Here is a 60,948-nt window from a genome sequence, read left to right as displayed (position 1 = left end):
TGATAGCAAATTTGTATCCTGCAATTCAGCAATACACCCACAATCCGTGTTTTCTATTCACTAGTGGGTCTCCCAATCACTGCTCTTTCTACAATTATAAAATGTATTTCAGGAACTGATCTAAACATGGTTTCAGAGATTGCAACTGATCCACTCATTAACAGAGCTTACTTCTACTGGATTCTAGCTAAATGGCAAGTATTTAGTAAGAGATAGCTCTTGTGAATGATTCATTCATAAACAGATTATACAAATCTCTTAGAAATTCTTTTACTTTTCAAGTCCTACAGAACTTTTGTCTAATCTTTAGGCAAAATTCTTGGCAACTCTAGTGATGTGTGAGCCGCCTCCATGTCATCTTTAAGTACAATCCAATGTTGCATTAATGGAACTCTGCTGATGTGCTTTTTCCTCCCCACTGCACCTCCCTCTGGAGCAGTTTTTTGGGTGTTGAGGTGGCTGCAAGGAGGAAGGGGAATCATCCTTTCCTATCATACTGACAGAAGCAGTTCCATCAGCAGGAGGACTTAAGTGGATACCACATTTTTTTAAACCTTATCTCATCCAAAAGTTCCCTCAACCTTCCTGAAGCTGCCAATTTTAGTGGCATATCTATGTGGCCCTAACTATTTGCCTTGACACATAGTAACTTTCCGATAATGCCAATAAATGCTGTTGCAGCAAGTCTCAGGAGAGGCTAAATAGTGTGTTTTACTTGCATTAGATTTGTTTGTTTCTCTTTGTCTGCATATTGTTGGCGTCTGATTCCCCCCCCCCCCCATAACTGATCACAACAGGTGCAAGTAACAATGAAATTACATTTTGGTATCTGAATATTAAATTATTTCTGGTCACAGTACAGACATAGGGCTGGTTCACACATTCATAGATCACTCATCACATTGAATCACAGCTGAATGGTTGAACTTACTCCACTGAAAGACTTGTATCCAAAGTGCTATGAAAGTTCTGTCTATGGTGTTTGACCTATGATGGTTCGTTGCCACATGCAAACTGCTACTAGACATTGTACTCATCAAGTGAAGAACATGCATGGGTGAACCAGCCTATAGACAGAGGATTATTTTCTTTTAGGGGCAAGAAATGTGTTTGTTTAACCTGATTAGGAAGCACTGTCCTAAGGAGTTTAAAGTAGAAGTTTAGACAGATTATCAACATTCTGTTTCAACAGTCATTGAAAAGAGGATGGAGTGTATCATCCAGAGGATAAATATGGCGTCTCGCTGTGGTAGTTGTAATCAGGGCAGACCTTTTGCACCAGTTTGTAATCAACGCTGTAAAAGGCAATGTAAATACAGATGACTTTAAATGGTTTAGAACACAACCAGGATACATGGCTCTGCGTCTGCTCTTGATAGCAGATCTTTGAAGGGTCAAAGTTACACAACGCAGTTTTCTTAGCCCTGTCTGTTTTCTCATATTCGATTCGGCAGTTGAAAGACTTGGATTCCTTGGTCTCTAGTGTTGACTGTGGTGAAGATTCAAACTCCACCACCTTCGATGGTGGCACCAGGCTCACAGAAACATTTCCAAGGCCTGTTGAATTGTGCCTGAAATAAACACTGAAGGTTCCATTGCCGTGGTCAACAATTTTTCCTGTTATGAGAAGATTCAGCTTCACAGTTTTGATATTAGAATGGAAGTCACCCCACCCAAACATTTTCTTGAATTTCCCAGTTTTTACAATTGGTCTGCGTTTAGTTCGTGCAAGCGATTCCTGAACCTCAGTGATGTTGGATAACCAATCCCAAAAGTTGTCCATGTTGTCTGAATATGACATCTGCCCATGTTTTATTGCTGGAGATGGCTTAACAAAGAGTCGCAAAGGGTTGATGATTCTTGAATGGACAACATTGTCAACCAGTGTATCTGCAGCATCTTTGTCCTCCCAGTCCAGTAAATCTGTGGCACGTATGATTTGCTTAGCATCACAGAATATCTGTTCCAAAAGAGAAAAGAATATAAATACAAAAATCTGAAACTGTATTTAATTAAATTAATTTAGGAAAAACATGTTTATCCCGTAAAAATGCTCAATTTACAATAAGTTTGTGCCATTTGAGCACAATTCTGATGGATTATAGCTAAAAGTTTTCCAGTATGTTATTTTTCCACAGAAAACTTTCTATTTCATCAGTTCATTAGTAACAGTGAATGGATGCCAATCGCAATACAATATTAAGCAAGCTTGGGAGATTCAAAGTTGTAATTAATGTTTTTCAAGCGATTATCACTAGCAAGTATGTGAGAGAATGCATATATTGAAATACATGTATTTCTTAGTGTGAACTGGAACGAATAATTAATGTCAGTGAAACTGAAGCTGCATCAACAATGTCAGTGGAAGAGAATTGAACTCTGTTGAAATTGATGAGTGGTTATCAGCATATCATTCCCAGTTCTTTCAGTTGCTAAAATTAATTAATGTGTCAACAATTTCCATTACCACTATATTGTCTTCAAATTTTTACAAGTTTCTAATAAAAAAATCTACATAATATAACATTTAAAAGACATTGTGTGCTTTATCCCCCCCCCATTATTTCAGGTCAAATACTTGGGGTCTATTGGGACAGAAATGTTAACATGGAGTACTTAAAATACAGGTAAAATAAACATGCGAAATTAGATTACCCTCTAGGGCATCTGAACATTTTCCGACACAAACTGAAAAATATATAATGCAAATGGCCCTATGCAAATCAGCCTAATTTGCACAGGAAAATTTTCCAATTCAAATTTTTCCAGAAAACTCACTGCTCAGATCTGCCACCATTAGTGGCCATTTCACCTGCATGCATCTTAAGGAAAGATTACATAGTGAGGCCTCTGCCATTTCACCTGGTCATCATGAGCTTTTCTGCACCAGGCTGTTAATCTACTGTTTCCACCTTCAGTTTCATTGCAGAATTGAGATCCAAGCAGAATTAAAATCCAAACTCTACACAAAGAGCTTTTCCTTTCTTGCTTTTCCACTACTTAACCTCTGGGTGGTACAGTACTACAGCACAATGATACAATTACACAAATAAGAAAATGTTCTCTTTCACAAATAATATACCATTTTCCTCGCTTAAAAAACCCCACAGAAATGATTTTTAAAAATAGAACATCGAGAATCATGACGCCATCTAAAGAACCCATAAACAACTGTGAATAAAGAATAATGAGTGCACAATAAATGCCTAGTGTAAAAAAGTTGTATGTAACATTGCCTAAATATGCTTCTTTTCTTCTTCTTTCTCTGTCCCTCTTTTCCATTTTCTATCTTGTTTTTCAGATCATAAGCTAATATTATAAAACATAAGCTGACTTGAACTGTTTGGCAGAAGGTGGGTATATGCATTGAATAAATAAAATAAACAAATAATTACATTGCAAGTATTCAATGACCAAGAGATAATATGTGTGAATTATTCATTCATGGATATTTAAAAATATATCCATGAATGAATACAGCCTTTCCCTTAATGGGTAAGGGCTTAATGGGAAATGGTTGATCTCTCTCTCTCTCTACTTGGATCCTTCATTTTCACTTTTGGCAAAATTTGATGCAAAACAGATGGGGAAGCATTACATTATCTTATGAAAACTATGAGAATGAAATTTACTTGAAATTTATAGAATCAGGTGGAAGCTGATGGGGTGAAGGGCAGAGCAGCAAATGACAGGTGGAGTTACGGGTAGGCAGATCCAGGGGTGACAAAAAGCAGAGTTAAGTGAAGGCAGAGCCAACTAATTCTGTTTTAGTCCCCATCTCCTTGCAAAGATACTATGAACACTTGAGCAATGCAGTGCTGTCTAGTCTGACTGGCATAGTCTCAGGCTCAGTGCCCTTTTCTAGCTCTGCTACTTTGGCCTTCTGCAAGCAAATATTAATTCCCCTCCTCCTCCTCCCTCCCAATCCCCTTTCCTTTTGTGTCATGTCTTTTAGATTGTAAGCCTGTGGGCAGGGACTGTCAAGAAATACTTTTGTAACCCGCCATGAGAGCCTTTTTTGGCTGAATGGCGGCATAAAAATCCTTAAATAAAAATAAAATAAAAATAATGTGCTCTACTACTGAGCTACGGCCTTCTCCTATGTTATTAACCCATAATTATTCTCCCATAATATTAAAATTCAGATTTCTGCAGTGAAATTGATGGGCTGTAAATTCAGGACTGAGAACAAAAAGAACTTCTTCACAAAACAGATAATTTAATTCATAGAATTCAGTGCCATAAGACATGGGGTTGGCCAGTGGCTTAGACACCTTTAAAAGGGAATAAGAAAAAATTAGGGTGGAACAGAAGTCTATCAACAGATATTTATCCAAGGCTATATGGAATTTCCAAACTTAGAGGCAGTCTAGCTCTGATTAATATCATCATCATCATCATCATCATCATCATCATCATCATCATCAATATTATCTAACACAGATTCCAGAGTGGTAAACATAGGTATAAACAGTAAAAGAAAGATTTAAAAAGAAATTAAAACTGTTCAATTTAAAAACAAAGGGACCAGAAAAACAGTGGCTAGTCAGTTGAGGAAGTCTTCTCAAAATGGAGTTGTTTTCAGGAGGTACCAAAATTAGCATAGTGTTGGCACCTGCCTGACCTCCAGGGGCAGGGAGTTCCAAAGAGAAGGGGCCACCAGACTAAAGGCTCTTCTCCTGGTGTATTCCAATTGGGCCATAGGTCCATGTGGAACCACCAGGAGCATGTCCTCCAATGACCTCAGCATTCGGGCAGATTGGTAAGGGAGAAGGCATTCTCTCAGTTATCCTGGTCCCAAGTTGTTTAGGGCTTTGTATGCTAGTACCGAAACCTTAAACCTGGCCCAGTAGCCAACAGGCAGCCAGTGCAGTTCCCTCAACAAGGAATTGTATGCTGAAAAGAGGCAGCCCCTGACAACAGCCAAGCTGCTGTGTTCTTCACTTGCTCCAGCTTCTGGAGCAGCCTTAAGGGCAGCCCCACATAGAGCGTATTGCAGTAATCCAGTCTTGATCTTACTAATGCCTGTACCACTGTGGCCAAGATATCCCTATCCAGAAGAGGCCATAGTGGTAAAAAGCACTCTGAGCCGCCGCGGCCACTTGGGCCTCCAGTGGCAACGATAGATCTAGGAGTGCCCCCAAACTACGAACCTGATCTTTCACAGGGAGTGCAAGCACATCTATAACAGGGAGTGAGCCTATTTCCCAGACTCAGAAACCACTTACCCACAGGGCTTCCTTCTTGCCAGGATTCAGCTTCAGTTTATTGGCCCTCATCCAGCCTATTACTAAGTTTAGGCACTGATATATGACTTGTACACCTCTCCTGATTCAGATGACACAGGGAGATAGAGCTGTGTGTCATCAGCCTATTGATGACATTTTACTCCAGATCCCCTAATGACCACCCCTAGAGGCTTCATATAGATGTTAAACAACATTGGGGACAAGATGGTGCCCTGCAGTACCCCATAGCTTAATTGCCAAGGGGGAATGGCTATTTGCCTCAGACCCTGCTTAAAGGTTTCCTGGTCACTTACGGGTTGGCCACTGTGGGAATGCTGGTGTAGATGGACCTTTGATATGATCAGCATTGTGGGAAGGGATGCCCATTCCCAAAATGGCTGCTGTGGTAGGCAGGGCCAGTCATAAAACACCCATTTAACAGCAGGCAAACTGGTGAGGCTAAAACACAAGTGATTTGTCCAAGAGCCTCAATATAAGAAAGAAGAAGGGTCTGAGTACCAGAACACAACATTATTCCTTTGAGCCCAGTTTTCTGCTGCCAATTGAACACCCATTTCACAGAAAGGCAAGCAAATTAATTTCTCCAAATCACTCAAAATTATCTATTTCTTAAAATTAATAGCAAGATCACCCCAAGCAATATCCACGGAACCACACATTCCAGAGATGAAAATGCACAACCAAGGAAGCATACAACCAACTGCAAATATGCCTGATAAAACACACACACCACAGATTGCATTAACTCACATAAAACAAAAAAAAAAACACTTTTAGTAGAATCTTTCATTCATCTATGATTTGCCAAATCAATGAAAGCAAACCATCCTTAAAAACTAGAGCAGAACCAACCACCCTTCATTTAATGCTGGGAATTGTAGGAGTTTTTCTGTTTGAACATGTATCAGATTGTACCCTTAGCAAATCAGCCACCCCCACAACAAAACTTTTTGGAGTAGTGTAGTCTGCTCACTGGAGAATCTTTCTCTTCTCAACTAGAAACATAATGGACTGAGTTAGAGTTACTGGACACAAATTACAATGCAGTATTTCATCACTGAGTTATCAAAGCAACCATTTCATTCACCAGGAAAAATATCTTTCCCAGCATCAAACATGTTAATCAGTTCACCATCTGAATATTTTTGACCACTCATTACTATAGTATAAAATAACAAAAAAGAAAAAAAAAGAATGCAAAATGGTGGTGATAGAAAAATTGCTGTGATTTTATCTACCTAAAAATCCAATGATTCCACTATATTTATCAAGTGTCAGATAATTTATGACTTGACAGAGCTTATCAGTTCTGTGGTTCATGCACATTTACATGATACAATATCATATTAAGAGTTTTCAGCATCTCATGCTCAAGCCTGGGAAGAATAATAAAATCTCACACTGTTGTCAATTACACACACACACACACACACACACACACACACACACACTCATCCTATCCTGTAACACCATATTCCACTACAGTTCTTTAGGGTAAGAAAATTAGAAGAGATTCTAATAATTCATCATAACAAGCAGAGCTTGAACTTTACTGTTAATTAAATGTGTTTTTCCTAAAGGCAAAGGGTACAATAGGTTTTACAGTAGCAGATGTGATTGCCACCAGGAATATTGTAAGTCTGGGAATTAAGTAACATCTCTCTTTAACTGCACCATACTGAAAACTCCATATTTCATTCCATCTTTACGTTTTCTAGAATTTGTTTAGAAAAGTGTGTGTGCAGTACTACACTCTAGTTCAATCTGTATCCCAGCTCTGTAACACTCCCTATAATTTCCCCACCCACACTGCTATAGGCTTTTGCTCCTGTAAGTTTGTATTGGTGCTAGAGAAGAGAGGGAGGGGGAGAGTTGCTGCACAAAGGCTGTGGGTGGCCCCCAAACTGTCCTTGTGTGGCGCTCTAGGGCTGCTAAGACCTTTCCCCTGAAACATCCATGCCCAGGTGCAGCAGAATAGAATAAGTTCCCTGTCCTGTAGGTCCATCACTCATTCTCATACAGCAGCATAGTTCATATATTCACTGCATAGAATCAAAGCTATCTTGGAGTGGAACTACAGCCTGCAGTCAGTAAAAGTACTTGTTAAGCACTTAGTGAAAACTCTGCCCCTAAAAGTGTGCCAAGCCCACATGACCTAAACTGATCTACCTATCCTGTCAAAACCTTCTCCTGATTCCAAAAGGTTAAAACTATGATTATTCCCTATAAAAATGTGTCGTCTTCGTAACATTCTTTGAAAAAAGCTTTAGATTTCTTTTTAAGATGGTGTAGTGTAGGTTATTTAAAAAGTGTACTTTAAATAACCACCTTATCCCTTCCACCTCCATCCCTAATCTTAACAAAGCTTCTTAGTTTGGATTCTGGGGTTTGACCATGTTTTTTTTGTTTTTTTTTTGACAACCCTAGGATTTCCCCCTTGCATAGTGGACCACATTTTTGAATTATATGCTTTGTTCAAGGGAAGGTGATGGGAAAATAGACTAAACTAACTCACAGGTGATGAGGAACTTAGCTGATAGTTGCCTTCCTCCAAAGTGGAAAAGTAAGCTGCAACTCTTGGAGTTCCTCTCTGTCGGAAGCTAAAGTAAACTCAGAAGTGGTTATAAGAGGGTGTCATAGGCTGGCCTTACCTCAAGGCAACTGGGCATCTCCATAAGGGATCTTTCACATTACCTGCTACCTGATCTTTTCAACTGGAAATGCCAGTGATTGAACCTGGAAGCTTCATTATACAAAGCATGCACTCTGCTACTGAGGAACAGTCCCTTCCACTTTGGGTTTGTAGGTAATGATTTGTGAAAGAGCATCACATTACAATCTCATCTTCAGTATAGAATTCACCTTTACATCTACATTGTTTTAGGCAACTATGGCAAAGTTTGCATGTGTGCCTATCCTCCTCCCTTTCCTGGAAATAATAATTTTAGAATGAATTTATTGTATATTATTTATTAACTACTTATATACCACTTCTCATTTAAAACAAATCCCAACGAGGTTTACAAAAGAATAATAACGAACAAAAAAGGCCATAAACAAACAATGGTACTGTATCTTGAGGCTGGTACAAAAATGCTAGTACTGTGCCGAAAATTTCTCCCACATTATTTTTGCCCATTCTCATTCAATTTGATGAAAAAGAAATTGCTTTCGAAAAGAAAATTAAAGGAGAAGAAATTTTTAGAGGAAGTGAGGCAGGTGGCTACTAGGAGGAGGGCTTTTTCTGCTGTGGCACCCCGGTTGTGGAATGAGCTCCCCAGAGAGGTCCGCCTGGCGCCTACACTGTACCTCTTTTGTTGCCAGCTGAAGACCTTTTTATTCTCTCAGTATTAACTTAAATTTAAATTTTACTGTTCTAACTCTGTATTTTAATCTTATATCAATTTTGCTGCATGGTTTTATCCTGGTTGTGCTTTTTATACTGTATTTTGTAATTGTGTTTTTAACATGTTGGTTGTTTTATTATGGTTTTAATTTTTGTGAACCGCCCACAGAGCTTCGGCTATTGGGCGGTATAAAAATGTAATAAATAAATAAATAATAAATAAATAAATTTAGAAAAATTCTCATAAATTGGGTTTAGGGTTCTTGTGCTTCCTAAAGAAGTGGCTGAGTCTGTACGAGTGTCCTGTCTTTCAATGTACGATCATTTCTCTACACCTGCATTAAAGAAAAATGTATCCAAAAGTCACCACTCAGTAATTTCACATTTTTCTTAGAAAAGTTGAGATTTTTCTTCCACTTTGAAGAATTTACCGAATCCCGCCCTTTTTTTTTTTTTTTGATGTTTTTACCTTACTTCCCCCCACCCCCAGCATCCCAGTACAATGCTAGGTAAAGAGTATTGCAAAAAAATGCAAAATGTGAGCCAGGCTGCCAATGAACTTGCTGTTGTTGACACTTGCAGTGACAGTTCAAGCCCCCCCCCCCCAACTCTTTAGGGAAATGAGAAAGATGTTCTGCTACAACCTTTCCCAGTGGTGACCTCTTCCTGTGAAAAATTGTTGGGAGAATTTCTCCTTGTACTGGAGAAATTTGCTGAAATGCTCGTCCAAATTTCTCTGCCCACAAATTGGGTGGAGAATTTTGAAAGGTCATTTGCTCGCAGCTCTAAAAAAATAGCTCATGGTTAGGGGAAAGCCAAAGCCAGCAGTTACCTTTTCAACAAACACCTAAAACATGCCAACATGGATGCCTAACATACTTCAGAGGGAAGATTGTTCCATAGGGTGGGCACCACTGCAGAAAAAGCCCATCTCTGTGTCATTGCTAAATGGAAATCTGTAGGCTGTGGCATAGACATCAGGGCCTCCTCTGAAGATCATAATAGCCTGAGCAGTATAGGGCTTTGTATACTAATGCCAATACTGTACACATAGCTTGGTAGCAGACTAGCAACCAGTGTAGCTCCTTCAGCACAGGCGTACTATGTGCACAGTAAAACACTCCAGTCATTAAGCTTACCACTGCATTCTGCACTGGCTGCAGCTTCTGAACCAGACTTAAGGGCAGCCCCAAATAGAGTGCATTACAGTATTCCAATATTGAGGTTACCAATGCATGGATCACAGTGGACAGACCAGCCCTGCCCAGGAAAGTAGTAGGCACTCCTAACCATGAAGGTCACCTGGGCCTCCAATGACAGTGATGGAACCAGGAGTGCCCTCAAACTGCAAACCTGTTCTTTCAGAGAGAGTACAACTCCATTCAGATAGAGCTGGTATTTCCTGTAATTCCTGGACCTGAGAACCACTCACCCACAGTGCCTCCATCCTACTGAGATTCAGCTTCAGCTTATAGGCTCTTATCCAGCCCACCAATCTTGCATTCAAGCATTGATCTAGGTTGTGAATGACCTTTCCTGATTTAAATAGTTTTAAAATATCATTTACATAGCTATATACTTGCTCAGAATGACAGTTTTAGCAGACACCATTTTTAAAGAAACTCATTTGTATTGAGTAGGCAACAGGATTTTATAAACACGGGCATGTCTATACAAAGGGTTTTCCCTAGGGTGTCTTCACTGTAGCGGCACATCATCTACATGATGCAGCCGCCATTGTGAAGCCATCTGAGGGCAAACCCTGGAAACTTCGCTCCAAAAAAGTCAGGCACTTACCCTGACTTTTTTGGCAGTGGAGCCCATAGCGCCCCCTGGTTGGTTGCCATGGGCAGTCCTGCTCCTCTAAAAGTAACAAAAAACAAAACAAAAACCGGGGGGGGGGGGGAGGAACGGGGCCGTTCCTTCTCCTTTTAATTTTTTTTATTATCTGTATCTCCACAGCTGCACAGATACAGATAATAAAAAAGAAATGGGGAGGGGGGAAGGAACAGGAAGCCAGAGGGAGGAGAGGAGAGATGATTCGCCCCAGGTCCCTGCCCCTCCCTTCGTGTCCCCCCTCTGGCTGCCCCTTCCTCCCCCCATTTCTTTTTATTTTTATTATCTGTATCTGAGCAGCTGCGGAGATACAGATAAAATAAAAAGGGTGGGGAGGAACAGCCCTGTTCCTCTCCTCCCCCCGCATTTTTTTTTTTTACTTTTTAAAACCAGGAAAGTTCGCACTTGTGTTCCTTCCCATGCAGATGTCGTGAAGGAACGCAAGTGCGGGTACAAGGCGCCTCGCAGCACCAAAGCACCACCGTAAAGACGGGGGCCTGGACAGAGTCAAGTCCCTACTGCAATTGGAATTTACAAATTCTGTTTTCCTCCCAACAATTGGCACCTTTAGTTATTATAGTTTTACTGCACTAATGAAAAGTGGCCAGAAATCCCTTGTTCAATAGCTTATATAATTGGATTGCTTTAACAATTCTGTCCTGTCTCCTGTAGTTAACTAAAATGACAAGCTGCTTCAGCAAGAGGAAAAAAAAAAACCCTTCTCGTGATCGAATCTTGCAGCCCATTAAATTTTTTCCTTGTAAATGAATCTTATAAAGAACTACCCTCCCTGTAGAGGTTCAGGCACACCAACATCTCTGCTGACAAAACTGAAAGCAGATCTTGCTGCACAAAACATAGCTATCAATGATTAGTGTTAAGACTTCCCCCAAAGCCATATCTCTTCTGAATCTTTAGGGAATTGTCAGAGCAGCATAATAGGAAAATGACAGAAAGCGGATGAGAAATGACAGAAGTGAACTATATATCAGTATACTAATTGTAGATATTAATATTTTCCGATGCAATATATCATTTTCTGAAAAGCTGGTAGTGCTGATAAATACTAATAGAAGCTTGGAACATAACTTGAGGGAGGAAGAAGGAAGATAATTACTAACTTTGCTCAGCTTGCCCAAAGCTTTAACAGTTTTTAAAAAACAAAAAACAAAAAAAAACTTTTAATAGAATACTACTCAAAACATGTCAAACTGATAGAGGAACATATGCAAAAATATGAATGAGCAGCCTATAAACATTTTTTTTTAGGCCAATGAGTGTCTTTGCTGAATGTGTCATATATCCCCTTCCCGTTTTTCCCCCTGCTAGTAAATTGGGAACAATTTCTGTAAGTAAGGCAAAAATAAGTTCTTTCATTTTCCATACAAAGGGATAAAAAGGAAAATACTATATAGATGAAACTTAAGAAACCCACATTGGAGCAATAATTTTTTAAATACTGCAACCCTGTGCAGTTATCAGAGTAAGTCCCATTGAATGGTAACATAGCACTAAGTGCATGTGGCTGGTATAACTGATGTTCCAATTACATAAAAATACATCCTTAAAGAGGCAGTAGTGTGACCGCTCCTGAAGAAGCCTGCTCTGGATCCAATGGTAGTAGACAACTATCACCCAGTTGCAAATACTCCTTTCTTATGAAAGGTATTGAAGGGGGTCACGGCAGAACAACTGCAGGCACACTTGGACGACACAGATTATCTAGACCCATTTCAATCTGGGTTTCGACCTGGTTACAGGACTGAATCAGCCTTGGTGACCCTGATGAATGACCTTTATTGAGAGAGGGTCAGGAGGAGGGCAACCCTGTTAATTCTGTTTAATTTCTTATCGGTTTTTGATACCATTGGCCACAGTATCCTCCTCGATTGACTCTGTGGGTTGGGGGTTGGAGGCACTTGGTTACAGTGATTCCATTCCTACCTGCAGGGTAGATTTCAGAGGGTAACATTGGGTTAAACTGTGGGGTACCACAGAGCACTATCTTGTCCCCAATATTGTTTAACATGTACATGAAGCTGCTAGAAGAGGTCATTAGGGGATTTGGAGCAAAATGCCATCAGTATACTGATGACACACAGCTCTTTAATGGGCTGGATGAGGGCCAATAAACTGAAGCTGAATCCTGGCCTGTTGTGGATGGGGTTGCACTCCCTCTAAAAGATCAGGTTCACAGTTTGGGGGTACTCCCAGATCTATCACTGCTGCTGGAGGCTCAAGTGGCTACAGCGGCTCAGAGTGCCTTTTACCAGCTTTGGCTAGCTCACCATCTATGGCCTCTTCTGGACAGGGATAGCTTGGCCACAGTGATACAGGCATTAGTAATCTCAAGACTGGATTACTGCAATGTGCTCTATGTGGGGCTGCCCTTAAGGCTGCTCCAGAAGCTGGAGCTAGTACAGAACACAGCAGCTCGGCTGTTGTTGGGAGCTGCCTCTTTTCGGCATGTAGCTCCTTTGCTGAGGGAACTGCACTGGCTGCCTATTGGCTACTGGGCCAGGTTTAAGGTTTTGGTCGTAGTGTACAAAGCCCTAAACAACTTGGGACCAGAATAGCTGAGATAGTGCCTTCTCACTTGGCCCTTGTTCTCCTGAAAACAACTCTGTTTCAGGAAGCCTTCCTTAACTGCCCAGCCACTGTTTTTATTGGTCCTTTGTTTTAAATTGAACAATTTTAATTTGCTGTTTTTAATCTTCTTTCTCTTTTATTCCTATGTGCACATGAAACTGTGGTATATAAATATTGTAACAAATAAATAAATAAATAAAACCTATGTGTGATGGGGAACATGATTCTGTCTGCTCTATCCACTGGATATCTCCATTTTGCCTACAAGCTTGTCTGATGCCCCTGGGTTTGAAGTAACATTGGAATAGTGCCTACATCTTGGGTAACCAATCTTATGTCCTCCAACTGTTTTGACTATAACTCCTATAAGCCTCAACCAACATGGCCAATGGTCAGGGGTTCTGGAAGTTGTAGTCCATAACATCTGGAGGGCATCAAGTTGCTTTCCCCTGGCCCTGCGTCACGCATTGGCCCAATACATCTGAGTAGATCAGGTATGCATAACTTGGGATATTTGCATCTGTACTCTGAAAAGAAAGAAAAAAAGAGCATGTGAATCAGCCTGTTAACTGCATGCCAGAGAACATTTTCAATTTATCACACTTGCTCCCCAAGAAGCATCAATGGTTCCCATTTCCCCCAGAAATAACAATCCACATGCAGATGCTTCAACACCTCCCTGGACAGCACCCAAATTAGTTTTTGTTGGTTGCTGATTGAAACTAGCACACTTAGCACTCGTTTCCAGCCAGCACCTGCTGACCACCCGCCTGCTGAACTTTATAGCTTAATGATTCTCCCCTCCTGCGTACTTCTTTAATGCCTGGGAGATTTCATTTTACCTTTACTAAAAATCAGTTCATTAAAATTCTAATTTCAAACTGTAATTATCTGTTGGTTAGCTCTGCTGGTTGAACAAGCTGTAGTGCTGATATACTTCTAACTGCAGAAAGGTTCACAGATGTTCCAGTCCCCGGGAACTCCACTGTGCTTATAGACAGTTTTCAAAGAGATTTAGGAAATGTGCTTTAAGAGTAAAGATGCCCCCCTCCGTTACACTAGTAGGAAGACTTGCAGGTGGGAAGGGACACTAACAAAAGCCAGTGTGATCTTAATAAACTGACTTCTAATGTGAATGCCACCTGGCTTTCTTTGATGTACAACCAGACTTTAAATTAAAAACCAGAGCAAAGTCCCCTTGTCTCCTTCAAAACCTTTGAGATGTTCATAAATTTTGACCATCTGGCTAAACAACAAGTAACACACACAAAAAATTGCTATTGACAACAAATACTTTGGTTTCCCTGTCAATGTGTTGACTAGGGCCAGCATTCAGTCATGTTGTTTGCCTTTCACATTGCCCACTTTATGAGTCAAAGGCATAAGTTCTGCATAATGTTCTTACACCACAAAGGAAAGAGAACTATTTCTGCAGCTTTCCCTTATGTTGATTTTTTCTCATTTGAGACATAACTATTTTAATACTGAAATATAAGGATGCTATTACAATCTTACCCCTGCTGAACCATCAATTCAGTTGTCAATCTTGTCTGAAGGTGACCAAATCTGGATTTATCAAAGGTGAACAGCTTCTTGTGGATATTTTTGGATAAGATAGCATAAAATATTTTCTCTCGGGGCAAACTAGATGTGACACACCAGCCACATTCATTCACATGTTTGCCCCATTGACAGAGAGCTCTGGCTATTGGGCGGTATAGAAATGTAATACATAAATAAATAAATATACACCAGGAGTGGGGAGATTTACTTTTTTACATGAATGTGTGTGTGTGTGTATCAAATAATCTCCTCTCCTCTGCCTTGCCTTATTTTAGTTCTTTGAACACATTTTCTTCCCTGTTCTGCTCACTTCCAGACTTGCAGGTAAGCTACGGAAGAATTGCTTGAAGTAATGGGGAACAGAAAAGTTAGGCAGAGGAGGAGGAGGAGGAACGGTTTCACCTGTCAGGTCTTGGACCAAGCTCAAAGACAGCCATGGAATCCATGGCCAGATGGAAGTCTGATTCCAGCACAAGCATACCAGAATCCAAAGGGGACTGAGGCAGATAACATAGTCTAAGATGTGCTGGTGGTTAGGTTCTGGAGCAGACAGACAACGAGGGCAAAGCGAGGTGAGGCAAGAAGAGTCTGTTGAACAACGTGTCCAAATGACAAGTTGCTTAGACAGAGGAGCTGAATTGGAGGTTAGAGCTTTATAGGGCCTGGTGGTCCAGATTGACCTGTAAGGTCAGCTGCTAGTGTTGAAGATGGTACTGAAGTCTAGGGGGTGCCAATTCTGCCTGTCTTGCTGAGGACCACAGTGTGGGTAAACCATGAAGTAAATTGCTGGAGGTTGGCTGTAGGAGGCCCTGGTTTGAGACCCCTCTCCTGTAGAGAATTGCAGCTCCATTTTATTACTCTGTATAGACAACTCCCTCTTTCTACTATTTCATCTAAAATATAGAGCCATCTGTGCTTTATTTAAGAACCGGGCAGTTGCATGAATAAATATATAAGGTTGTCCTATCACATCTATTTTGGCCCTTGTTTATTTATTTATTTATTTATTTTAGCATTTTTATCCCACCCTTTAGCCAAAAAGGCTCTCAAAGCGGCTTACAAAAATATTGCTTAAGACAGTCCCTGCCCACAGGCTTACAATCTATGCTTCAGTAATCTCAGGGATCCCAAGCGTAAGAATTAACACCCTTTTTATTTCAATAGCCACTGATGCATCTTCCACAAATTTGTCACAACCTATTCCCCATGATAACCACAAAGTTCCCAAAGCAATTGTTCTTTTTGTTTTCTACTTACAATTCTCCACACCTTTCCTTGTCTCATCTTTTAAAGTCTAGAATAAGGGTTTAGATTTATTTAATGAAAACAAAAGGTATACCTAATAGCTTTGGTAGGCAGTGAAGCTGAATGAATGCCAGAACCTCTGTTATTGTAACACATAAGAGATAATTAACAAAGAAAAATATTACAGTTATCTGCACCCTTTGAGAGTGTAACTAATGAACCTCTAACAGCTGCTGCTGAAAAATCAGGAACACTATCACTATCCATTACAAGACAAAGGCACAGCTGACAGATGTTTGAAGTGATAAATCAGTCTACACAAGGATTAAAATAACAAGCCCCAGAAGACCTTTAAAAGACAAAGGTGTTGTAGCAGACTTCTTCTAGGTTCCCTGTATTCTGTCAGAATGCAGACCACTGCTGAAATGGTGTTTGCAAAACACAATTGGCTAGGGGAGGGAAATTGAATGTGCTTGAACCAAAATTGAGTGTACTCGAATCTAACTTGATTGTACTTAAAAGAGAGAGGGAGAGAGGGGAGAGGGGTGAGGGGTGGGGGGACATCTATCAAAATACTAAACCTTGAGTCATATTTATTTATTTGTTTGTTTATTACATAAATGATAGCATAGAAAATGCCATGCAGAACAGAGGACGTCATCAGACAAGCATTTTATTGCATGCTCGTTACTGGACACTCATGGATTTTCACAGGTCCTATTCATCGTCTGCATCCCATTTGCCTCCCGCCCCTTCTAGCCTTCTTTGCATGACCCAAAAAAAGACCCCAGTATATCCGGCTTAGTTTTAAAGACAGAACTTGCCGCTATCTCCTGCTGTGTACAGGAGGAGCAGCGCAATCAAAACGGCCCACTGAATGGGCCACGTGCACAGTTTACTTCCTCTTTCAAAAGCGAAAGTAATGAGGGACAAAAGCATGGGCGGAGAAGCGATGGTAAGAGACCAAAACTTCCCCCCATCTGATGACACTCAGTCCCACTTCTGCGCTATCGATGAATACAAAGATATAAGTGCACTTCATTTCACTCATATATTTTAATTAAGCCTGTTTAATAATAATAATAATAATAATAATAATAATAATAATAATAATAAGTTAAACAGTTGTATTTTTATATGCAATGAACACCATTGTATATTAAAATGCAAACAACAGATACACTATTCCCCTTACATCTAGCTATACAAGTTACAACTTCAAGGGCTCATATACTAAGGAAGACAGCTGAAGGTATAGAGAAGGAAAAACCTGTTTAACGGGAACAGGTGGGTTGGGTCCCAACACCCAACCCACCTGTTCCCATTAAACAGAAGTGGAACTGAGCGTCATCAGATGGGGGGAAGTTGTGTTCCCTTACTGTCGCTTCTCCACTCGTGCTTTTTTATCTCATTACTTTCTACTTCTACTGTCTTCTCTCCAAGACAAACTTCTATGCCACTGAACTTAACTGAATGATAGGATACAACACATCCTTCTCTTTTATAATATCAGAATTAGGTTCTAGCTTTCATTAAAATCTTGTGATAAAATCTTGAAAACTTTCTTGTTTTGTCTTATCAAACTTTTCCAAAAACTTGGGTTTTCACAGAAATTATTGATTAGTGATCTGTCCTGTTATTGAGAGATATTCATGACTTTTTTCAACCTCATGTGATGTGAAAGATAGATGCAAGGCCGTACTCCTCCCTGACTCTTTCCTTGAGATTAGATTCATTTTCTATTCATCCCATGGTGCACATTGTCAACAATCTCAACACATTCCATTTCTTGCCGTCATCTACTTGGGTAGAAGTCCTATTCCAGTGATATTTTGAAATGTTCAGTGAACACACAAGAAGGGATAAGCAGGCTAGCTCCAGCCCCCTTCATCCCATCCTCATTGCCCTCCTCATGCAAACGTCTTCAGGGCAAGTATCTGCAGAAGGGAGCCTTTTGTATCTGTGGAGGCTCCATGCACAACTGAGAATTATATCTAGTGCTACTTTATTTTTTAACATGGGCTGCAGGAGTTAATGGGGTGGTAGAAGTCTTCTTAGATTTATCACATAATGGGCAAGCCATACAGTTCCTGATTATTTTCCTGATTATGTTTGTCCATTCTTGGCTAGCAAAAGCTATATTGGATTCATCTTTTAGTCAAAGTCACGCCAATGACCTTCATGTACTATATGAATTAATCTTCCTTGAAGAGATATTAGCACTACCAAATGATTGGTTCCCAAAACTCACTCATTGAGAAGGGACAATTCGCTTGATACTTGCCTGTACAGTTGCAAACGCTCAGGTATCTTATTCCTTTATGTCCATCATGTAATTTATATAAGGATTAAGATTAGTAAGGACTGGGTCAGCACTCAGGACTGCTGTCATACTGACGTTGTAATCATTCCATGGATGGACTAGGCAATTTGTGCAACTACCAAGCCTTCATCCTCATCTTCTTTGATGGCCTCTGTGACATTACACATATGTAGATTATGAACCTGTGATTATGGTTATGTATTCCTGTTATATCTGTATGCTTTATGGTGAGTATATTTGTGAAGAGTGACAGGAGGAATGGTGGATTAGCATATGTGTGATGATTGAGTGAGTAAAGTAGGGTGTATCAGAGTGCTTGGCTTGAGAGGATCAGATAGGATTTGTAAAAGAGATGAGATATGATGGAGCTAAAGAACTGATACAGGACAGTTTAGCGCAGAGATAGGATTTTAGAACTGAAAGAGACAGAAAGGTTTGTGGTAATTGTGAGGTGGCTGATTGAGTGTGTGATCTGGAATATTGTTTATAAGAGAATATACGTTGATAGGGCCACTGAAAGTTATTTATGTACTGTTCAACAACTTAATAAATATTCCTTTCTTTATAAAAATCCTATATTTTCTGCTTTTGGCTACATAAGAGGGAACTAATAAAGGGAACATTACAGGTAATAAAGTTTCTGTGTCCTTGCAGATAGATGACTGAGTGTGGCTTGGACCTGAGCCTAAAGGTCCTGGTGGGAGCAGAACCAAGTGTGTGTGGGAAGGTGTTTCCTGCTGGAATGAGAAAGGCCTTAGGAACTGAGAATTCTCCCTGGGAATAGACTGCACAAATGCCACAGCCTCTTGGCTTGAAACTGAAAGACAGGATAAGCAATCTCATCATCAACTTTATTACGGTCACCGACCAGACTTTACACATGCATGAGAATAGGGCAAAATTACATAGATTTGAAAAGTATGCAGCAGAATCAATTCTGGAAAGACCTTATTCTCATAGCATTCAAAAAGTATTTTGCAAAAGCCTCGATTGTGTCTCTGTCGTCTGTGGCCCTGAAGCAATGAAGAAGTGCATTAATTTCTAAACTGGTGTCAAGTAATAATTTCTCTCTAATCTTTGTATAAAAACAACAACAGAGTAAAACGTGGACAACTGATTCAGTTTCATTGCTTCCACATGGGCACAAGCGATCATGAAAAGTAATTTTCTGAAACCTCCCCTGCAACAGAGTAGATGGCAGGACATTAAATCTTGCTAGAGTTAGTGCGCGCCAATATTTGGGTATATTAAGCATAGAAAAATATTTTGCTTCTGCCATTCCGAATCTTGGGTTACTACCTAAGAACAGAAGGGAGCAGGTTCTATCTGCTGCAGATCTTAGAACTTGTGTATCACAGTCTCTTACCCTTTGAGACAAAAGGGTCTTGGCCTGTTTTGCTTCCATCATTAATACAGACTCAGGGCAGAAGCCCAGAGTCGAGCTTGTTCCAGAGTAGTTTCATCCACTCAGTGACGAATGGGTCATTTTGTATCTTGTAGAGGTAGCCTGAAGAACCAAGGCTGTACAAATGAATCCAGAATTTTAGTGCACTCAACCAAGCTCTCGAAGTGATAGACTGTAAACCAGTCTCCAGCAGGAGAGCTGGTGTTGCTACACACTTTGGGAGACCAAGGATAGAACGTACAAAAACAGCTTGTACAGATTCAGTTGAAGGGTTAAGCGCTTTGATCCAGATTGAAATTTCATAAGTCAATTGCATAAGCAGTTTGGCCTTGAAAACTTTAAGTGCAGCTGGTACAAATTGACCCCCACCTTGTAATTGCAGCAGTTGTATTGTTGGCTGTTGCTTTAGCCCTATCTCTCTGCAAAGACCAACTAAGCGATTTGTGAAAGTATATAACCAAATACTTGTAACCAGAGACTTGCTCTATATGATTACCATTCATGGACCACCTATAGGTCTGCTTGCAATCTGCAGTAGTATTCTGAATGCCTAGGATGTCTCCCTTCTGGAAATCAAGGTCTCTAAATCTGGTGATCACTTGGCTATTCTTGATGTTGCTTGACTTGAACTCCATGTTGTAAATAAAGTAATCAGGGGTTTATTGATTGACCATAAAGTGAACCATAACATTTTAAAGTGTTATGAATCATCCATGAATGAAACAAGATTTGAGAGATAAATACTTTGTTTTACAGATGACTTTTTCTGTCTTCTAGGAGAGCAAAACCACTATTAATGCTGTCTTATACACATACTACCTAATCCATGGATCTACACATTTTTGCATCTAACTTTAGCATACTTTATTTCCCATCCCAAAGTAACAGAATCTAGTAACTGCACACCTTTAGTGAGGTGAAGCATAGCATATAATGCTTCTAGTCATCCTCAAATAAATCTGGCAATTAATTTTTTTTTGTTTGCTTTGCTCTGGTTTGTTGTAAAGTCCAATTAAGTTGCTAAGCTAGTCATATCCAAGTAAATCAACCATACAGTTACATAATTTTTTCCTAATAAACACTAGTAATTACATGTTCCAGGTTCTAAGGTCGCCAGATGCTCTAAAGCAAAGGCTTCAATTTACTTCATCTGTTTTTCAAGGAACAATTCATTCATGTCTGATCATTTTTTTCTCCAAATAAGGTAATTCTTATTGCAATTTACTCTGGCTCAGACTTATAAAAGGCAAGTGGAAATTAGATCAATGGAGAGAAAAGGTAACTATATCCTATTCTCTTTGATCCCTAAGCCTTTATTATATAACACACACATATATGTATAAAAAATGTTAGGAGTTGTTATGCTAAAGAACTATTGATAGAAAAAGGATTGCATCAAAAAATGCAAAAACAAAAGCCTAACAAACAAATCCAAAATAAGTACAACAGTTAAAATTGTAATTCAAATGTGTTCTGAAGAAGTTTTGTTTGCTCAACAGGGTTCATTTTCGGGTTCACAGTTGCTAGGCTTGGAATATTGCAGCCCACATAGTAATTGCAGTCTGCTTTAGAGGAAGGCAGCATTCTCTGTCAGCTGTGACTCCTCTGCCTGAATAAGCACTAGAATGTCAAGACTGGAAAAGGACTTCCATCTGTCAAAACATGGGTTCTTGGAACCAAGAAGAAATCACACACTGAGTGGGAAAAACTAGTACACACTAGGTAGTTGTGTTTCTAATTATGGGAAACACACAAGCACTTCAGACGGACATTTCATAAGTGTGGAATTTAAATTAGCAGAAGAGAGTGCTTTCTAATAGGCATGTGCTCCGCTCCGATTAGAAGCGCAGAAGCAGGAGCGAATTGGCCTGCTCCGCCTTGCCCAGAGGCGGAGTAGAAGTGGACCGCGGACCCCTAGAAGCAAGGCGAAGAGAAGCGACCATTTTCGGAGCGCTCCGGTTTCCGCGGTCCGATCCGATCGCCATCTTGAAACATTTCGCCCATAGGATTGCATTGCGGAAAAGAAAGGGGGATAACTGTGTTGTTTTTGAAGCTATCTTTCTGAAAATTCTTGTGCTTGGAGAGTCGTGGATGGGGGTCATTTTGAGACTACTCTCAGCTCTCTGCGTACTGCGGTTCGTGTGCTAGAATTTTTAAAAAAACCGGAGGGAAAATACCTTTTCCGAAGGGCTGAGGGGCAGAGTCAACTCCCGGTCATGATCACATCATCCCAAAGTTGGAGGAGGGGATAGGCAAAACGGGTAACTTGGGATTCTGGGAACTTCTCTTTCTTAGTCTGAACAGACTTTTCCCAGTGTTTTTTAAAACAGTAGCCCCACCAAATGCACAAACACAACCTGAAATCATATACTAAGCCAATAATAAGAGATAGAAACACAGCACTGCTACCCACCCTAACTTTGGGGAACAACTGAAAAGATGTGGTGCAAGGGGATGAGCTCCCCTAGGGCATGCCATGTGTACGTGCCCTCACTCTCTCCTGTACTTGGAGGGCCATCAGAGCCCTCCAAAGAGAGTAACCCGGTGGAGCAATGCCTATCATGAGTTGAAGTGAGAGTTCTACTCCTCAGAGCTCTCGTGGTGAAGCAATGGCTTTCATGAGTTGAACTGGCAGCTGCTTCCCCCTCCCCTGGGCACGTCTCCCTATTGCTGGTAAAAGATAGATATAGCCTTTTTTAAAAAGTTCTTCTTGTTGTTTATTCAGCAACACTGCTGCTTTTAATTCCACCCCTCCTTTGTTTATTTATTTATTTATTCCATTTTATATGCATTACTGGCTTATCCTTGGCTCACTTCCTTATACCCCCAGAAATGTCTGCTGCCTGCCTGCCTTCCCTCTCTCCTCCCCTGCCTGCCTTGCAGGGATGTTGTGTGTGTCTGGCTTTGACTCAGGGGAGAAGTCCTTCCTGCTCTCACTTGGAGTTTTGGAAGTTCCAAATCCATTTTTCAAGTGTGGAAGAAGATTCATATAGGTTTATCTCTACTCCCCAATTCATGGCATGTTGGGATTTCCTTTGAAATGAGATGTCTGCAGGTTTAAGCCCCGCCAAAAATCAGGGGATGATGGGACTGCCTTGAGTCTTGGCGTACGTGTGCATCCCTGGATAAGCTATCATGGTGGCGAGTTTGAGGTTTTTAACGTGCAAATTGACGGAGCTATCGAAAGGGGTGTGAATGGGGTGTTGGATTTTCATAAATTCCCCAAAAATCAGGGGATGATGGGACTGCCTTGAGTCTGGGCATGCGTGTGTGTCCCTGGATAAGCTATCATGGTGGCGAGTTTGAGTTTTTTAACGTGCAAATTGACGGAGCTATCGAAAGGGGTGTGAATGGGGTGCCCAATTTTCATAAATTCCCCAAAATTCAGGGGATGATGGGATTGCCTTGAGTCTTGGCGTGCGTGTGTATACCTCCGTGAGGTGTCATGGTGCCAAACATGAGGTTTCTAACTTTCACAGAAAAAAAGTTGTATACTTTTTTAGCTTAATGCAAGCCTATGGGGGGGAGCTCCGATCCGGATCCGGAGCTCCGCAGCGGAGCGGAGCGGGCATGGGCGGAGCGGGGGCGGAGTGAAGCGGCCCGATCTGCAAATCGCGGATCTGGAAGTGAAGCAGAACGGGGGGTCCGTGCACACCCCTACTTTCTAAGGTTAAAGAACTTGATGCTGATATAAGAAACCCATTTGACAACTGCAGATGAACCCAGCAGTCGCTTCTTGATTCTGGTTGGGAAATTTATAGATAATGTAACTGCTATGATTAATGTGTATGGGCCTGCCACGACACAGACTCTGACCAACAGGCCTGGCTGCAGACACTCCCTGCTCAAGCTAAGCCCCTGAGGAGCCTGAGGTGAGGGACAACCACCGCCTTTCTCTAAACTATGTGGAGAAAGGGGTTAAATTGGAAGGATTTCAGTAATAAAGCGCTGTGAATTATATGTACTGAGGTGAATTATTATCAGAGTGGATGTTAAATGTAAATAACTGCAGATGATAATTGCTAAGCAGACACGTGGGATTTTTGTGATAGTTAAAACAAACTGATTAAAATTTTATTTTAAAAGTTCACAAGTTTTGTTTCATAATAAAACATTTCAACAAACCTTTTTAAAACCTCTCATCCAATCCTTTCACTCTTCTCATACACACTTTCCTTTCTCTCACACATTCACTCTTGAACTTTCTTTATTATAAGTATTAATATACACTGACTGACTATCAGCACACCACCCTCAAAAGTCACCACTCTCTACACTGAACCTCAAATTCTCCAGAACCAAAATACTCTACACACCAAGAGCTAACATACAGAGCTAACACAGAGAGAGCTAAAGCACTAAAGGCTAAAGACTCCATGGCCATAGCTAGACCTAAGGTTTATCCCAGGATCATCCCGGGTTCATCCCTGCCTGAGCGCTGGATGCCCTGTGTGGCATTTAGATGAATGGGTTTGACCCCAGGACAATCCTGGGATAAACCTTAGGTCTAGCTGTGGCCTAAGAGTACCTAAAAGTCCCCCTCAATCCCCTCAGTTATTCCCTTATATATCACTCTTCCTCCCTTGTAAGACATTCTAACTCTACCCACTCAGGTTAACATTCTAAGCACCACAGACTTACCAATTCCAGACATACATTAGGGAACTGACTTGTGGGGTGTAATGCCACAGGGCCCAATAACGATTCTCTGGTTATGTTTCTTGAATGTTTTTGCAATTGGTTGATACAGCTTATTATTTTTTGATTATGGGCGGGGACTTCAATGATATTTTGGTCTGTTTGATGGACATTACGGCTAAGAGGCAAATGGTGGTGAGATTTACGCTTCAGGCTCATATTGCTGAACTCGGTTTGATTGATGCTTGGAGAATTTTGCATCGTAACAAGAGACTGCACCTGTCTATCACAATTGCATTTGATTAGGTTTTGTTTTGTTTCTACAGCTTATTTGCTACATAAAATGAATGTTTGTAAGATTGATATGGTAGTCTCAGACCATGCCCAGTCGCCTTTGAGTTGCAATTTTAGATTTGCTAGATGGCTGTGGATGCCTGACTTGCCAAGGTTTGTCATGTCATGCAAATCCAGGTGGCAAGGGTTGTCTGAGAGTTAGAAAACTTCAAACAACCCATGGCTTGTTTTAAGGTTATTTGTGGGTTGTCTAACCTTGCCGCCTGGATTTGCATGACACAACAAGTTACAGAAAGACAGGTGCCTATTGTCACCATGCAAAAATGGTGCCCACAACCACCTGGCACAATGCAACAACCCCTGTAGATAAATTTAGCCATAGTGGGCTGTTATGCTGTGTGAATCAAGTCGCTGAGTTGGTTTGGTTGGGTTATCCTCCCAAGAGTTTTCCTAAAGGGTTTCCAACTTCTCCAAACCTTAGGGTTTCCCTGATCCTGCTTATACTTCTCTCTTGTGAGTGGAAGACGCCATTTTGGCTATATAAAGCTCTCTGAGAATGACTTTGCTATTAGTATATAGGATGAAGCCTATTTATAGGTCCTACAAGAGGATCCTGTTCAGGCAAGAAGATCTTCAATCACAAATACTAAAAACAGTTGCTTTCAGAATGTATCAGATCTCTCATCCTCACCTGCATACACTGATTTTCTAATTAACAAAAAACAAAACAACAACAGCAACATGCCTGCTCTGCACCTATTAAAGCAAGGCTTTGATTCTGCTCATTTTCACCACTTTTCCCAGTAGCCAAACATTACAGGCCTTAGCTAGAGCTAAGGTTTATCCCAGGATCATCCCGGGGTCATCCCTGTTCATGTAAATGACCCACAGGATATCCTGGGAGCAGGCAGGGATGACCCCGGGACGATCCCGGGATAAACCTTAGGTCTAGTTAAGACCACAGTCTGGACTCCCCAAGCCCAATGAAGGCACATTAGAAAGACTTACAATTACATCTATTAACTGGTCTCTTTGGGTTGTATATTTTTCAACCTTTCCCAGATGTGTTTGGCATTAGTGGTCCTGTGTTTGCTATCACACCATTTAACAGTATTGCACAAAGCCTTATAATAAGTCCCAAAATGTGATGCATAATGTATTTATTTAAATATATTTTAAAATTTTAAAACCCTCTCAAGGCAGCATACAACATAAAAACTATGCAAAACAGATGACAGAATAAAATAAATAACTACATATTCATTAAAAGTTAAATAAAAACAAAGCTTACTGATAAAAGATCAGTACAACAGACGTTACCAAGAATCAGCAGCACAAGAACTTCTAGAAAGGCCAGAGAAAACAGGTGGGTCTTTAGAGCTTTCTTGAAGACATGCAAAGAAGGGTCATAACGCATCCCCAGATGGAAGTTGATTACAGTGGTGAAGAACTGATAAGCCTCTCACCCTTTTACTCACCAGCCTATCCACCCTTGGCAGCAGGCAAGTGAGAATTGGACACTGTTGATGACCTCAGAGTGCAGGTAGGGTGGTACCTTCAAGGAAGTTGGGCCCAAACCACTGAAGGCTTTAAAAACTGAGCTTGGAAAAGCACTGGCAGCCAGTGCAACAGGCGCAAAATTGGTGTAACAGGAGCCAACCATCTGTTCTGCATCAGCTGAAGTTTCAGAACCTTCTTCAAAAGCTGCTTGACCCACAGCGTGTTATAGTACTCCAGCCCGGATGTTCCCACAACATGAATAAGAGAGCAAGACCTTCCCTGTCCAGATAGGGTGGTGCTGGTAAAAAGTACTCCTGCCACCACTGTCACTTCAGTTTCCAAATTAGTGCCAAGTCTGAGGCACTTCTAAACTGCGCCGTTTGTCTTTCAGGAGAAATACCTTCAAAGGCCAGATGTAATCAGTCAATTTCCCTACCCGCAGCATCTCCATCTTGTCTGGATGATGTTTCAGCTGATTTGTCCTCATTCATCCCAAACCCACCTCCAAACATATCCCCCCTACGATTTTTAGATGGAAACAAGAGGTGCCATCTACATATTGATAATACTTCAGGCCAAGCCTCTGAATGACTTCCCCCAGCAGTTTCATGTAGATGTTGAAAAGCATAAGGAAAAGATGGAACCTTCTGGCACGCCACAGGCCAAAAGGCCAGGGGTGGAGCAAAAGTTCCAAAGAATCACCTTCTGAGACCATTCATTCAGGAAGGACCAGGGCTATGCCCAACCAGGGTGATCAAGGAAGTCCCCCCCACAAACCGGGCCTGAAGCTGTATTGTAATAATTAGAATCAAGGATTGTCATCTACCATACATAATATCAAGCCACGTGAAATTTAAACCTCTTCCTCAAGCATGTCTTTATCTTGCTCAATGTAAGGTGTTTCAGGGAGAAACATGGACCTCAATTCAAACAGACAAAATGTAATGCAATAGTTTCAGTCTGTTGCTGGAGATGTGGGGTCGCAAGAGCTATACTCACCAACATTCTATGGACCTATAAAATTATAGCCCCCTTTGTCAAGGGTGGGGAGTCAGATATGCTAATTCAATGATGGATGGTGTGTATCAGCTGTGTTTTTTGCATATACTACTGGACTGTATCATGGCCTCAAGGAGAATTTCTATTGGTTAAGTCCAAAAGCAGACGTCTAAGGCACCGTCATGGGTTCATGCATGTCATTTCAAAATAAAAAATAAAAAAATTGAACAATTATTTTTCTTATTTTTATTTAACAATAACAAACATATTTTTCTATATATTTATTGTGGCTAATATAAAATGTTCCATCTGTATACCCCTAAAGTCTTTTAAAAGTTGGCAATACATTGACCTTCTTCCTTCTTTGAAGAAGTGAAATGGTACAGCTATGTTTAAATTTGTGGGCACTTTAAAGTGGGTGCAGCATGGGATGCAGCATAATCTCTATAAAAAGAAATTATTATTTGTAGTCATTACAACATGTTTTAAAAATGCATGGCCCATTAAAATAAAAATCACCTTCCTTCACAGTTTTTAGGCTTATGAACGGCAATTAAAAATCTAGTCCCTTTGCTGAATTGAACACGACAACTCAATCTATCAAACCCATACTAACGTAGGAATCATGTTACATACATATAACTTAGCACATTCATCTTGTTATACTATAATAAAGTTATTTTATTTTAATATTACAATAAGTGTTTATTGGAATATAAGTTTAAGGTATGTAAGCAAGCACTTTAGATAGAATCTGATATTCCTTCAACAACACAATAAGCAAAACAAAACAGGAAGTGCGTATAGGAAGGAAATGTTTAATAGCAATGCTATTGCTTTAAAAATTTGTACATTCCATTGTAGTATATAGACTGCAAACTGTTTGAAGTCTTACAGAGTGGGCACTGATATAACTGACTAAAGCATATATGAAGTAAATACACTTTTCACAACTAAGGATAGTACAAAATCCACTCTCTACAAATCCACAAATACATTAAAGGACAAATAATGCTTGCAAAGCATCCATAGCAGAGGTTTCTAAGGTACTATATCCCTTGAAGAAAAATCTAATAGCTGCTTCATATGATGCTTTGCTTCCTACATGGACAGAAAAATACAGTTTGTTTGTTGGGAGAGTGTTTAACATCACATATGTGCTGTCATTGGTGAAGTGCAGCATAACTTTTTATATGCCAGTGACTGTATATATGGTTTCACCAACATGAAGTCTGGAAAAATAAGCCTGTCAAATAAGCCCATATAGCAACCATAACATCCAATTCTCTCTATCCCAGGTAATATAGCAGGGCTAGCACTCGTGACACAGCCCAAATGGGGGATAGTAATATAATACATTTATTTCTTATGGATGAGGAAAACCTTACGCACATTTGTGCATATTTTCTCAGGTATTGCTTCTCCCATTTCCAGTGTAGTGCTTAACTGTCCAATTAGAAGTATGAAAAGCTGCTGCACAAGTATGCCCTAAGTTAGCATGAATCATACAAGTGTATTTGCACTAGTTATATCCTCAACTTCACATCTAGACTCCGACCCGTTAGTTTCCAGTGCTGGTACTGGATGATACATAACCTCCTCCTTCAAATTATGTGCAGGTTCAAAAGAGAGACTGAGATTTACCATCCTTTGGGCTATTACTTATAACAATTTTACCAAGTGTTTCTTATAGCAGGTGCATTGTAACTACATGGTAAACTCTTTGGTTGTATAGTTTTAGTAAATTGATAAAAAGGTTTACCACCAGAGTTGTCAATCTGGCTAATTAGGGTATTGAGTAGAATATGAGAGTTAATAAAAATACAAATAAATGCACACCAGGAACAGAAAAGATCCTAACTGGGGATTATGGTGAAAACCTCACTATAATAATTTACTGTTGAGAAAGTAACTGGAAGAAAAATAGCAAGCATTATAATGCCATTGCTTACATCTATCGAGGGCCAAAATCTTGAATACAGTATGTACTTATAGCTATCCTATTTCAAAAAGAGTATCATAAAACCTGAAAAGGTACAGCAGAAGCTAATTGAAGTTATCAGAGGGATGGAACTTTGGGTCTTCTTAGCGGGGGGGGGGGGGGAAACATGCTAAGGGTTTTGTTAAAACTCCCTCAATTATCACCAGGCAAGCAGCAATCCCATCATGCTACAGCAGAGGGAAGAAGAAAGGCAAAGCAGGACTACTCCAGCAGCTCAGCTGAGAGATCAGCAACTTTTGATTCCCCCTCTCTTTGAACTGTTACCTTTTCTGAAGGTCATTATGAACTTTGAAACTTAGAGCTAATGCCTGAGTTTGCTTTTTTCTTCTTTCCTCCTAATTCCTTTCTCATTTCTGTCATGTCTTTTAAGGCTGAGGGAAATAATTGTCTGTTTTTCTCAATTACTGATGTTTAAGCTGATCCTAGAGTCTTTTTTGACTGAAGAAACATTATTTAAATAGATAATGATGAATAAAACTATGAACAATTTGGATAAAGGGAATAGACAAAAATACACCTCACTCTTCAGATCATCTTGTAACACTGATTTCAATAGATTCAGGACAAACAAAAAGTGTTCCTTCATGCAATGCATTGTTAACATGAAATGAATTGTTCCAAACCTGTGGTAATGCCCACTAGCTTACATGGCTTTAAAAAACGATTGGACAAGTTCATGGAGGATAGATCTGTCATTGACTATTAGTCATAGCACCTGAAACTGGAGCTTCCATTTTCAAAGGCAGTGCAGCTCAAATAACTAGATGCTAAAGACAACACAGGGTGGTTATTTCTATTATGCCCTGTGTATACTCACTCTAGTGAGTGAATACTGGTTCAATACATTGGCAATTCTTATGGACGGTATCCAAAGACTTATCTGGCACCCTCCAGATGTGTTGGGCTACAACTCCCACTATCCCTAGTCAACCCAGTGGTCATGCTGGGTGGGAATGATGCAAGTTGTAATTCAACACATCTGGAGGGCCCTACGTTGCGGAAAGCTGCTCCAGGTGTACATAAGAAGTTAGGCATGCCCAGTAACATTTCTTACTATGATTATTTCTTTAAATCATAGATGTTTTGCCATATCAGAAACTTAAAGTTTCAAAACATAATTTGCCATGTGATATGAGAGATTGAACCTGAAGACCTCTTTGGAGGCACCTGTTACCAGTAATATAGTGGGCAGGGGTTCTTCCCTTCTTTCAGATTTAGAACCCAAAGGAAGAATGACAAAGAAAGGCCTGTTTATCTATGTTCAGAAGACACCTTAAACCATGGCTTTAACCACAGTGAATAAAGCAAAAAGCCACAGAAGGTGTCTTCTGAACGGGGCCTAAATGGTTTAGCGAATGCACGGAAGATGTAGAGCCGCCTCCACTAGCACTGTGGAAACAGTACCATGGAATATATGGAATTTTGTTATCTGGGATTACCAGGGAAGAGGAGTAGTAGTAGCGGAAGATGAGTGCAAAACAGGGAGGAGCTATATGTACTGGTAGAGCATGGAGGTGAAGAGATATTGTGTACTCAGAGAACAAACAGTGAATGAAAAACCATTTTGGATTGTTACATATAAGGCTTGCCAAACTCCATTTTAAACATACTTCCTACATCTTCAGAATTTCACCAAATTCTCAGTGATGCTTAAGACTATGACATAGTTTCGCCTATATTTAAGTAAAACCATCCGAAAAAAATCCTCTCATGTTCTCTTAAAGAAATATATTTTCACCAACACTCAGAAAAAAATCTTGTACTTAAGACTGTTTTTTTAAAAAAAAATCCTGATTATTACTATAAGTCCATGCTTGTATGTAAAACATCAGAATGATAAAACAAATGTATGCTTCATCTGCACTGAAAAAACATCTATCTTAATCAAGCTAGCTACCGTAGTAATATATATATATATATATATATATATATATATATACTAACACTAGAATACAGATAATTTAATCACAAAATATAAAGTTAAATATAAATTACAGATATAAACACTTGACACACTCAGCTTGTTGTTAATAAAGAAGCCTTATCTCCAGGCACTATTGAAGTTTTTTTTTCAAAAAAAAAAGATCTTAACATTACCATTTAAATTTAAGGAAAAGCTTTCCCTCTTAGTATAGGCAAGACTTAAACACATTTGGCTAGTTTAGAAATATGTATCAGCACGTCCATTAACTAGAAATCATCAAGTGCTTTTGAGATTGTTTTGCATATCCTTATGAGATGCAAAGCTTAAGGCAGTGTTTGCAGAATGAGATCACAGTCTGAGAACTTCCTATTATACGACTGTGCTGTCATTAATTTCTTATATGGATGCAAAATAAGTACTATATAAAATGGCACTGCAGATAAATTTTGACAGCAATGCAATGCAATTTTTATTTTAAAATCTATTTTTGGTATTAAATTTGTTAATTTTGTAACTCATTATTGTAAGAATGTGTTGTGAAACATGCATTTTGGCATCTTATTTTTCATTTGAAAATAGTAGAGCTAACAGAAATTGGAATTAATATCAGAAAAATAACAGGATTGTTGTTTGCAAGAAAATGTTAAATACACTTAATTCAATGTTAACAGCAGTGCCTTAAGGAATGGGTTATAAAATCCTGTTATGTAGGGTACTTTCCTATTGCTAGTGTCTACAATTCCATTGCACCTCTGTCCTAATTATTAACATGACATTGAATAATCTGCAGCAACGAAACAGCTGAATGAACATTAACATTAGATTTAAAGCAATAGTAGCCACTGCCCTTAATACTAGACAAAGCATTTTTTTTCTTTTTACTATTTAGTCAATAACAACCTAGGTGATAATTGACTGGGCACAGCATTATTATGACATATATTGATTACAATCATGTTTAGCAAATGGTGTATTATGGTGAACTAACGTCTCTATGCCTATCCTCTCCCTAGTTTGCAGAAAGGTATGGTGTGTAATTTTATTTATTTATTTATTTTTACCAAAGCAGCGGTGTGTCACTGTCTACCTGTATGTCCACTAACAATGCAGTCCTATGTATATTTATTTAAAAGTAAATCCCACTGAATTCAATAGGTCTTACGCTGAGGTGAGTCTGTTGAGACAAAAAAGAATCAGTAAAAAAATGTAGAGGGTATAACCTTCACTACAATATGGCATACAAAAGACACCTTGTATTGTTGTGTTAAACACTTTTCAAGGAAAAAAAGATTAGCTTATTTAAATTACTTCAACTTTAACCCGCACCTACGCATCCAGCAAATATATAAAATACAAAAATTTGAATAGGACTTTGGATTTAACTGCAAATGCAAACTACCCAATTTGTGTTGCACTCAACAACTGTAAAGTTTCATGAAGTCAAATTAAAAAAAAACACCCATCATTAGTAAAAATGCTGGTTATCATGTATGGAGCATTTTCCATGTTCAGACTTGAAATTGTTAATAGGGCTTTTGAATACTGCCAGTGTCATCTGGCCAGGTATCTACAGACCTGGAAGTCATTAGTCACTGAAAAGTCTGATACAACAAAACAGCAAATGACATGGTCATATAGTGCTTTATTATGTAGCTATCTAATAATTATACACAAAAGAATCCAACACATCCACTATAGCTAACTGGTACAACAGCTTTACCACAGTATATTAGCATATGTTCACTTAAGACAGTAATTATGCAGTCCTATACCTATTTACAGAGAAGTAAGCATCATTGAATTCCAAGTAGATGTGTATAGGATTGCAGTGTAAAACTACAATCCTATACACACTTTCCTGGGAGTAAGACTGTTGAACTCACTAGAACTTACTTCTGAATTGACACATTTTATTTTATTGTATTATTTTAGGACTATTTCTATTGTAAGTGTTTCTGGCTGAGATGTAAATATCTAAAACTACAGAAAATGAACTACTCCCCTATGAATTGTTATATGCTGTATCAGCTAAGAACAGGTACAGTCTTGCATCTCTGTGTTGTTATTTTTCAAAGAAAACACTTTTTGATCCTTCAAAGTGATCAGCAATCACAGGAGGCAATTGTTTGAAAGCCACAGCAAAGAGGTTTGTAACATCATTCAATAAAAGGTGGAACAAAACCAATGTCTGTCAGAAGTTTTAATCAGTCTCTTTGATATCTGGTTGATTTTTTTTTAAAGGGAGGGGGGCATTTCAATTTAGTTCTTTCCCGCTCAGCAACTCTGTAATCCATTTACTGCTTTCCATTCACATCCTTAACCCCTGTGTGGTGTTTAGCTGGAAACTCTGCTCTAAGAATGTAAACAGGCTTTTATTGTTCCAGAAAGGAAAGCAGTGTGAAAGAAAATGTGTGCCTTATCACAGGGCTGCAGCTCAGCACTTCATTGCTATGATAAAGTGCTGGAGCAAAAAAAGAAAAAGCCCCACAACATTACAAGAAGAGCACAATCCAAGAACGGATTAGAATTTGACATAAGCTCCCTCAAAAACTAATCAATCAACTCATGCTGTAATATTAGAATCCAGCTCTTAAGGAGGCTGTCTAATCCCTTCAAGGTTTATTACACATTCCCTTATTGACTGGAGTCACACATATACAGTTTACAGCTAGAATGCAGCCATGGCGAAAAAACAAAACTTTGCATCCTGAAAAAGAGCATAGTGATATACAACTGCAATATTATTTTTATTGCTTTGCTTGACAAAGCTGGATACTTCAGTGTCCAAAGACATTTATTTAAAGTTTGTTATAACTACATTCTGTACACTCTGTTTAATAGCAGTGTTTCATTTGAAATTCTCTGTAACTTCAGCAAACTAACTTTTGACATTTGTGACTGCAATCCTCCATTTACTCTGAAGTAAACATATTTAGGATTATGTAGTCCTATCTAAAACTCTTTTGAATTTGATACCACAAATATACATAGCACTGCTTTTACATCATCTGCAGGAGATACACAACAATTTGGAACTGCAAAACAAATTCAGGATGCAATCCTATATATGGTTGTTACTTGGCAGTATGTCCCATTAAAACAGTTACTTCAGAGTCCAGCTGCATTAGTGACAAATAATTGTATACGTAAGTTTATTATTTGAACAAGGGCTATAACAATATAAGATGTGTATTTTCAGGTAAATTTTCTCACAACAAAAATTAAGCACATCCAAATTGATTAATTCCAAATGGAATATCTACTGAAATGGACTCTGGTCTATGGAAGCTTGTGCCTACTTTTTGTAACATCATGCCTGACGAAGAGACCTGGATATCTCTAAAACGTGCACATTTTTGGTGATCCCTTGAGTTGGCCTAATAAAGCTATTACTTATACAGATTTGGAAATTTTTCTTATGGGCATCACAGATGCCTTTGTTTTTCATAACAAATGCATTAGTCTTTAAGAGTCCTCAAAGGTGGGATATTAATATACTGAATGAATAAATAAATATAAACAAGCAAGACTATTAAAAGTTCCTCTTCCACTCACAACATACCACATTTTCTTTAATAAAATCACCCCATATTATTTCTGCTGAAGAAGCACAGGTTGCAACTGTATGAATCACAAATAAGTCAGAACTGCTGAACAGATACACTATTTCACATACATTTTAAAATTCTGGACATTAACAAGCAACAGTGCAACTAACTTTCTCCAGGGGCATCACATATGACGATGAATGTAAGAGTCAGTCCTTTATGACCCAGGTTTTCCAAAGAGCGTATTCATTTGGTTGCACCAACACACATTACTCAGCAATGGAAGATCTACACCTTATCCTAAAGCTCAGAATATTCAACATGTTAGACAACACAGGCCTTTCTGAGTTTCCAATTCAAACCTAAGAAGCAAGACGAGAACATCCGCCTTTTGAGTCGCTGGACCGTTTAAGGCTAAATCGCCTGCCCTGAAGGAGGGATGGATGTTGTGACTCCTTTCTCCTGCCATAGCCTCTTAGAAATCGAACAGGTGCGTTCCCTAGTTGGAACGCAACAGTTTTGTAAGAAACGCAAGATGCATCCAGGAGCTGGCGGCTTCCTTTGGCTCTTTGAAAAACTTTTCCCCAAATAGCCAAGCGCAAAGCTGCCAAACGAAAGACACCAGGGCTAACTATCGCGCCGCCGGCGGTGAAGAGGTTCGAGAGTCCCATTCCCTCGACTAGCTTGATCGCCAAAAGGGAGAGAGAGAGGAGAGGAGCAGAAGAGAGGAGATCGGGGCGGGTGTGTGTGTGTTTGTATGAGAGAGAGAGGGAGAGACCCTAAAGAGAACACCTCATGCATAGCTCACCCTGGACAATTGCAAACTTACAAGGCATTTCTAAAACAGCGGGCTTAGGGAGGAAATAACGAAGCAAACAAGTCTGCAGAGACGCTGTGCAAGCCACACCACAAAAGCAGTCACCCCAGCGGGCAAAGCGGACTTACAAGCGGGAGGAAGCTCTGCACCACCACAAGCAGAGGCAGGGGCTGCTGCAGGTGCACCATCCTGGCTTGGGAGTCTTAAGAGATGGTCTCCCTTCCTTGGCTCTTGCTCATCTCCACTTTGGGGGCCAGGACTGAGTACAGGGACATCCCACTGCGCTTCTCCTTCTCCGTCGTCGTCGTCGTCGTCTTCTTCGGCTTCAAGAAACTGCCACACAGACGCGCGTGAGGGACAGAGGAGAGAAAGAAGCACGCGCCGAGGCGCGCGCCCGGGCGGGCAGAAGAGCACCAAATCCCAAAGCAAATTTCCTAGCGCTCGCTCAAGCACCACAGCCAGCCAGGCGGCGCTGGGATGCGACTTTCACACTGGTGTTCCCGGCTGGCAGGGAGGGAGGCAGGCAGGCAGGCAAGCAGGCGGGAGGGAAGGAGGGGCAGAGAGAGAGGCGAAAGCTGTGGCGCGCAAGTACTCGGAACAAGCCCGGCCCGTTGGGAGACGCCTGTGAGGAGGGCGAACTTTCATGCCCAACCCATGAAGAGACACCGAGTATTACACGTCGAGCCATTCAACGACACCCTGCTGCCTGGAGGGAGAGGGGTGGGTGAGGGAGAAGCGTTCAGGCTTGGCGGGAAAAGGCTCTGAGGTGTTTTTGAGGGGAAAGGGTGTGTGGCTCGGTTTGGAGCGGGGCTTGGGATGTGTGAGCAGGGTGGCCGTTTCCAGGTTATGGGGACACCTTCGGCAACATAAATTGGGGTGGGCTCCCCGTCTCTTTCTCTCACTGGTGGCGCCCTAAGGAGGACTGAGCTCTGTCCTCACTACCACCCCCATAAAGAGAGCGCCAAGTGAGCGAATGAGGTGATTTGTTGTACAACTCTGCTCTCCCTTTGGGCACTGCGGGCCCATTCCTCCCCTAAGAGCAATAGGGTGAGCAAGCAGGTGGAGGTAATGTCTGCTCCGGCCGCAAGGCAGCCCTGGTGGCTCTTGTTCTCACTGCCATGACCAGACAGGCACGAGAAGCCTCCTTTTCTTGGTTTGTTCACCGGCACTTAATGAGTGCAGCATGGTGGACCCAGTCTTTACTGCTGCGTTTTCCAAAGTAAGGTGGCACTTGAGACTGGAGTCAACGGAGCTGTTCCTTACAGGCACCACTAACTGCCTGCTTTTGTGCCATTTGCCCTCTTAGTTCAGTGTGTTGCTCTTGCTGTGAAAATTTGAGCCTACCAGTAGTTGCCCGACCTCCTAACCAGCAACTGCATCCTTCTGGGCTGTTGGCAGATGACTCACAGTACTATTGCTCTGAGGAATATTCTAGATTCCTCTGAGGTACTTGAGAGATTTAAGGCTGTGATTCTGCACACAGCAAACCTGTGGGACTTCCTTCTGAGTAAATATGCATAGGATTGCACTTCATGGCTGCAATTCTTTGCTTATTTACTAGGGAGTGAAGTAAAACAAGTAGAACTTGCGCATTGCTGTATAGGCCTATTATATTTAAATTGGGTTGTCTCCTGACCTGCACACAGACTTAGCAATTGAGAGATCTGGAGGCCAGGCAGGCATTGTGCTGGCATGTTTATCTTACATGGGTAGAGCCCAAAGGCCTGGCCTATATGAAATACCCACTGCTTTTTGCCCTCCCTATAAAGTCTGTGGAACTTGAAACACGTAGGTAGGATTGTGCTGTGAGGTTCTGTGGGATTCATGTAGGGTGCAGCATTACACAGGGTAGAAGTTTAACAGTTACAACTATTGTAAGAGGAGAAATAGAGAAAGCCTCCAGAGTTTGAAACAGGAGCTTGTTAGGCTTCCTACCATGTTACATTTGTTGACAAAAATGGCAGGATTCCACCAGCAGTTATGGCCTTGGGGCTTGGACTCAATGACCTTAGGATCCCTTCCAACCCTATGATTATGTGATTATAAGAACTGATATGGGTCAAACAGGTTGGACAAGTTAATCTAGGGCCAGATCTACACCAAGCAGGATATGACGCTTTGAAATCAGTTTGAAAACTATATGGAGTGTGGCCTTGGCCCCAACAGTTGTCTCTACTGTTATAAACCATTTTGAAGCAGTAGTTTAGATCCTGTCCAGCAGTTCTTCCCTTTTGCGAGGAGGATCAGTACTGATGGCCTCAAATGGTTGGCATTTGTGTGACCATGGCCAGGGACATTCCCCCCACCTCACCCACAAGTAATTGTTAGGCAGAGGTCTGCCCAATAACTTGTAGTTTTAGAGTAGTGAGACAAGAGTCAGCTGCCAACCCATCCCCCACCCCAAAGCTGGTGATTATTTTGTGTGCAGGCTCAACACTTCACCCACCCCAAATGTGGGCAGTGAATGTCTAAGCTTATGTTGGAGTGGTTTAAGCTGTGAATTTCCATTTGTTCAACCTGTCTATTTGTAAATACACAAATATTACAAAACTGCAACCTTTAGTAACCTCATTCCAAAGGAAATGAAACCCAGGGTAAGTACTGTACCCCTGACATCTTACTGCTCAGGAAATTGGGGTGAACAATATACTATGAGGCAGGAGTTGTTGTTTTTAAATAAAAAATGTCTGTTGAATTTATTTTTGTAAAATTGTTGTGTTCTGGAACAAGAAGGGACAATCTCTTGAATGGTAAGTTTTTAACAAGGGACTTCTAAAAAGCTTTCGGCAGTTAATGCTTTTGAAATTATTTTCCACAGAGGGGAACATTAATGTCAGAATCTATGTATATTTTTCTGAAAAGATCCACTACATACTTGCCAGCTTCTGTGTTAGCTGAGTATCCAGGTGGATTTTCAATTAGAATGTAACCTTTTCCATATCTATTCCTCAGAGGAATTGTTTTAAAGTATATCTATGTAGGAAACTAAATTGGTCTAGTATCTTATAATGTGCTTCCACACTGATCCTCTATATTTAAGTTAAGTTGTTTAGAATGGGAAATGTTCGTAATCCAGGGGAGTCCACATGTGTTGTACTGTTCTAAATGGATGCTGGAAGTATTCTAAACAAAACAGCATTTTTTGTGGTTATTTTTTTCTCATGGAATTTATTTTCAGTCCCCTGTTAATGGTTAAAGCATTTGCAAGAAGACTTAATAACTTTCTTCCATTGGTGTGGGTAGGTATAAAATCAGGGAGAAACATAAGCACAAATTGCTTCTGCAAGGGAATATATCACATCGGTAGTAGACAGATGAATTAGTATGGGACCAGATTAAGAAAGAGTTAGTTCTGCCTTAAGTATGTGCAAGTACATTAATAAACCAACAACAGAAGACAACCACTGAATAGAATCTTTAAAGAGAAAGGAACCTGTGAAGGTTGCATTGTGTTGTGTAGCCACATGTCACTATATCAGAGATAAGCAATGACAGCCAAAGAGTACAGGTGAGTCTGGCCTAACCACAGAACACCCCATTAAATTGGGCCTTCTTTAAATTTGTCTATTTTACATTTCACCAGCTTCATTACTTGTCTCTGAGTTCATGGCTACATTGCACAATGCCAGTTGTACAGATTTCTATCCCCCTAAGTTCAGGTGTTGTCTTGCTTTGTTTCATGTACTTCATAGTGCAGCTTTAAGTACTAGTGATAACCATATTAATGGTTTTTGTGTTATTTATAAAGCTAATGCAGCTTAGAAATCCTTATATAAAGAGAACAATATAAACCAATAGATGAACTCAGCTTCCCTAAAGCAATACACATTGCTGATATTGAATTTAAGAACATAAAAACAGCCTGCTGGATTGGACCAAACTTCTATCTAGGCCTCTGTAGGCAGCCAGATGCCTCTGGAAAATGTATTTATCTATAATGGAAATTTCTGCTGTCTGCCCTTTTAATAATTCCAGGGCAGCTTAAAATGCAACATTGAAAGTATAAGAGCAATAAAAACAAACAATTCTAAAAGTAACATCTATAAAAGAGCAACATAAAATAATTAACAGAGCTAAAATTAATTAACAACATAATATGCAAGTTTAGTTAGAAGTAAGCCCCATTGTATTCAATGACATTTACTTACAGGAAAATATATATAGAATTGCAGCCTAAATTAAAAGTTAGAAAGCCTGGGACAATCAAAAGTTCTTTTCCTAGTACCAAATCACAGGCAAACCTCTCTGAGAAGAGTATTCCATAGTATGTGCACCAATACCAAGTAGACTCATTCCCTCATAGGTAGCTGCTGTACCTCAGATAGTGGGGGAACCCAGAAAATGGCTTCTGCTGAAGACTTTAGTGTAGCTGGATTGGGCAATGGTAACCTTCCAGATACTTTGGCCTACAACTCCCATAAGCTCTAGCCAGCATAGTGATTAATGAGGGTTGATGGAAGTTGTAGGCCAAATCATTGGAGGGCCAAGAGTTGCTCAGCCATTTTATATAGTTTCAAATACTGGTCTCTTTATATCTCAAAATAGAGGATAATCTAATAGCTCCATCACATCTAAGTAGAAATGCGCAGCTCCCATCAATTCTCCGTTGTCACTTTGATGTAGCTTCCTGTAAACAGGAAGTAATAAGGCCCATTCAGGCAGGAGAGAGCAGCAACCAGACTTTTTCTGGGGAGGTTTGCGGTGCAAGGAAAACCAGAAGGGGCAGAAGATGTGTGAGAGGCAGACATCATGTGAGCAATCCGTGAATGCCCAGTAACGAACGTGCAGTAAAACGCTTGTCAGATGGAGCCCTGAGTGTTTACAAGAACAAAATTGCCAACTTTAGTTCTTTTACAACTGGCTGCATTTGATTAGGTGCATGAACCCTGTGAACCAAAGCAAAACTCTACTCTTGGCATGAAGGGATGATTCCAGACAGGATAGTATTCTTTTCACTGGGTTGGTAGCTAAGCTATTGTTATAAACAACTGGGCCTGTGTATTTGGTATGCATGCCAAAGAGCATAAGGGCCATTATTTTTAACAAAGGAAGGTGTTTGACCTATCATGATAACATTGTTAACATACTTATGATAACCACAACAAATTATTGTTTTAAAAAAGAATGTTTTGCAATTTAATCTTGAACATAAAAAAAAACAGGTCTCTAAACCTTGCTATGAATCTTGTAGCTTCATCCCACGTACCTGTTTCCCTCGAATTATCCCCTACAGCGCTAAGCTGTTGTTGCTAGCTAAATCACACCCCGGGTGGCAGCACTCCTAAGATCATTTGCATACCAGGAAAAGGGTTTAAGGGGGGGGGGATGTAAAAAAATCAACGCATGACCCAATCCGATTCAAATTTGGTATGCTTAAAGCTTTCCTTAATACTGTGCCAATTTTGATGTCTTTATCTTTAAAACTTATGCAAATGTAAGCATTTGTTTAATTTGAAGCTTAAAAGTATCAAATCCTGCTCCTGCACCCCCAATGGCCACTCGGAAAACAACAAATGATTCGCTCCAAAACTAGTAGCAAAATAGGTTGGCTTTATAGCACAATTAAAGCAGGATGCATGGGAGTACTTCACAGTCAAAGCAGATTATAAACTGGAAAACTTCAGAGTACTTCACAATAAAAGCAGATTATAAACTGGAAAACTTCGGAGTCCTTTGCACGCAATTTGCAGTGATTGCACAGTATAACGCTGGAGTGATATAGCTCTTGTTGAATTTTGAAATGGAATCCGAAGTCAATTTCCCTCTTATTGGTACCATCTCATGTTCGTGTGTCACTTATATTATGCCAATCATTTTAAGGGAAATATCTGTATGCCAAACACAACTCAGTCTTTCAGGATATTTTCACAACACCCTACTGAACAAATATCATGGATCCAGGGTGAACCTTATATTTGTAATATCGATCTGGCACGTCAGTACTCGTTTCCAATTGCTTTAAAAGTATCCCACCTTTCTTCCTACAGTTGCAAAACATTCTCTACAAATGTTCTTATCAAGGTTTGTGTTGTGTGTTATGAAATGCAGAAGACCCCCTCTTGGTTGCAACAGTCATAAAATGGAAAGTATTCTAGAAGGTCTGGATACATACATGCAGAACATGGATTGGGGAATCTAATTAAATAGATGCCACCAAGATAGAGTGGCTCTTTTCCAGATTTTATGTCAGTTATCGATTGCACAAAATAGGATTTTTTTCCCATTGGATTTTATACATATAGGCCACAATAAAATACATTGTTCCTGAGTGGATGTCCAGGGATGTTGTAGTTTGGCCAGATGCACTGGGTGGGAAGCTGTGCTCATGCTTTCCAATACCAGATAGATTCCAATACACCAGTTTCTGAGCCACCACCACTTTTACCAGTGTGTCTTATTGTAACTAGGCCTATCAATTCATTTCTCTCCATTTGTTAGAAGGGGTTAGATTTCTGTCATCTCTCAAGGAACTTTAAAATTAAAGAAGTCAGGGATGCTATTTTAAGTGAATTTAAAGATAGTTTCTCATGTTACTTTAAAAAATGACATCGGTGAATTCTTGAGAATTACATCTGTCTTGGAAAATGCCAGGAAGAGTAATGGCAGGACTATAATGTGAATGTCTCCAATATAAAACATAATTACTGCACAATTGGTAAAAGGCTTCAAGAGTTCATGTCACCAAGCTGAGGACCATGCCCGTATGTTACTTTTTTTCTTAAAGAAAACACTTTTACTGAACTCCATACATTATATTAAACTGGTAATTTCCTACACCAATGTTATCACTCTGAGGGAAAATACTTATGTTGAAGTGTCCCTTAAATAAGATATACTGTATTTCTTTGATTGTAAGACACCATTGATTGTAAGATGCACACTAATTTCAGTACCACCAACAGGAAAAAAAAACCCTAAGACGCACCCACTTTTCTAAGACGCACCCCATTTTTAGAGATGTTTATATGGGGAAAAAAGTGTGTCTTAGAATCGAAGAAATAGGGTATTGCACTTTGGTTGTTACTCTTCATGTGTCTTTATTTCTCCTATGAGCATTTTGGTTTTTAAAAGAACATCCCAAAAGAAGATAGGGTATGGTGGAAGAGGAAGATAGGATAATGTTTGTGCTTCAACATGATAGAGGGGACCACTACGTTGTGGTCACTTCAGCAGGACTGACGGCAGAATGTGGAGTGATTCAAATATGAACCATTGTGCCTTGTCTCTTGGGTGATTCCAACTGTTTCTTTCCCCCTTCCAATTGGAAAATTTCCAAAATCTATATCACCATAATACATCCATTAAGACAACTTCTAATGATGGAAACATTTGTGAAATGCCCTGCATCTTACCCCAGCCTGTTCTGAGGATACTGACACATGGTGCTCATTTCCATTGGACAGACCAAGGCCTTAGCTAGACCTAAGGTTTATCCCGGGGTCATCCCTGCCTGCTCCCAGGATCCCCTGTGTGTCATTTACATGAACAGGGATGACCCTGGGATAAACCTTAGGTCTAGATAAGGCCCAAGACTCTGATTCCACTGATGTTTCAACATGGTGGGGAGGGAGTTTCTATTGATTTCACCAGATGTTTCATCATATGGGGGCATCACCATAGATCTGGAGCAGGATGCACACTTTTCTCAGTAAACTGGAGCTCCCAAAACTCTTATTACTCACGTTCTAAATTGCAAAATGTAGAGGGGAACAAGCGTCACACGGAGCCTTTTTTTTAGAAGAGGTTGTTAAAGCCAATATTTCTACTGATTTTGTTGCAGAATTAAGATTGGAGTACTGCATGAAGTTATTTTCTTTTCCTGCCTTTCTGTATTTCCCACTTTGTAACCTCTAGGTGAAACTGTGGTATACTTGAACAATGCAATTATAGTGGTGGAGACTTGTACTTTGTTTCATGATGGCAAAAAAAATAAAGTTTTCCCTTTTCCAAAATAAAAAATCTGCGACCATGCTCTTAAAAAATGGAAGTGAAACTGGAGGTTGACAGCATTTAAAGCTCCCACAAACAACTGTGAGTGAGAATGGCCAGTGCACAATAAAAGCCTCATCTAGAAAAGCTGAGTGTCTTGGACTGTCAGAAGGACATGAGAAGCATTGCTCATATTTTTACAGGTCAGAACAAATACCTATTTGGCAGACAGGTAAAAGGGGTGCAATAGTAACTGGTGGTCACTTGACTCAGTTGCACAAGAAAGACGAAGAATAGAAGTGTGTCAAACTGAGATGCATTCATATTTTTAGCAGCTCCAGCAAACTAAAAAACAACTGGAAGTGGAAAGAAATGCCTATTTTCTATTTCCTCTTAGACCTGCACCAGTGTACTTCATGGTGGAAGATTATAGCTTCAGTTTTTGGTGTATCACCTTGCTTTAGTCCCTTAATTTCAATGACTTTGGCTGCATTCAATTTAGTCGTTTACAATACTATCCTGGAAAAGGGGGAAAGGATAGTTCCCCCCCCCTTTGAATATTTGTATGTGCAGTCAGGACAATTTATTAAAAAAACCTACACACACACACATTTTAGCTTACATAAACATGCATGCATTTTATTGCTGTGACTGCACAGGAGTTGGCAGGAGCCATCTTTTCTTAATCTCAGTTTTGCATGTGATGTGACAGCCAATCTGACATGAGATGGATATTCCGATAATTGCAGTGGGATTATTTTTCATATATCTTTCTGTCATGTAAGGAATACTTTATCTTTTGTTTCATTCCCTTACTATGTGCTGTACATCTGCCAACATTTGAAAATGCCAGAGAGACAGATCCCAAGACACTAGTTTCTGAACCATCACTGCTTTATATATGCCGGTACCTGATGGCTGTTCCAGCTCCTATTCTCATTTGGCTCTCAGCCCATCTATTCTGTTTTTAGATGTGAACATTCCTCCATACATGGTTTATAGATGTGCACTACTACAACTGCATGTGCAAAATAGCTCAAAAATTTGATGAGCAGCTACAAGTTCAGGGACAATAGCAGTGTTAACACAATGAAGTAAGAAGCTGGAATACTGGTTATCACTCTTGAAATCATCTCCTGCTTTGAAAATGAACTCTTTCCAGCTCTGGCCTCATTTATATAGTTCTTTATAATTTAAATTTGTATTTCAAGTAGGCCTTAGCTAGACCTAAGGTTTATCCCAGGGTCATCCCTGTTCATGTAAATGACACACAGGGAATCCCGGGAGCAGGCAGGGACAACCCTGGGACGATTCCGGGATAAACCTTAGGTCTAGCTAAGGCCATATACTCAAAATACCACTTTATTGAGACATGGTAATATTGAATGAATGAATTGGTCCAAAGCTAAAATAGTTAATCCTGAAAAATGCATTTAATCACTTGCAGTTCAATCTTATACATCCCATTGTTTCCAATGAGACTTACTCCCAAATAAGTATGTATAGGATTGCAGACTTAAGAGACTAAAGATGAATGTCTATGACATGATATATGTACACATATCATTTACTGGGAGCATATCAACTGCTGTACCATTACACAACAACATAATGTTCCAGTGATGATCTTAGAACATGATGTGAGTCACATGTCTATACAGAACTAGGATGCTACCTAAAATTAATTATACTTCATCCACAATGATAAACATTGTCTCTTTTTTGACACTATTGGGGGCGTTCCTAGACGAGGCCTTAGCGCGCCTTGAGAGCCGGTTTCCCTGCTGTGCTTCCACATGACGCACAGGGGAATCCGGAGGCAGGCCGCACTGAAGCCTCCTCTAACGCACCATAAGCTAAGTCGCTTATGGTGTGCCTTTTCCCCAGCCCCGGCCTGAGGCCGGGGCTGGGGAACGTCTAGTTATTTCCGTGGCTTTTTGCGGCTACTCGCTTACTCGCGAGTAGCCGCAAAAAGCCGTGGACTGGCCACAGCGCTGAGCGCTGTGCCCATCGGCCGGGGGAGATCCCGGTAGGGAGAAGGGGAGACGACACAGGACAGACACACACACACGCAGGGAGAAGGGGAGATGACACAGGACAGACACACACGCAGGGAGAAGGGGAGACGACACAGGACAGACACACTCACACGCAGGGAGAAGGGGAGATGACACAGGACAGACACACACGCAGGGAGAAGGGGAGACGACACAGGACAGACACACTCACACGCAGGGAGAAGGGGAGACGACACAGGAGCGGATGGGGGGGTTAACTAAAAAAAACCCCTTACCTTCTCCGCAGTCTTTGGGCCGCACGTGGCCCCTTTAAACTTTTTTAAAAAAAAGGCGGACGCTGCAGGGATCCGACGTCCCTGCGTGTCCTGCGTCTGGAAGCCCGGGCAGTGCGCGCTAACATCAGCGCGCTGCCACCCCGCCTCCCTGCTGGCTTATCCCAGCAGGTCTAGCAAAGCCCTGAGTTAGTGTTTCATTTTAAATGTGCAATTTCAGCAGCATGTGATGAATCACTGTCATAAATGGTCCAGGTTCTAGGACCTAAAGAACCACAGCATTAGTAAGACCACAAGATTAAGTTGAAAGAGGTCTTTCAACTTGCTTTTTTTGAAAACAGGGACAGCATGGTATGGGAATGGGAAGACGCAGGTTAAAATCTATACTCAGCCATGAAGCTCTTTAGATGACTTTGTGCTAGTCTCTACCTCTCAGCCCAATCTACTGCTAAGTTCCTTTGATGAGGAACTTTCATGTATTCATGTAGTAAGAGGAACTGGCTGGGTTCACATGATCAAAACAAGCCATTATGGCCTTTTAAAGCCACTGGAATTTAATTAAATTGCTGGTGTGTGCTTGGCATAATTAGACTAATTATCTGCTCAGGCACAGCTTGTTGTGTTATCTGAACTTGGGCAGCATAGTTTGTTTGACAGAAAAACAACTCTCAAATAGCCCATGGCCTGTTGTTGGGGTTAGTTGAGGGTTGTTTCCTTCTCAAATAAGCCATATTGCCTGGGTTCAGACACGACAAGTCGCACTTGGGTGGGTAATTAGGCAAATAGTGTCCAGAACATGCAGCTAATTTAAACACGCTATGACGGCTTGTCGTGTCATCTGAATTCTTATTTGATTGTGTGAAACAAGATATATGGTGAACTCTTTCTGAGAGGTTACAAAAGAAGTCAAAAATTCCACTAGGATAGCACAAGTTCCATCTCTGCATTCCAGGCTACATCTATTTAATTTGCAAGAACTGTTGTATGAATTTTATGTATTTTATGTACATGCCTCTTAAATTAACTGAAATAAAACCATGATTTAATACATGAAAATCAGTTAACTTAAGGATAATAATGTGTTCTTTTATAATAAAGTGGTTTATGCAATACACTGCATCCTTGGATCTACTGAGAACAATAAATTTAAATGTGTTTCAGGATTATCCAACAGCACGGAAGCAGTAACGCAGCTGCTCTCTTCCCTCTTTCATATATACAAACATCTTGAGCGCTATCTGCTGCACCAAGGCAGTATTACCTATACAGATATAGCAAAAAAATAAGACAAAATGCAGGTCTATTGTTAAGAGAGCTCCATTTCCAATACCTAACACAGGAAGCCAGCTGAAAAGCATATTATATAATTAGAAAAGAAAATTGATAAAGGCTAAATTCACATGATGAATTTAGTTAGAGAGACTTTTTAACATGTAAATCTCGTATGCCATAATTTAAAAGAAAGTTGAATTCCATCCATTGGCTATTAGGAGAACAATAAGGATTAAACTATTTCTATCCTATTAAACACAATCATTTTCAACTGAAATGGCGTTAGATTTGTCACACTAATGATCAAAAATTGGCCTCAACATTTCTGGGATTGACCTTAACAAAAGTTTGTAAAGCCCTTTGGAGATTAGGGAAGGAAAAATGATTTACACAGGCAGTGTCACTACTATTTATATTGGCTGTGGTAGGCTCTTTGCTTGTGGTTCAAATTAAGAACAGACTAAGGGCCTTGCTAGATCTACCAGATAATCAGGTGGGGAGTCGGGGTGAGGCCGCGCTGCAGCTAGCGTTTGCCGTTGCCCCTAGCTAGACGTAAACACGCGAGGGGGTAAGGGAAAGTCCCGTCGCGTGCTCCAGTTTTTTCCATCTTAAAGGGCCATGTGCACAGGAGCGCACCAATGGAAAAGTAAGTAGTTTTTTCTTTAAAAAAATAAAGGGTTCCCCCCTCCCCCTGCCCCTGATTTCCCCCAATGTCTGATGCCCCCCGCCTGCTCGCTCGCCCGTCCTCCCCCCGCTGGCCATGCCCTGTCCCCGTCCGCCATGCCCGTCCCTGTTCTTCTCCCCCCCATCTCTCCTGCCGGGTCCGCTCTTTCCCCCAGCCCCCATCTCCCCTCCCCATGATTTCCCCCCCCCGGCCCAATGGGCACAGCGCTCCTATGGAATGCTGTGCCTAGTGCGTGGCTTCTCCCGGCTATTCGCAAGTAAGCAAGCAGCCGGGAAAAGCCATTGACCCTGCTAGACTTTCCGCAGCCCCGGCCTCAGCCCGGGGCTGTGGAAAAGCTGGGCCATAAGCGGATCTGCTTATCCCGGGTCAAGGGAGGACTTAGCCCGGCCTGACCCCAGGATCCCCTGTGCGTCATCTGGATGCACAGCAGGGAGACTGGGCCTCACACCGGGCTAAGTCCTCATCTAACAACGGCCTCAGTCTTTTTAAGATGGTACTTCCCCTATCATTGGGATTGCTGATCATACAGCATGTCACCTTTTAATAAGGGGGTTGAGACCCCCCTCTTTCCTGCAATAGAGATGGGTGAATCTATCTCAGGTTCTTATTTTTCCACTGCTATGTTCATTTCCCCCCATTTCCACGTTGGATTACATTTTTTTTTAGTTCACACAAGAATTTCTATTTATTTTCATGACCATCTTCCAAAATATGACCATTATTTGTGCACTTTTTTTTTCAAATATCATGACTAACGTAAGTCCCATCAGTGATTTCAATGGAACTACTCTAAGTGTGATCCAACCCTCCCTGTATTTATGTGCCTCCATGACCACCACTTCTTACACATGACTAAATCTGTCACTACAGCTGGATCAAAGCCACAGTGTTTCAATTGTACTTTGTATTTTATTTATTTAGTTATTACATTTTTATACCGCCCAATAGCCGAAGCTCTCTGGGCGGTTCACAAAAATTAAAACCATAATAAAACAACCAACAGGTTAAAAACACAAATACAAAATAAAGTATAAAAAGCAAAACCAGGATATATTTTTGGATAAGTAATTTGAATACAATACTTGCATATGAAATAGATTTTAAATGGCTATGTTCCATTCTTTATCCCTTATGAAAAAAATCTGCACACAAATAGAGCCCATAAATGAACATATACATACAAATAGACATCTTTTGATATCTTCCATCAGTGGTGTTTTTAGGGTGCAAACCTAAACATTCTTAACTAGGTAATATGTAGGGCTGTGCAAGCCTCTGGCCTCTGATTCGGAATTCCGAATCACAGAGGCCATTTTATGGCAGATCTAACATTTCCTTGTACAGCCCTAGGCCCCCATACAGCCTACATCTCCCAGTATGCAGTGCCTGGGAGGGCTGTACTTACCAGGGCTCAGGAACAGAGGCTACATATGTACTTGTCGCTGCCGCAATTGCCCACTCCTTGTTGCGATTGCCTCCTCGGTGTGATTGATGGCTTCTTGACGCAAACTGTGACCCTGGAGGGATCCCTGCACATTCCTCAGGTGCCCACAGCTGCCTGCTTTCCCTGAGAGCCACCCACTTCCTTTACCAAGGTGGGCAGCTTTCAGGGAAAGCAGGCAGCTACAGCACACCTATGGAATGTGTGGGAACCCCTCCAGGGTTACTGGAGTATCCTGGATTACGGCAGCAGCAACCATTTGTGCCAAGGAGGAGGCAATCATGTTGAGGAGGTGGTGATTGCTCCAAGGAGCAGGCAATTGCAGCAGTGATGAGTAAGCATGTCCCCTCCATTCCTTGGCCCCAGTAATTGCATTGCATGCTGGGAATTGTAGGCTATATGGAAGCCTAGGGCTGTGCAAGGAAATGAAGGATCCGTCATAAAATGGCGGCGCTGCCACAAATGGCCTCTGTGATTTGGATTTCCAAATTCGAGCCCTGAGGCTTGCACATATGCCTGATAGAATGCAAATGGGATTTACTTCTTGGGTGGGTGGGAATAAACATGTTTAGGACTGTATTATTAGTGCCCTGTGTCTCGTACACTAATAGTTCAGCCCTGTGGACAAAATGGTGTTTATTTCTGTAAACTGATGGAGTTTCTCATATCAGTTAACAATATTCTATCATGCCCTCTATTTCCAAAATTCAGAGGTAAGTGTGGATGCTTATGTAGCTAAAAAGGTCACCATCAACATATAAGAGAGAGAAATATGAGCAGGCTTCGAAAAACCCCAAGGTTTGCAGAAGTACAAAAAAATCTTTAGAGAAAATAAAACTGTGTGTGTGGCAGGTGGATGGGATGCAGAAACGCCCCAATGAGGGCCACAGAATGTTGACTGACTGTTGAGAGGAACCAGGTGGAAAGGGGAATGGAATGGAGTATCCTGGAAGAGGGTGACTTGGCTGACTGGAACACTGAACAGCATCAGCCCACACCACAAGATTTTGCAAGTCTGATTGATCTAAACCAAGTGCATTTTCCTTTTAATATAGACTTCTGTTAATGTATTAGTAACATGTAATCTGTGACATGTAACATGTAAAGTATCTGTTACATGCATTGATTTTAAAAATCGAAAGCATTCTATTACAATACTGCAAAATCTGGTCTACAAGACAAACATTGCTTTTCTCTTTGTGACACATAGTGGTGATTACATTTGTCATTGCTTGTATTTTTAAGCTTTTTAAATAGATGATACAACTTTATAATGTTTAAACATTTATGAGTTTATCGGAAGACTTTTGGTGCTGCTGCAGAGGAGAATTGCATGTGAGTTGAGATCTGGAGGCAATTCAAATATGCAACCAGACAAAACTTTATTAGCAAATAAAACCCTTCGAAAATATAGGCTTCCTACCAGATATGCTGACCTAGCTTTAGACAGAGTGGTTAGAATAGGCCCCTAATTAAAAGTGGAATGGATGCAATAATGGTAATCAATGCATTCAAAGCCTTTCTATGAACATGAAAGGAGAATAAAAAGGTAGGTATAGGAAAGGTAATGAAGAGTCAGCTGAAGTTTAGTATTGAGGAAACCACTTGAGCAAATAATAAAGCAACTGATTGATCTAGAAGTATTTTAGGGCCAGCTGATGACCAACATGCAGACTTGGTTTCAAAGAAAGAGACTAAACCAATAGAATCTAACATTCTCTCTTTTTAACAAGGTCTGAGAATCTAACACAATGGGGTAACTTTTTAAATTATTTAGGTGTTCTTCTGTTGAATAGAGCTTCCCTGCCCAAGAATATGCAAGAACAGAGGCTTACACTGTCTGAAATTTACAAATGTATTCTACGTACTATTACTTAAGTTATTGTATGGTTTTTTATTTTATTTGGTAACAAATAACAGCTAGAAAACTTCTTAACTTTAACTTTAGACACAGACACACACAGTTCTATCTACACACACAGTAGCTTAAAACTGAGTTTAGAAAGTCTTTAATTTTACTGATTTCAGTTGGGTTAAGTGTATTGCATAGGGTGACCCTACGGAAAGGAGGACAGGGCTCCTGTATCTTTGTGTAGAAAAAGGAATTTTAGCAGATGTCATTTGTATGCATGCAACACCTGGTGAAATTCCCTCTTCATCACAATAGTTAAAGCTGCAGGAGCCCTGCCCTCTTACATTCTGTCACTCTAGCTATACTAGAGCTTTAATTGCTGTGATGAAGAGGGAATGAAGAGGGAATTAACTGCTGTGATGAAGAGGGAATTTCACCAGGTGCTGCATGCATACAAATGAGAACTGCTGAAATTCCTGATTCTATACAACTGTTAAAGATACAGGAGCTCCTTGCCATAGGGTCACCTTAGTCTAGCATATATTGCTCTCTTTCTCTCCTGACTCAGCTATCACAAAAGATCTGGAGCTAACTTGTTAAGGGTGTCAAAGATGGAGCACCCAAATTCATTGGACTAGATTAATTAGCCTTTTTGGTATAAGTAGTAGCCCCTTATTCTAGTGATAGCCCTCTGGTTCAGGTATTCATACCTTATAACAGTGGAAGTGGCTCACATATCCTATAATCTGCTGGATCGCAATGGGAAGTTTCTTCTTCTAAGCATTCTATCCATGGCGGTGATCTCTCTGGGGAGAGAAAAGATAACTATCAACTCCCCATATCTTGCATTGTGTCCCAATGCCACTAATTGAAGTAAAAATGGAACATGCAACATGTTAAGTGTAATGTATAGCTTCGCACTTAGTTGCAGACAATGAGAACTGAACTCGAGTCCTGATTTATGCAACACATTGGTTTGCCCAATCACTGAGCAATGAGCCCTCAACAACAAAATGTTCAGATTCCTACTCCAATTCCAGCCAGGATCAGTGTGGGGTTATGTATGCATAGATTTTGCTGCTCTGCATGTGGAGAACGTTGCACTTTTAGTGTGCAAAATCTCTGTACCATGTTTACTGGTTTTGTCCATGTGTTGCTTCCTACAGGCCCAAAGGCACTTCTGAGATGACTTCTGGCAGAGCTCTCACCTCACATGGAAGATCACTATTTTCGTTTCTCTCACTCACTGTTTCAAGTCATCCGGACGTTTTCTACTTGCATTAAAAAATAAGATGTAGTTCTCTCATCATAAAAGACAAAGCCTTCAACCTGCTCCTCCTTGTGCTATAATACTGGAGCCAATTAGGTTTTCATGCACACCAGGAGCACACAAGCTTGTAAGATGTAGTTTATCAGCAGGGAAGTAACAAATTACCAGTTTGGCTTGCCTGTAGAAATCAAGAAGTTATCTTAAACTGGCATGCTCGTTACTGGTTCCTGCTGGGCTTATACATTCCATTCCCTACATCGTTCCTCAAAACTCATTGTAAGCACTTTCATACTATTATATGCAGAAAATTAATTAATATAAAAGGTAACATGCAAACTGTCAAAATGAAAGCACTTGAAAGTTACACTGATACCCTACTGCTAACTCACATCACTGCAGATGCACCTGCTTGAGTTAAGTATGAAGATTTAAACCTTCAGATGTTTCTTAAAAAATGTGCAATTTTTAAACTTTCTGCCTGTATCACTCTTCATCAAAGCAGAAGTTTTCAGCTTATACCTAGTTTGTGGGGAATATTTTTTTAAAAAAAGTTATACAGAGTCAGAGCACCTTTTGATAATAATTTATCTGGAAAGATTGTTCATGGAATATCCTGGTGAGAAAACACAGGAAATGGCTAGAGAGCCAAAAAGGCTAGTTACTCCTGGGTAGATTGTGCAGCTGTTCCATTGCACATTTAAAAGTTGGATTTTGTGAGCTATGGGAGGGGGGAATGGAAGAATAAAGGGGGGAACATAGGAGTAGTTTGATTTGCTTATGACGTCATGTGGATGCACCCTAAAAAGTGAATGAACAAAGCCCGGCTATTTTACAATAAATGCTCAGTTGGATGCAAGCCCAACAAGACTGAAGTGTTAATAACGGGAAGGCATTGTAAGCCCAGTGAGGTAAGATTGCCAAGGCACCACTTCCATTAAAATGCAAATTTGCAGTATGGAGGTGCTCCTCGATCTGCCATCATTCCAAGAATTCCAGGTGGTAGCCATGTCCAGAGGTGTTTTCTCTCCACTTAGGAACACTTCTAAGACTTTTCCTGGAATACAGGGATCTGGCCATTGGAAGGCATACTTTGATAACTTCCTATATTGATTTCTCAATTCTATAATGGAGATAGTGACTGGGTTCAGACAACATGATAACCAGTGGTGGTTTAAATAGTCAGTGGTTGGTTATTTAACCCACCATGGGTTATGTTGTGTGGAGGGAGTTTTTTAACCAACAGTTGGTTAAAAATAACAAACGGAAATAACCAAGGCTGTGCAGAGTTGGCTATTTGAATCACAATTGTTAATCGTGTTGTGTGGAGGGTACCATTGGTTATTTCATTGGCCACCGTTGGTTGTTTCATCAGCCACAGAATCAGAAGGCAAGAGCGATCAAAGTGGCGGCTGCCGCTCTAGTCCAGCTGGCAGGATAATTTTTTTGGTAGCAATGGCTGATGGGATACTAGTGGAAGGACTGAGGGGATTGAGAGAGTGGGGGATGAATGACTCAGCTCAGCATGGACTAATAGTCAATTTAGCGCTAATCCTAATCCACACCACGGTTAATATGTTGTGTGGGGAACACCCCCTAGATAAACAACTGTCGAGTTGATTACCCCACCATTGACTATCGTGTTGTCTGAACATACCAGTCTTGACAGTGGTTCTGAAGCCTCAGTGAGAACTGAATGCAGTCACCCATTTATTAATAAGAGAAGGCACAAAGACTACAATAAACAATTGCTAGCTTGAATGCACTAGCTGGCTGTATGTTATATGCATTTCCCCCACTACATTTATTTATTTATTTATTTATTACATTTTTGTATCGCCCAATAGCCGAAGCTCTCTGGGCGGTTCACTACAGAGCTAATACAGCAGCTTCTCTCTCTCTCTGGCCTTAGCTAGACCTAGGTTTAACCCCGGGGTCGTCCCTGCCTGCTCCCAGAATCCCCTGTGTGTCATTTACATGAACAGGAATGACCCCGGCACGATCCCGGGATAAACCTTAGGTCTAGCTAAGGCCTCTCTCTCTCTCTCTCTCTCTCTCTCTCTCTCTCTCTCTCTCTCTCTCTCTCTCTCTCTCTCTCTCTCTGTGTGTGTGTGTGTGTGTGTGTGTGTGTGAGAGAGAGAGAGAGAGAGAGAGAGAGAGAGAGAGAGAGAGAGAGAGAGCAGTACATCTAATCAGAGATCTCTGACATTGTGCATTTCAGAGAAGGACGTATTGGAAGATATGGGTTGTTCAATGTTGACATACATTGTGGTGACTTCATTTACTTGCCTAGAGTGTCCCGAAGCAATAACAGGACAGTTATTCTAAATATTCAGAGTACCTATTTTGTTGCAAAAGTAATAAATAAGATTTTTTTCTCTGTAAGTTAAGTAAATAATTTTTAAAATGATTGAAATAGTTCAATAAAAGTATAAAATAGTAATTTAAAAAGTAAATAATTTAAAATGTAAAATTGGATCAAGTTGGGTTGGATCCAATCAGGTCTGTCCACCAGCATAATAGTCACTGCTGGTGGAATGGTTTTCTCCTCCTCCCTGCATTCCCCTCTACTCCCAAATCTGTTCCAGAGGGTTGGGGAACCCACTGTAACAAATGGGGGGCATGTGGGGGCTGCAGGCAGAGGAGAGCAAGGGGAGGTGTTGTGCAAGCAGAAGTCCACACATGCATTGCTGTATTTAACCCATAGAAATTAGATGCCATTACGGACATCCCTCTTATGCAATTCACAATTATGTGAGATGGAGAGCGGAGCCACATCCACTGCCCCTACCACCACTATCTGTCCTCAGCACCCCTGCCCACCATTCACACATTTGTAGAAGGCAGCCTCATGTAGGGGTCTCTATGATGTGGAGCCTGATTTTACAGAGTAGTCAAAGCCCATACTGTAGGCTTCCCTCTACAGACTGTCTCCCTCAATGGATGAATGGTGTGTGGGGGTAAGGGAACAGGGATGGGATGGGAGCAGGGGCAGCAGATGCAACCCCACACTTCTCCAAACCTGATTTATAACCACATGACAGGAAACACCTGAATAAGGATGAAGTGGCAGCTCCATCACAATTTTTTGTATGTAGTTATTAATACCTAGTTGATGTATAGGCCCGTTTCAGCTTTATAATGACCCAACCATTCAATTGGACTAAACCCTTTAGCTGGCAGTGACTTATCCAGACAAGAAGATAGCAGAAAAATGTCGCTGCTACATTACAAAATCATAGCAGGCTGTGCAGATAAGACGGCAACTTCCTTGTTACTTCTGTGGGCAAATTGTAGCAATAAATGAATAAATAAATAAATAATCGTACAGCTATTATCTGTTGTATGGTCATTAGAAAACTGTGATAGTCAGTGCAATATGTTCTAATGATTTCCTATATTTAATGCTAAAGATATAAGATGAAAGAATTCTAACCAATAATGCAGGATTGCAGATGCTAAATTTGTTGGAGGCTATTAAAGCTTCCAGCCAGCAACTGCCTCAATAATGCAGACTTTAAAAAAAAAGATTAATTTTCACTTGATGGACCAAAGTTTTGTCACAGTAGAACTTTGAATTTCAACATTATCATTCAAGGGAACAAGACAAATTAAGAGTCAGACATTTTAAAAACCTCTAATTGTGCTAATAACACCTTAGATTATCTCATTTGATTTTATTTCTTCAGTAAGGAGTACTTGTTTCTTGCTTTTTATGTAGGATGCGCAATGAAACCAGGCAAACTGACATTTTTAGTATAAAGCTATTCATAGTCTTCATTCATTACATTTCTATACTGCCCCTCTGAGTGGTTCACACACAAAAATTCTTCTTCTTGTATTTATTTATTTTATTTGATATGTATAACAACTGGCAACAAAACTCTCACCTATTATCATCTGATTTTTCCTAAAGATACTGTGGTCCTATCGATGTTAACTGGCAATAAAATGGTTTTAAGGGGTTGGCTGGTTTAAAATGGTATTATGTTGATCCTACATTATTAGTTCTACTGCTATACAGTTTTATAGTTAGTATATTTTATTGTTTTAGTGATGATTGATAATAATCTAATTTGCTATTTTGATTTGTAACTATTGTTCTAGTTTCTTATGGAAGCTGCTGTGCAAATATTTCCTCTAGAGCTTCTTTCCTTCTCTCTGATCCAGTGGAGCAGCCAGAGCTGCATGTATGGAACCTACGTATAAAAAAGTGTAATTATTGCCAATAAGCTGTAATGGGGACACTGAATTCAGCCCCCTCCTCCTGAAGATCCAATCACTAAAAACATAGGAAGCTGCCTTATACTGATCAGACCATTGGTTTATCTAGCCCAGTATTGCCAACACTGACTGGCAGCAGCTCTCCAGGGTTTTGGACAGGAATTTATTTCAGTCCTACATGGAAATTCTGGGGATTGAACCTGGGATCTTCTGCATGGAAAACAGGTGTTCTTTTCTACCACTGAGCTAGGGCCTGGGGCATGCAGAGAAGGAAGCCACACCTCCTTGTGTGTATGCTTTGAACTGCCAGGTAGTGGTAGCAGGCAGTAGTGGTGACACTAGTGCTGGAAAAAGTGTTGTGGTGCTCGTGGCATAGGGAGAGCACACCAAAGTTTTGCACAAAAAGTATCATCCATGTAGAGCAGAGTGACAATTCCAGAAAGTTGACTCAATAGACACTCAACTTTATGCCCACTCTACCCCTGCTCCTCCCCACCCCACCATTGATAATGGGCTGTTTTGTGGAGGATTTCTCCCCATTCAATTTTTTTTTCTTGCCTAAAGACTGTTTCTTTTTCCTGTTTCTTCAAACTTTGGGGTGCATGCTTGCAGCTCTCATGTTTATATCTAGCAGGGGTATTGAACCTCTTGTTGTCCGAAGGCCAAATTCAATTTTGGAGAAGCTCTGGGAGGCTGCATTCCAGTGGTGGGTGGGGGCTGAAGGCAAAAGGGGTGAAGAAAAGGTAAATTGGGTGGAGCCCCCAAAATAAAAATACCAGTATATTGTAGCTTAAAGCTCTCACTGCCAGTAACTAAGGGCTCATCTACACCAAGCAGGATATTACACTATGAAAGTGGTATAAAAGTGGTATATAAAAGGCAGGAGCCACACTACTGCTTTATAGTGGTATTGAAGTGCACTGACAACTGTTGGGGCCCATCGACACATACCATATAACGCTTTCATTACACTTTCATAGTGTTATATCCTGCTTGGTGTAGATGTGTCAATGGCCCCCAACAGTTGTCAGTGCACTTCAATACCGCTGTAAAGCAGTAGTTTGGCTCCTTCCTCTTTCATAGTGGAATATCCTGCTTGGTAGAGATGAGCCGCATAGATTCATTCCATTCCCCCCAGCAGTTCCAATAATCCAGAGGTCTTTGCCATTGTAATGCAGGGCCATTTTGCTAGTTTAAAATATATCTCAGTTCATGTAAAATATTTTTTTCCTTTTTTGATGGATTTAAGAGATGAAGTCGAAACACAAGGAACTGCATAGCCAAGTCCATACATAGCTGTAAATCAGTACTAGAGTTCTTTATGGCTGTGCACTCATTCAAGAGCATAGTTGGTTCCATCTGTTAGTAATAACTTGCACAACCTATTTCTCTTGCTTGTCTTTCTCAACTGTTTAAATAAATCTCAGCCATTTGTAAATTTACAACTAGGATGTATTCCTGCATTTCAGCTGGGATTATGTCAGATGGTTGATTTTTTCCCAAAGGCCCATTCACAATGGTTGAATCCTGCTTTGGATTCAGATTCCTGGAATGGGGAAAAATGGGCCATAAAAAGTTAAAACAAATACTTTATTAAAACTATTTTATATTATTATCATTCATTTTTTGGGCTTCCACTGATTTTGTTATTTGCAATTGTTTTATAGAGTTGTTTTTCTTTTTACACTTCTCTTTTTAAAAAAGTTTTTTGCTAAATAAGAAAAAAAGAAAAGAAAAACGTGGCAGGGGAGTTGACTTAGGGCTCATCTACACCAAGCAGGATATTCCACTATGAAAGCGGTATATAAAAGGCAGGAGCCACACTACTGCTTTATAGCGGTATTGAAGTGCACTGACCACTGTTGGGGCCCACTGACACATACCATAAACCAATTTCATACCACTATATTCTGCTTGGTGTGGCTCCTGTCTTTTATATACCGCTTTCATCGTGGAATATCCTGCTTGGTGTAGATGAGCCCATAGTGGCTACTCCTGCAAGCTGCTATTTCTCCCCAGAGTGCCCTAGATATTTCCTTTCAGGACATTTTGTGGGATGGGGGATGGTGGTTGGTGGCTGCCCCTGTTAGTCACTGCAGTTGTTTTGCAAAAGCCACCCATTTTTGGTGAAATCCCCCAGAACAATGTGATGTCTGGGAATTAAGGTTGAACAAGGAAGAGTTACTGAATTCAACTCATGCCACTGGGGACTGATAAGCCCCCGATCCCCAAATGGTATGAATGAGAGAAATGAAAAATAGACCCATTCCTAACTCCAGGTATTTGTTTTGGAAGATATGAAAACTGATCCTGATCCTACTAGATTACGTTTGGGAGTAGTGAACATGATCCAAACCTCAGAGGATTCTTCAATACTAGTGTAAATCCCGTGTTGCCACAGGCATTAGTAGTCTGAGAACGACTGGATGAAAATGTGCTTGGTCGTTTCCCTTGCGACTGGAATGAAAACATGTAATGTCAGATCAGGCGGAGTTTGGCGTGGAGCAAATAAACCGGCACTGAACTGTAGAGCAAAATGAGATTGTTTGGTGCAGAGAGCATACTGTTTTGCTATTAAAGCTTGAGATTTGAACTTCTTTAAACTTACAACATTTTCTGCACATCTACACTGATGAAGCTGCAGTTTAAAAAGAATGAGCTAAATTGTTCTGGTATATCTCTAGTAATAAGCATTATGCTAACATATCCTTATATAGATACACCCAGAACACCCGATGACTATGGATTTCTCCATTCATTGCAATATCAGGGGTAGTTCTGCACATGCATTGAAGATGTGTCCACTGAATTATTCTCAACACTGACATGAATATGAAATCCCTTGCACATTATTATTATTATTATTATTATTATTATTATTATTATTATTATTAGCTTTCTCAGAAAAAGGCTCAATGCATCTTAAAACAGGGATTAAAACAAAAAAACATAAAAAAGTTAGCATTAATTGATTTTAGCTGTTTTAAATTGTTCTGTTTTAAATTTGCACTGTTCCCATCTCCAGAATGAGTTGTTGGGCTGGAATATGTATGATGTTCATCTTTCATCTCTGAAATGAGCTTTTAATTTTAAGCAAGGTGCTGCAATCAAGATCTTTTCCTTGATCTGCCTCCTGTGTAGGATCCAAGAGTTCATCCAAGGTCTTTCTTGTTGTTTTACAGATATATCCACATCTATTAGCAAATCTGCAGAATGACACATTTTTTATTTGAAGCATTACAAGTTTTTTTTAAAAAATACTCTTGGCTTTCTGCAGTGTTAGACCAACTTCTGAATGAGATTTGTATCTACAACTATTAGCAATATCCACAGTTCGACAATCCTGTTATCAGGTCCAACCCAAAGTGCCACGAAAGATTGTGTAAGCTTTTGAGTTCTGATGAACCCGAAAGTGTGCACAATCTTCTGTGGCATTTTCATTGGCCGTAATAAAGGGATGTTCAGCTGTGGCCTTTGGATTATTCTTTTTCTCATGCACCATCTTTGATTTTTATGTACTGTTATCGAGAATCAAAATATTTTAAAGGCAGAAGATATACTGGAAATCCAGCTTTTATTGTGAGCTACATGCTTGCAAAGGTTAAACTGAGCTAGGATGTGTGTTGGTAGAAACCTGGCATCTGCCTTTAGTAACAGCTGGTAGAATCTGGCATGCTTTCTTTTGGACTCTTAAGATCATTTAAATGCACTATTACTCTAGTGCCTTCTGCCACCCTTTTACCTCTTCAGTGTTAAATGGGTGATCCTTCTTTTTTTGATACCGAGATAAGAAAAAAGAGAGAGGTAATCATCAGAAGACAGCAGAAGGAAAATGTACTTGAAGGCTTAGAAAAGGAAAGCAAGAGAGTGGGGAAGAAAATTGGCAAGGCTGGTTGAGCTACAGTCTATGATGAGAGTCATTTGCAGCTATAGTCAGTCAACATGCCAGATTGCATCATCCTCTTTGGAAACCAGAACTGGGAGAGGAAGAAAGGGAGAGTGACATATGCTGTCATGCTAAACATGGAAGAGTTGAGAGCAGAGCTGGGAGGATGGTCAGCGGGTCGAAAGAAATGTGAGTCCATGCCTATCTGACAAAGCGTTTGGCCAGATCTACAACAAGCAAGATATGACACTTTGAAAACGGTTTGAAAACTGTATATGGAGTGTGTCCTGGGCCCCAACTGTTGATCCTGCCTTTGTGTAATTAAAGCATTTTTACTCCACTCTTTAGCCTAAAAGACTCCTAAAAAAAAAGCTTACAAAGCTTCAGACTTACAATCCAAAACACTACACAAAAAGAAAAGGGATTGGGAAGGAGGAGGAAAACAAACAAATAAAGGGAATCTGAAAGGGCTTAACCAGTTGCAAGTGGGGCCTGGGTGGAGGCAGAAGCCTTCAGCTGGAAAACCTTTCCGTATCACTGAATTTTTGCTAGAAACAAAACCATCTCTAGCTCTGGACTTCATGGATGTGATTTCCTGACCCCTTGCTCCTGCCTTAATTCTTGTTTTACAACCTGGACTGCTTATGACTTTGTTTACTGCCAACTCCCTTTTGACTCCTGATGCTGATGTACTCCTGGACTCGACCTTGGGTCGTTCTTGGCAAATGCTGTTGGCACATCCCCAGCTCGGCATTCCAGACTTCCTGCTATCAAGTTTGCATTCTTTGACCATTCACTTATTTTCATCTTTTCTTGGCTGGCTG

At 40.5% G+C, this 60,948-nt stretch overlaps 1 protein-coding gene across 2 annotated transcripts; it reads right to left on the bottom strand.

Annotated features, from left to right (window-relative positions):
• Positions 1-789: 789 nt before the first annotated feature.
• NXPH2 (neurexophilin 2) lies at positions 790-35,629 on the bottom strand. 2 transcript variants are annotated; one of them, XM_063118632.1, is made up of 2 exons: positions 35,407-35,629; positions 790-1,960 (listed from the first exon to the last, which is right to left on the bottom strand). In XM_063118632.1, the coding sequence occupies exons 1-2, from the start codon at positions 35,464-35,466 to the stop codon at positions 1,217-1,219; spliced, it is 804 nt and encodes a 267-aa protein (XP_062974702.1). In that variant the 5' UTR covers positions 35,467-35,629; the 3' UTR covers positions 790-1,216. The 2 variants fall into 2 exon arrangements, with proteins under 2 accessions (XP_062974702.1, XP_062974703.1); XM_063118633.1 differs by lacking the exon at positions 35,407-35,629 and adding an exon at positions 34,469-34,565.
• Positions 35,630-60,948: the final 25,319 nt, after the last annotated feature.

The sequence above is a fragment of the Elgaria multicarinata genome, chromosome 2 (genome assembly GCF_023053635.1).
Source record: "Elgaria multicarinata webbii isolate HBS135686 ecotype San Diego chromosome 2, rElgMul1.1.pri, whole genome shotgun sequence".
NCBI lineage: Eukaryota > Metazoa > Chordata > Lepidosauria > Squamata > Anguidae > Elgaria > Elgaria multicarinata.
Note: the sequence above shows the minus strand (reverse complement) of the source record. Positions and strands in the feature narration are given on the sequence as shown.

What these genes read in the sequence shown, in the direction of transcription:
- NXPH2 (XM_063118632.1), bottom strand. Translation starts at nt 35,466, where the DNA reads ATGGTGCACCTGCAGCAGCCCCTGCCTCTGCTTGTGGTGGTGCAGAGC. An exon ending in TGCAGAGCTTCCTCCCGCTT is followed by an intron (nt 1,961 to 35,406) that starts GTAAGTCCGCTT and finishes CTTTTGGAACAG; the next exon opens with ATATTCTGTGATGCTAAGCA.